Here is a 68,088-nt window from a genome sequence, read left to right as displayed (position 1 = left end):
AAAAGCTACTTGGATCATACTTTTTCATCTTTGTCAACTGTGGACAGTGCCACCATTAAATATGCAAGATTTTTGTTTTTCCATTGCCTTTCTCAAACATCAAAGAAAGTTATTGTTTCTTTAGCAGTACAATCCTATGCAGACATACTCCAGTATAAGTTGGTAGACTTCGGTGGACTTGTTGAAGCAACTCTGCATAGGATGGCACTACACGTATGCTGCATCACAGTATAATCTGCAGATGTGGTTTAATGTAGAATACAGTTACTTCATAAAGGAATGGAACAATTAATTTGGAAAGGAATGCTAAAGACTCTTAACACTGTTAAAATGCTGAGTCTTTACTTAGTCATTTATGCATTCATTAATAATACGAATCCTCATAATAGAAAACTGGCATGGCATAGCAGTGGCTGAGTTATGAATCAGTATATCCCCAAGTTCCATCGTAACTACGCAGAAACTTAACTAGATGGCCTTAGAGCCTGTCCCTCTCTTTTTAGTCACCCATCTACAATACAGGACAGACAATGAGAGAATATAAGCGAAGCACTAATAATGTTCCAAAGCAACTCATAAATAAATGTTAATCACTATTACTATTCCTTTAGTAGGCAACAATGCACACTCAGCAGTCTGTCTCAGGATTCTTTGCCCCCAGAACATCCACTGTGTAGTAAGTAGTGCCTTATTTTGGAACCAAATCATTTCATAACTAATTTTATCTAGGGACTCAATGCTTGGGACTCAATACTGATTTATAACAAAACGCATTTCCACCAATTATAGGCACAACTGGTCAGTATCCCTGAGAGAAGCTACCTTCTCTAGAAATCTTATCACAGTGTAAAAACAGCTCATGACTATCTGTTAAGAAATGAGAATAGGAAGGATAAGATAAATAACAGTTAATATATTGACATGTTAATTGCATATTAACGAGGAATGAATGAATATGACCCTTGTGATTGCTTCCTCCCCCCATACATTGTCACTGAACAGTTTTGGTCTGCTGTCATTTCTGAAGTTTGCTTACTCAGTTTTGGTCCACCAATTCTCATTGTTGGAACTGCATGTTTGTTTCATTTACATGTTTTATGTACTCATACATACAGTAAAAGTAATTTATATATATAATGTACACATGTGAATGCTAATGTACTGATGCACAAATAATATGGAAAAGTATGTACATTTCATAGAAAAATGCAAGAAAACTGAAAATTATGCAATAATAAAAACTTCTGGGTTGTACAGAAGGGAGAGAAAGTCCAATTGCATCCCCTGTTATCTATGATAGATTCAGATTTATTAATACAGCATACGCCAGTAAAACACTTGTATCATTTATACAAAGATTAAAAAATTACAATTTAGCAAAAACATGCCTGATTAAGATTTCCGAATAATTTATAATAAACTAAAATTGACCCGTTATAATTTATTCTAATTGCCATAACCCAGCTTTAGATGGCGAACTTTATATGCAACTGCACAAAATTTAGCTACCTGTTTTACCACCTGGACATTTCTTTCCAAGAGAAGACTCTTAATTCTCCCTTCCTCTGAACTGACTGTAAATTGGCTGAGCAGGGGGATGATAATTCTATGTTTGGAGACAGCAACCTACCACACGGCTCCTCTGGTGGAATGGCAGATCCGCTTACAGAAGAGGCAGTCACTATTTCCATCATTCTCTCATCTCACTGCAGACCCCCTCGTGCCTCCTATGCTGTTGAGGGTCTGCTGACCACCAGGATAAGTCCCACTCACCAAAGTCTGAGGGTTTGGGCCACACACCAATATACCTCTGAACCAACTGGCAGTGGGCAATCAGAGAGGGAAGGCCACTTCTTTCAGGCCTTGCTTATGAGCTTCTAAAGGCATTTTGGATATGGCTGCTGTTTGAAACCAAATGGCAGACTAGAAGGATGACGGCTTGACCCAGCGGGGCAGCTATTATGTCGCTGTCACTCTGCTTTCTTTATGTGAAACATATCAACAGCGTCCAATCAAAGGAGCTGCTGAGAGATTCAGCTTGAGTCAAAGAAGAAGGAATCAAATCTATCACTTCACCATGAAACATTTATGTTAGGATAGGAGATGTATGCCACAACCCCTTACAAAGCCCCCTGCCAGCTCAGACAGCGACTTACCCATGGGATAATAGTGCTCTGGGAAGAGGATGGAATTTTCCTTGAGGCAAGGAAGCTCAAATATCTCCTAGAGTCATATAGTGGTAATCCTGTCTCTAGATTATGTATTATTATAGTTTTCATTTAGTCTTAAGAATATATGGAGTTGCCCTATACTGAGTCAGACAAGGGATTCATTAATATTAACCCAGTACTGCCTACAATGATTGGCTGCAGCTCTACAAAGTCTTACCTAGCCCTACCCACCACCTGCTTTCCTTTTAACAAAAGATGGCAGGAATCGAACCTGAGACTTTATGCATAAAAAGCACGTACCACTGAACTATGGGACTTCATAAGAAAACTGGGGCAATTCTTTTGATTCTCATACTCAGATACATTGCCATCCACTTTTATTTAGCCTTTCAGTAATTGTTCTTATCATAAAATCAGCTTGTATTGAGCTCACTGTAAGGCTTTTGTGCAACTTTTGATTTGCATAGTAGATTTTTGAGAAATAATGTGCTCTTCAACGCATCCTTACTGAAAGCTATCACAATGCAAAGTAGGGTTCCAACAAACACAAAACAAAACCCTGTTCTAGAGTTGCCTGGTTTTTTAAAAAATATATATGAGTCTGCCTGTGGATTGCAGTTTTTCCCTAGTGATAAAAATAAGCACGGGAGAAACTACAATCCACAAATGTCCTTAAAAGGCAGAACTAGAAACAACACCCATAGCTAGTGTTCTGGCTGGAAAATGGAAACCCACAAGGGATGTTATCTAAACACCATTATTGATCAGAGCCAAAACCCACAGAACCACATATTAGCAACTTGTTATTAAGAAATGGGAACAGCAGCGGGAACAGCAACAACGTGCCATTTCTTGAGTGTACGTGAAGGAACAAATGGATGTAGTGCTACAGGGAGCTGCAGCTATTCAGCTTCTATAAAAGCAGGTCATGACGTTATCACTTGCAGTCGTAATTTGCAGTGGCCACTCCTGTTGAGAGAGAAAAGGGAGTTCGGAAGGGTTAATTCTAGTGTTCTCATGTCCAAAGGCAGACCTTAAATCGGGCAGGCAAGGTGCGGTCTGACCCTCACATTATTCCTGCCTTCTAACATGAACAGGGGGTTTGCACGGTTAAAGGTGTTTGTCCCTCTTTTTTATAAGAGACCACTCAAAGGGTTTTTCACCCATGCAATTTGTAGGAGGAAAGCTCCTCGCTCTCCCATGCTGTGCTGTGAGAAAGAACTCAATACGTTTTACCACAGAATAACAGCCTCAGTATTGGAGACAACAAAGCAATTCACCCTCAAGGGTGCATCCAGCAACAAGGAAAACTGTCATGGCTGGGCCGAGAAGGCTTACAACCAAGAAGTCAGTTCATCACCGCTGTGGTGACCGGGCTCAGAGGGCCCAAAAGGGCATCCAGCCTCAGGAACACAGAGGCTGACAGAACTCATAGCCCCAGGATGCATCCAACTAACAAAGGAGCACTGAGGCAGCCTGTCTGGGAAAAGGTCATAGCTGACTTCTTACCCATAAACAGGAGAAAGACGTCCTCACCAGAAGCCAGGGGGGATGTTCTAACAGGACAGGGGAACATTCCTCCTTGTTCTCCTCCTTCCCTCCATCTCCAATTTCATTAGATGGTTCCAGAAAACAATTGTGGGTGCTGCCAGCCAAGCTTGTTGCAAGCCATACACCATGGTGGAAAAACCAAGAATCAGGTGTAACAAGGGTTAGAATATCAGTCTAGGGCTGGGTTTGAATCTCTGTTCACCCACGAAGCTCACCGAGCGACTTCGGACTAGTCATTTTTTCTCAGCCTGACTTCACATGAGGAAAGGGTGAGCCAAGTGCACTACCCTGAGTTCTTAGAACGAAGGATACAGTATGATACATAGCTGTTACTGACATTTAAAAATATTTTCCCCAATGCTCTTCTTGAAGTTCATCTTCTTGCTTGGCCCTGATGGCCTCAAGCCAAACAAAAGTCTTGAAATGTGGATCTGCTATTTGGATGGGATCAGGCAGCATCTGAGCCTTCTGAATTTTTGCTGGAGTTTGATAGAGCCCTGTAATGTCTTTTGGTGTTTTGGTATTTACCTTTTAATCAGCCCAGTTATTTCCTCATTTGATTATACACTGATGAAGAAGAAGAGTTGGTTTTTTACATGCCGATTTTCTCTATCTTTTAAGGAGAATCAAACCGGCTTACAATCACACATGAACACAAGTATAGTGTCCAGATCACACGAAGTGATGGCATCACTTTGCTCTGCTCTGGTTAGACCTCACCTAGAGTACTGTGTTCAGTTTTGGGCACCGCAATTTAAGAAAGATGTAGACAAGCTGGAACATGTCCAGAGGAGGGCAACAAAGATGGTAAGGGGTCTGGAGACCAAGTCCTATGAGGAAAGGTTGAAGGAGCTGGGTATGTTTAGCTTGAAGAGAAGACTGAGAGATGATATGATAACCATCTTCAAGTACTTGAAGGGCTGTCATATAGAGGATGGTGCTGAGTTGTTTTCTGTTGCCCCAGAAGGTCAGACCAGAACCAATGGGTTGAAATTAAATCAAAAGAGTTTCTGTCTAGACATTAGGAAGAATATTCTAACAGTTAGAGCAGTTCCTCAGTGGAACAGGCTTCCTCGGGAGGTGGTGAGCTCTTCTTCCTTGGAGGCTTTTAAGAAGAGGTTAGATGGCCATCTGTCAAGGGCATCTTGGCCATGTTCTGGGCATGGAGTAGGAGTCACTGGGGGTGTGGGGAAGGTAGTTGTGAATTTCCTGCATTGTGCAGGGGGTTGGACTAGATGACCCTGATGGTACCTTCCAACTCTGATTCTATGAAGCTGCCTTATACTGAATCAGACCCGTGGTCCATCAAAGTCAGTATCGTCTACTCAGACCGGCAGGAGCTCTCTAGGGTCTCAGGCTGAGGTCTTTCAAATCACCTACTTGCCTAATTCCTTTAACTGGAGATGCCGGGGATTGAACCGGGGACCTTTTGCATCACCTTCCCTTCCTCTTCCCACAACAGTCACCCTGTAAGGTAGGTGAGGCCGAGAGAGCTCTAAGTGAACTGTGACTAACCCAAGGTCACCCAGCTGGCTTCATGTGGAGTGGGGTTCACCAGATTAGAGTACGCCACTCATGTGGAGGAGTGGGGAATCATACCTGGTTCTCCAGATTAGTGTCCACTACACCACGCTGGCTCTCATGGTCTTTAGCTCTCATGTTTTTAACTTCCATGTACCTCAAATGTATCTATCCTGTCAGTCTTCCAGTTTACTTCATGCATTTGATGAAGTGCACTTTCATAGAGAATGGAATGCTGGAATACATGGGTGCCAAGGTCATAGTTGGCCTAGGGCACCCGAAAATTTGAGCCAGCCCTGCATGGGTCACAGTAAAAAGTAAAGTTACATTTGTGGATCACCATACCAAAAAGGTTGGGAACCACTGCTCTTCATCTGTCTTCATCTGAACAGCCTTTGAGATCTCTTTGCACTGAATGTTCACAGTCTAACCTAATGAAAGGCTGCAATCCTATGCATAATCACCTGTGAGTAAGCCCCATTGAACATAGATGAACTTATGTTCAAGTAGACCTGCCTGGGCTTCTGCTACACACCTCCTCTGCTCCACTTTAAGGTGCTTACAACCCACAGCTGGAAACCTCCAACAATATCTCCAACAATCCCCCCCCCCTCTGCTTTATAACTATCCTGGAGAAGTGTTCTGATAAAGCCAAAAGCCTGTTCAGTACCTTGTGGAGTTTTAGTCGCTCCGACACATGAACGCACATGAAGCTGTCTTATACTGAGTGAATCAGACGCTTGGTCCATCAAAGTCAGTATTGTCTACTCGGACTGGCAGGGTCTCAGGTAGAGGTCTTTCACATCATCTCCTTGCCTGGCTCCTTTAACTGGAAATACCAGGGATTGAACCTGGGACCTTCTGCATGCCAAGCAGATGCTCTACCCTGAGCCACAGCCCCTCCCCTCTTAATGTATTCTTCCTTGTAAAAAAAAAAAAAAAAAAACCCACTCCCCTGCCCCTCAAAGGAACAACCTGCAGTTTCTGTGTTATTGGTGCTCTCTGCTTCAGGACAATGACCTAGAAGTCCAGGCGTAAAATTCAGCTTTGCATATATAGAGGATGGTGCCGAGTTGTTTTCTGTTGCCCCAGAAGGTCCAACCAGAACCAACGGGTTGAAATTAAATCAAGAGTTTCCGTCTAGACATCAGGAAGACTTTTCTAACAAAGCGGTTACTCAGTGGAGCAGGCTTTCTCGGGAGGTGGCAAGCTCTCCTTCCCTGGAGGTTTTAAAGAAGAGGTTAGATGGTCGTCTGTCAGCAATGATGGTTCTACGACCTTAAGCAGATGACGAGAGGGAGGGCATCTTGGCCATCTTCTGGGCATGTAGGGGTCACTGGCAGTGGGGGGGGGAAAGGTAGTTCTGAATTTCCTGCATTGTGCAGGGGTTAGACTAGATGACCCTGGTGGTCCCTTCCGGCCATTTATTCATGGAAGGTTTTGCCTTGGATTTGCCACTCTATAGATGCACTTTTCCCCCATCTGAATTCTCAAAACTCCTCATGGCGGCTTATTGTTGAATTTTGAGAATATGGATGGGGGAAAAGTGCCTTTAAAGCACTGGTTCCCAACCAGGGGTCCGTGGACCCCCAGGGGTCCGCGAGAACTAAATTAAGGTCCGCGAAACAAAGTTATAAACCCATAATAAATTAATATTTTCAATTAAAAGTTCTCTATTATAAAAATATATATTCAAATATTATTCTAAGTTTAATCATAACTGTTAGTTAAACATTAAAGTTTATTTTCAAATTCTCGGAATTTTTATGTTGAACCTTGGGGTCCCTGCTCCGAACAAAAATGTCCTAGTGGTCCCTGGTCAAAAAAAGGTTGGGAACCATCTAAAGAGTGGCAAATCCAATGCAAAAAAACCTTCCGGGCAAGAAACGGCTTCGGCCGCTTTAAGGTCAGCCTCCCAAGCCTAGATCGCGAAGAGGCACAACCTGCGACGGCGAAGAGCGCGCGCTGCCTCCGTGCCGCTACTCCAGCGGGATTGGCTGCGCCGAGAAAGGGGCGGAGCGCGGGATGCACCACCACCCCCAAAAAAGCGGGGGGGGAGAGGAGAGGAGCTGTGCGTGGAAGCGGCGTACCCGGGGACGGAGCCATGAGTCTGCTGGCGGGGCGGCGGCGGCGGAGCGAGTTGCACCTGCCCGAGCCGGAGCGGGTAAGTCTCCTGCAGAGGGAAAGTGGCCCAAAGCGCTCGAGGAGGAGGAGGAGGCGCGCAAGGCAGAGAGAGCTGTTGCCCAGGCGGGTTGTCCCGAGCATGCTCCGTTGCATCTGCTGAAGCCATAACTCCGACTCTGAATTTTTTTTCCCCTTTTGCCCTTGTTTGCGGGTGCGTCCCGCTGCCGGTTTTCCAAGGAGGGAGAACTTGGGCGGGGGAGGGCGTTTTCACGCACGCCGAATAATGCGCTTTCGACCCACTTTCAATGCGCTTGCAGTTGGATCCCATTTATGCAAGGGAGGTTTGGCCTTGGGTTTGCCACTCTTTAGCCACTTTTTCATGGAAGGTTTTGCCACTCTATAGGATTTGCCGCTCTCTAGATGCCCATTCCCCCCATCCGAATTCTCAAAACTCTGCATGGGGGCTTATTTTTGAGTTTTGAGAATATTGTGCGTCTAAAGAGTGGCAGATCCAAGGCACAACCTCCCATGCAGAAATGGCCAAATTGTGTGAGTGTGTGTGTTAAGTGCCGTCAAGTCGCTTCCGACTCCTGGCGACCCCGTTTTCTCCAGGGACTTTAGATGCACATTTTCCCCAGCCAAATGCTCAAAACTCAACAACAAGCCCCCCTGCATCAGTTTTGAGAATTGGGATGGGGGAAACGTGCATCTAGAGAGCGGCAAATCCAAGGCAAAACCTCCCATGGATAAACGGCTGTGTGAAGTCACAAAATCCACTTGCAAACGATCGTTAAAGTGCATCGAAAGTGCTTTATTCGGCATGTGTGGAAGGGCCCGAAAGGAGAAGAGCTGATGCCGAAGGCGAGCGGGGTTTTGCAGAGGGCCGCGCGCCTAGGATCGGCACCCGAGAAGCGAAAGCGACAGGGCGGAGAGAAAACTGCTGAGTTGTGCTTCTTCTTTTTTTTATTATTATTTTTATTTTCTACATTTCAACAAAAATAAACATATCTCAACAATATATTCAGTTGTAACTACTTGTAACAAAAAAAGCTCATTGCTATTACTGAGAATATGTTATCTATAATATTCAATGCTATCTGCTATATATGACTTCCCCGCATCTTCTTCAGTCACTAATGCTACTGGTTAACACTTTTGCATTTCAAATTAATTTCTAATCCTTATTTTCTCTCATACAGACTTGCTTTAAGCTATCTATACTACTTCTATAAGCAGTTTCAAGTCCTACCTAGTTATAATATTATCATCATTGTCTCTATATAACATTCTATTATTCTATAATAAAGGGATTAGATCAATACATAAACAAATTTCCCATTAGAAATTCATCAAAGTAAATCCACCGTGCCTCCCTTACACCCCAAAAATAAGCATCATCTTAGCCATTATCTTGTTTTGAGAGGGGATCTGCCAGTCCTTTATTTCCCAATCCCCACCCCCCGTTTTTCAGTATAGTAGCTGCAATTCTGGCCTCTGAAAATGTAAAAGAAGATCCCAGTGATTGTATCCATTGGCTTCTTGTTAAAATTTCCAGCAGCTTCTTGGTAAAATCCTTCGTCGTGTCTCCCTCCATCGCTGGCTGCCAGGAAGTGTTTTCTTGGGATAATAATGTTCCTCCTGTCAGCAGTAACTCAGACAAGTAGATTGTAGAGGTATTGAATTCTCTCATGTTGCTCTCTCTCATTGCCAGCTGGTCACTTGCAGCTACCTCTTTAAAAATAAATTGTTCTAATTCATTGTCATTTTTTCCAGATTTTATCACCATTTCCACATAGCATTCAATCGTCATCTCCTTAGTAGAATCTTTTTTTTCCATTGACATAATTGTTGTCGTATCTTGGGTCTTCATATCGTGGATCTCCTCAATAATTGTGTCCAGTTTTCCATTAATTGATTTAAATAGGATATTCATCACCTCAGCTAGTTGAAATACTTGATGTGAGAGCGCTTGTTGTTTTTCAAAGACTAAATCTTGTTGCACTGCAAACATGTCCATTTGTTTGAGTAACATCTCTTCCATCCTCTTGTTTGACATATCTGCTTGTATTCTTATATAGAAGCAGGCTTTGTAATTTTCAAGATATCCTCAATTACGCTTCAAAGCGGCACAGATAAAGAAAAGAAAGTAGACAGGAAACTGCAGTATCATAGACCCTGTGTCGTCTCCTCTCAGTGGTTAAGTGGTAGGAACGATTTGATGGTTACACCGGGGAGATTCACTTCAAGTCTTCCAATCTGCCCTGTCTTTTCGATGGTAACAAAGCCCTTCTTATTATCTTCCGGTCTTAAGAGGCGACGTGGCTGGACATTGAATCAAAGAGAGCCGGAAGTGGGGGGGGGGAGGTTTTCGTCTCCCTCCCTCCCCTCAAAGCATTTAATTGGTAGTTGTAAAGTCATTCAAAAGTCCCTTTTATTGCGTCTACTCACTGATCAAGTTGATAAGGTCTTAGTCAGTTCATTTAATGGCATTTGTTTATTTAAAAAGTCTCGTTACGCTGGGCAGGGAGTCGCCGGTTTTCGTAGGTGTTTTTATCGTCATTCAGGTCTTCTCAATCAAGATAAAGGCAAAAAGTGTCTTTTTACTCACTCTGACTTCCAAAGGTGAGGCTTCTTGTTCTTTTCATAGATTCTTTGATGTTAATGTATAGAGGAGGTCAAAGCCTAAATCCAAAGAGTCGTCCGTGGCAATGGTAGCCCCTATGTGCTGGAGGGGACAGCTTCCAAATCTACGAGAGGCTTAATAAAAGCTCTCTCAGAGAATATGGGAGTCCAAACCGCTCTTGAAGGCTGCAGGGGAATTTCCTGCTTCCCGATCCACTATTTAGGACCGAGTTGGGGTGCTTTTTGCACTCCAAATCTAAATGACTCTTGGTGTTTCCTGGGAGCCCCCAGGAAACAATGGCGCTCGGACCAAACGCTGTACAGGAAGTCCAGTGCTGAGTTGTGCTTCTATCCCGGGTTGCGTCCTGAACACATTTGGTCACGCCCCCATTGAATTGAGTGGGGCTTCAGCTCGTTAAGGATCGGGCTGCCCGTCTTGCAAGGCGGTCTCCCTGGCTGTTTCCCAGGGATAACTTTTTTTTTTAAAAGCGCAAGATGCAAAAGAATTCCTCCCCGAGTCTCCTCTAACGTAACTGGCTTCATTACTAACAGAACTTTGGTCTGCTGGAAGATGCATGCAGGCTTCGCGCACCGTCAAATCACACGGGCATCCTATGGAGAAGTCCTGGCTGTACACAATTCCGTCTTGTTCGCATGCCCTTTGTAGCCGCATTCCTGTAATGTAGAAAACAGCAAGTGTCCAGTAGCACCTTAAAGACTTACAAAATTCCTGGCAGGGTACGAAGCTTTCGTGGGCCACAGCTCACTTCTTCAGATACAGCTAGAATGTGAGTCCATCTATCCTTAAGTGGAGACGAGTGAATTAGGCACACAATGGCAACGTAAATGTCAAGCGCAAGTACGTTATATTAGTAGGCGTGGTTGGATTAGGTGTGATACGCAGAGGGGTAGTAGATGTGGAGAAATTAGCTTTGGTAATGAGACAAGAATCCCGTATCTCTATTAATTCCCTGAGAATGCATAGTCTTGAGCTTCATTATTAGTTGTAATTCAGCAGTCTATTTGTAATATAGTTTTACTCTTCTCTCTTTTTCAAAAGAATTGTTTTTCAAACTGCAAGCACAGCATTGTTTAAGCATAGGAAAGGTGGTTTTCATTTCACGGGTATGCTTAAGGTTGGCTGGTCCCTCTTTTCCATTGGTGGGAGGTTTTTGGGGCGGAGTTTGAGGAGGGTTGGGTTTGGGGAGGGGAGGGACTTCAATGCCATTGAGCCCAGTTGCCAAAGCGGCCATTTTCTCCAGGTGAATTGGTCTCTGTTGGCTGGAGATTAGTTGTAATAGCAGGAGATCTCCAGCTACTACCTGGAAGTTGGCACCTTAGGTATGCTTGATCGTAACTGATCCATGAAAGTAGTGATAGCTAGCGTGGACCTGTGAAGAGCTAGCAGGAAGATAGAAGAACCTTCCTCCTCACTTCCCACCCCAGTTCTTCCTCCAGCAGCAGACAAGGGAAATCCAGGATCTCAAGAGCTATCAGTTAGGGTTGCCAACCTCCAGATAGTAGCTGGAGACCTCCCACTGTTACAACTGATCTCCAGCCAATAGAGATCAGTTCACCTGGAGAAAATGGTTTCCTTGGCAATTGGACTGTATGGCATTGAAGTCTTGCCTTGGGGTTGGTCCCAGCAAATGAAAGTCACTAGCTGTGTCCATCCCTTGAACACAAGCTACTATAGATTTGTTCTGGAGAGTGGGAGTCCTTAACCCATCATAACTATAGGAGTTCCATCTTAGAGTATTAATATTTCCTGGGTTTTTATTGTGGGCCAAAATGCTGGGTTTCTGTGGCTGGAACTCTAGATGTGTGATTTGTCCCTTTAAAAAAAAAAAGAGCATAGGGCCTGCTATAGATCAGGATTTCAGTGGGAGAAGGAATCTGCAGCATCATTTGCCCAGACAGAAATGGCCCTCTCAAACTAAGTTAAGGCCTGGTAGGAACAAAAAAAGGTCTCCTGATAAGGCCCTCATGGCTGATGTTGGGAGCCAAATTATATGTTGGGAGTTTCAATATCTGCATTCCAACTCACAGGTAACTTTGGCCCTCCAATAAAGTCATTTAAAATGCCTAACTGCAAATTGAACACGGTAGGGGCATGCATATTGAAGAGTTAAGCTGTGCTTTTTCTTTTGGCTTATTCAACTTCACAGCTAATTGTTTTTAAAGATTAACAGTGCAATCTGGGCAAAGTTACTCCAGTCTAAGTCCATTGGAATAAATGGTTTTAGCGTGGAGGAGCTCTGCATAGGATTGCACTGCGAGTCCTAAAAATGTAGAGCTGGGAGAGGGGGGAAAAGAGTTTTTGATTCATGAACTCCAGCCTTGTAACTCATAGACTTGAAGTATCCCTGACAGATATTTTTACTGCCTCTTCAAACCTTCAATTCATTCTACATCACCTTCCTAGAAGTGCTGCCCATTCATCGGACCTTGCCACCCCTAGAAGAAGCTAGATTCTGGCAAGGAAGTTTCACGAGCTGTCATGGACAGGAGAATGGAGAAAGATGTAGCAGCTTGTATATACATAAATGTCAGAAACCATCACCCTGTTATAAATTTAGAGGGAAGAAGCTTCTGACACCGTACTCTATCAGTCCAAAGGCAGTAGGATAAAGGTCGAGGCTGCAGGACCCCAATGGATTATGTGCACTGGAGAGAAAGTATTTCCCATTGCTGGGGTGGGGGGTGTCTCCAATTGCTTGGACACCTGCACATTTTCTGCTTGTGCTTGGGAAATATTTGAAATATTTAAACTGCAGAGTTGCCTTTCTCACCTGCTTGGACAGAGTAGGCAATCATAAGGGTAGAGGAAGGTACCTGGAAAATTGATAGTGAATTTTGTCCCATATTACTAAAGGATATCCTTCTTGCCAGCATAGTCTTTTACCAATTTATTGGAACCTAAACCTGTAAAGTACATTGGGGACCTGCTGTGCCATCCTCTTACCTGCGCAATCCTAAGGGGGAAGATGGTTAAGAAGCAACCGGGGATGGTGCAGCCCTTCCGCCAAGGGCAGCAAGCTGAAAACGCCTTTTAGCAGAAAACCCCTTTAAACTCTCCATTGAGTTCAACAGGGCTACACCTGCCTTTTTGCAGGCGTAACTGTGAAAAGGGGCGTTCCCATGCTGAAAGGGGCTAGAAAGCTGATTTTGCCGTTTTTGGTGCCAGCGTGGGCCTTTGTGCTGGGAAAACGCTGCCAGCGAGGCTGCACCAGCGCCTGCGGCTCACGCTGCCGTGCAACTCCCCAAAGCCCGTGTAAGTGGCCCAGCGCTGGGGTAAGTGGCACTAACACCAGTTGCTGGGGTCATGCCTTCGCCTATTTCTTAGGATTGGGCTGCAAGTCTCTTGAGGTCAGTGGACTGATTAGGATTGCACTGCTAACCTATGGAACGGGGGCCACCATTTGTGTGTCTGTGAGTTTTAATGAAAGCTGCTTTTGAGTAATGGAAAAACATCCCAAGCTGGTATTGCCCCCAGCAGGGTACCAAGTTTCATTCTGCCCTAGACACAGAAGATGGGCTAGGAAGAGCACCAGAAATGAAGTTGTCAACTAAGCAGCACAGATAAAAATCCTATGGAATAAACACTTTTTAAAAGAAGCCTAGAGGAGATCTTTCTCTGCATCTTCCAGGGAGCTACACAAGCTACTCATCAGCAGCCAAGAGTTACCAGTAGTTCACAAGCTACTTGTTGGAGACTCCTGCTGTATAACCTTCCACAAAAGTCAGTTGCAGTTAACAACAGTGTGTTTTGTAAGGTATTTCGGACGCCTGTAAATATGAATCTGCTTTTGAGGACTGTTACCATATACCGTACACATACTAAATTTTGGCTTAGCCCTCTAGTGTTACTAGCTCAACATTACTGAGCCCAGACTTCAGGTTTCACAGGCAAGGACTTCCATTTATGTGGAAGTATCTGAAAGGAAAGCTCTTAACTGAAAGAGCTTTTTAATTTTGTGTGTGTGTGTGTTCGAGCAAAGCCCATTTTTAAGAGAATATAATTTGGAATTTAAATGCCGCAGCATACTTGTGACAGGAAGCTGAAGTCACCAGTGATTTGTTATACACTAATTTTTGCAAAGCTTGATGCCCCTATATCTTTTTTTTTTCTTCCTGAAGTGCTTTCCCGGCTAGCTTTATAGTGTAATTAAACCTATCAGTGCAATGGCATGTGCTTGTTAAAAGAGCCACCTTTGGTACTTAATTGTAGTTAGCCATCATTTGCTTTATTAAAAGGACATTTGCAAAGATACAACAAGGCAGGCAGATCCTCCGGGAATTCAACCCACTATCTTCAAAACCCACACGCAGCTCTAACCTTCCCTTTGGCTGAAAAGGACTGGACATGTTTCCCCTCTAGAGCCTATTAAAACCGCTCTGTTAAGTGACCAGAGGCTGTTAACGCATTAATGACATTAGTTGCTCCTTTTTCTTCAGGGACTTTACACAAAGCCTTCCCACCCACCCCACCTTCTCCCCCTCTCTTTTTTTGGTGACACTAATAGCGTTTCTACAGAGGATTGGATTTGTTGGCTATGCTGATCGGAATAATGCAAGCTAATGCCATCCTCATTTTCCGTGTCTGTCTAAAGGCCATCTTCTTTAGTGCTTTATATTCAGTGGAGTGCGTTTTAATATCACCCTTAAGGGGTGATTGGTCTTATCTGCAGCTTTTGAGATCAGAGTTGGTAATTGGTGTCTCCTTTAATTTTTATCCCACTGATACACTTAGCTAAGAAAGTGCTCCCAGCCATATGGTAATGCCGCTGTGCCGGAGTGTGAGTGAAGACTACCTAGTCTAGCCTGTCCCTCCGGTCAAACGGTATATTCGGCGGAGAAGGAACCAAACAAAAAAAAATTGAGCTGGGAAAAACGAAGAGCAGGTTCATAAGACTTCCAAGAATATTACAGACAGCAGAATGAAAGAATTAGCAGTCATTTTTGGACAAGCCTTGAACTCAGTGCCCGCCACAATGTGTGGTGCTAAATAAAGCCTTATGTGAAATTCAAAATGAGGTAGCATTACTATGATTACACCAGCCCCCTATTCTTGCCTCCCGGCTCCTAGTTAAGAAGAAGAGTTGGTTTTTATATGCCGACTTTTCCTACCACTTAAGGAAGAATCAAACCGGTTTTTATATGCCAACTTTCTCTACTGCTTACGACAGACTCAAACCAGCTTACAATCACCTTCCCACTCTGGCTCTCAATGCTCTTCTGATCATTTTCGGCAGTGTATTTGTCCCCCATATCCAGTGCTTCGCCTGACATATGTGGATTTTTCAGCTCTTTCAGAACAGGTTGGAACGCTATGTGCACTATGTTGATGAAATACAATAAAAAGAGATCGAAACCTAGCTGAACCCATCATGCCTTCCTGGGGATATGCTAGGCTGTTGTTAATGGCAGTATCCATAATCAGAATTCTGTACCAATCTGTTGTTGCAGTTTCATGAGATGTTTCCAATGCTGTTAAGTTTCAGGATAATTTTGGAATTCTCTGTAGAAACCTTGGCAGGTTCTGCTTGCGATAGTATAAGATTCTTAGCCAGCTTCTGTGTATGCTGAATTTCTATCTCTCATAATAAGTACCTTGGACCCAAAGCAATAGTCTGCCTTTGTTTTTGATAAGCAAATTTTCTTCTAATGCATAACAGTGAATCACTTTTCCCTTTTATCCTTCATCTCTTGCATCTTGCTAGTTGTGCTACTTGTACTTGCATGCCATAGCTTTTAATAAAGGACAAATTCTGCAGTAACAAAGGAGACGGATGTTTTCCCAGTGGAAGGTAGCCTGCCTTCAGAGAGCCTTCTCATATATTTTTTTATTATTACATTTTGTACACTTTTAGTATAATACATATTTTGTTTCTATTTCACTTCCCTTAGATATTTTGTGATTCTCTCTCAATAGTTTTCTTGTTTCAGCCTTTCTCCTTGGAGATCCTCCTTGTATTGATCCACTTTGGTTTTAACCTAACAGGATTGTTTTTGGTTTTTATTCAGATTTTAAATGTAGCCACCACTCTTTAAGAGGCTGTATAGCTTGAAGGCAAGCCTCGTGTTCATGAAAGATGGCTCGCATATCCAGTGAATACGGAGTACATTCCTGTCAAAATCCAACATACTGTAAAAAAGGTTTCCCATTCATATGGGGGCTTTCAGCAACTCCCTAAAAACCTCTCGTGAAGATTTGAGGGTCTTCCAAACCAGCACCCTTTCAGGCCAGAGATTGCTGCTGATATGTTAAAATAGTCGCACTCATCCCATGCACAAGTAGAAACTCTTCACACATCCACAAGGGCCTCCATCCCTTCCAATATGTAGGACATCAAGTATGCAGGTAGAAGTTTTCTTAACTAGCTAACCTACATTTTAGCTCACCCTTCTTACAAGGGGCTTGGGGAAGCATATATGCATCTCTCCTCCCATACCCTAAAGCTAAAATTGGAATGTGGAAACCGTGAGTGAACTTGGAACTGGCAATGAATTTGTATGACACATTTGCTCATTGGGTAGTGGTGTGCATTTATATAAAAGAGACCTCCAAGGAATATCAGGGTTGCGACGTAGAGGAAGGCAATGGCAAACCACCTCTGAATGTCTCTTGCCTTGAAAGCCCCACCAGGGGTAGCCATAAGTCAGATGTGACTTGACAGCAAAAAAAAAAAAAAAAGGTCTTAAAAACCACGTCATCCCATGATTGTGTTAGCTGAAGGAGCTTCTTCAGGGGAATCTGTAATATATAAATACATTACTGAGTTCATATAAGTAAATACTTGGTTAAAATTATACAAACAAATAAAACACTATATTAAAAGTCAGAATACAAGCTATATCATATACAATTAGACTCTATGGCATTGAAGCCCCTCTCCAAGCCCTTCCCTTGTTAGGCTCCGCCCCAAAAACCTCCTACCAGTGGTGAAGAGGGACCTGGCAACCCTACTTACAGTCTTTTAGGTGCCTGGCCAAAGCATTTCTTTTTTACCCAAGCTTATAGTGAAGGGCTTTATCTTTTTAACTGTTTTACGGTTTGCTTATGTTCTGAGATCTGCTTGATCAATATTTTTATGCTGTTCTATGTCCCTGGCTTGTTTTGTTTTATATTAACAATATATTATCATTGTTGTAGATGATGGTGTTGTTATTACTTGTATTTTGTTGTAAGTTGCCTTATACAGGACTCTGGAGAGGTGGCATGCTAATTCATAAATAAAAGGAGATTGTATGTGTGTATTTTAAAAAAATATTTTGCTTTTTTCTCTGGTTAGCCCTCACTTAGAGTTTGTTTGTGACATATGAATATGGCCAATAATGAGAAATCCCATGGGAAATCCCAACAGGTCAGGTAGTCATCTGGACACCATTATAAATCCAGAGTTCATTTCTATAAACCTATATGTATTTCATAGATGTAGGTTTCTTTGTATAATAGCAAAATCATTAATATTGTTTTTCCATAGATGTAGGTTTCTTTGTATAATAGCAAAATCACTAATATTGTTTATTTACTATTTTATCATACTCATGATGTAGACAAGCTTATATGTTGTGATCATCCTCATATTGAGGTAGCTCATTTTAGTCCCCGTGTTCAGGTGGAGGACTGAGGCTGACGGGCAATGAACATAGCCACATAGCCACCCAGTAAGCCTCTAGCGAAGACAGATTTGATTCATGACCTCATCAGCCCAAGCTGGACATTTTTCATAGAAACCTATGAAAAATAACTTCACTTTTATTTATTTCTCCCCCCAGAAACGAATCTGTAAAAGTTTGGAAACTACTCCACAGGACATTGTTTGCCACCTACCAAGAAAATATTCTATGGATTACTGGGATATGGAACAGGATTTGAAGCAGAAAAGGCCCGTGGACTTGTTTAGTCCTAAGATTATGAAAGAAAAGCCAAATTCCATGGTATGTTTTATGCAACCCAAATCCATGCTTATAGCTGAAGATGTTAATATATTTCATCGTGAAAATGTCAAATAATGGTTACTTTTTGAGAATTTTGCGTATGTGCTTGTTAATCAGATATTTCCGGATAATGAAACCGTAACTACTGCCCGGCCTTGCCCAAGATGTATTGCTGGAGAACCTGTAAGTTCAATAACCTTCTTACTATGACATAAAAGATAGGCTTGTTCTTAAATATTAGAACCATAAAACATAAAGTTAATAAAAAAAACGCAATTACATTTCTCAGGAATAAAGCATGTAAATAAAAGAGGCAGATTGATTTAGCTTTTCCTCAGTATGCTAGCAGAGTGCAAACTAATACGTTTCCGGCATCAAGTTGAAAATATAGAGACTGTGAGTACATTTTTCAAGCGGACTCTGGAAAGTAGAGTTTAGTCACATAAATGAATATCACTTGCAGTTAAAAAGGCACAAATTATTCAATCCAAGCATTTGGTCCAGCCAGGACACATTTCATATTGATGGCCAGGTCAAATGTTCCTACAAAATTTGGGGGGATCATTGTGTCTTCATTAGGGGTGATTCAGATTTATTATTAATACAGCATAAGCCAGTAAAACACATATATTGGTTATACAAAAGGAGCCAGCTTGGTGTAGTGGTTAAGAACGGTAGTTTGGTGGAGTCTGATCTGGAGAACAGGGTTTGATTCCCCACTCCTACACATGAGCGGCGGAGGCTAATCTGGTGAACTGGATTTGTTTCCCCACTCCAACACGACGAAGCCAGCTGGGTGACCTTGGGCTAGTCACACTCTCTCAGCCCCACCTACCTCCCAGGGTGTCTGTTGTGGGGAGGGGAAGGGAAGGCAATTGTAAGCCGGTTTGATTTTCCCTTAAGTGGCAGAGAAAGTCAGCATATAAAAACCAACTCTTCTTCTAAAAATGTATAGCAATTCACCCCAAAACATACCTAATTAAAATTTCCAAATAATTTATAATAGACTAAAATTAACCAAATTATGATTGAATCTAATTGCAATAGCCAACGTTAGGCATCGAACTTTATATGCAATTGCACAAAATTTGGCTACCTATTTTGCCATCTGGACATTCCCTTCCCAGGGGGGACTCTTAATTCTCCCTTCATCTGAACTGACTGTAATTTGGTTGAGCAGGGGAATTATTAACTTACAACAATCTTCCTCATAGAAGTAGCTCCTGAGCAAAACATGCTCTATGGACTCCCAGTTCCCCCGACTTGCAAGGGCACTCCCGTTCTGTTCTCGGAAACTTCTTAAATCTGCCATGTAAAATTGCCGAAGGAAAGGCAGAGCATCTCGCTAGTGTAAAAGCTCTCTTTTGCTTCTTCAGCTCTATGAATGATAGTGCATTTGCTTGAAACTACTTGGCCACAACACTTGCAGAAAGGAAGAGAGGGAAGAGGCCTCCTCATTACAAGACACTAAAGAAAATAGGAGATAAAGGAGGATAAAGGGCATGGAGGATTTACTCTTCCCCATTATCCTCCAGGAAAACCCACCCTACCATTCCTAGCACCTTCAAACACACACCAAATAAAATCCATTGGACACAGGCTTAAGGACTCCCCAGTGCTGGCTTGTGTCGAATGTTCCATTTAATTGAAATGTTATTTAAAGATATGTATGGGAGGAGAGTTGGGGTACCCCATTGCGGCCCTACCTTTTCTCAAAATTCCAGAAGTGTCCACAAGCTCATCAAGGATCCAGCCCCCTTCTTTAGGAAACCATGCACACTGGAAAGGAGTACTGGTTTAATTCAGAAGGCATCTAATTTACAAAGACCATGTCAGAAGCCCCATGTAGATTCACCCTTAGGTGAACCATCTTTTTAGTTCCAGTTCCAGTGTAAAAAGAGCACCTGTATGCAAATGAGCATTTAGGCATAACTTGATTATAACTTTTGGTGTATCTTCAAAGCGGCTGTTAAGTAGTAACAAAGCGGCTGTTAAGTAGAGTAGAGTAACAGCCTTATCATTACCAGTCAGCAGATAAAGTGGTAGTCATGAGAACATACAGGAAAGTGTGAAATCGATGGAGTAATCAAAGAAGATCTTATAGAAGAATATAAATCACAACTGGATAAAAAAATGGGCAAGTGTTTCTGTCTCTGCCTTTCCACACGGGCGGACTCTCTGTTCAACTGGGGTTTTCAAAAATCTGCCATCTTTTTAAGACTTGTATTTAAAACTTTCCAAGGCTTGTTGTTGGTGGTGATTGTAGTTTATGTTACCAGTTGCAATTAATATCACAACCTCTTCTTTTGAAACCCAATTTTTTTTTCCGTTTCAGGGGCACCTTGGCCATATTATGTGTTTATAGAAGATCAGAGGACATGGATGCTCCTGGTTTGAATAGCTGTATTTCTCTGCACTCCTCAGAAACATATGGGTGTAGGTTGTAGGATAAACGAAACTTGACTTTTTTCCCCTTTTTGTTCTGGGAACAATCCCATGGAAGTTGATTTCCAAGAAACATTTATGTCTCTGTTTACTGTGTTTCGGAAATTAATTGTACCGCATGCGGATACACAAATAGATATGATTTGTTTGTCTCATTGTTTTCAGCCTTGTCGTTTCACATTTCTGTCTTTGCAGCCCGTCTTTGCACTTAGGATCTTTCTTACGAAAACTCCCATCTCTGTGTCCAGTGGACCAATGTTGTGGACACCCGGTAGATCACATATGAATCTACCTCCCACTGTCAGCTGTAGAAGCTGTTAGACAATGGGGAATTCTACCTGTGCTTGTGGTCCTCGTTACTGGATTGCAGCCTAATGCTGTGTATAAGGTCCTACAACACTATTATTAATCAGATATACAAATTACTATATGAAAAGAGAAAAATCGTGTCTTCAACGTTACAACAAAAATGGGCACCTTCCCATCATATGTACAAAAGTGAAATAGGAGACTTATTTATTTTGCAGTTCCTGGTTTGACACTTATGAACATTAAATAATGTGCACGTTTGTTTGAGGCATGCTATAAAATGTCCTTGACATTGCTGAAATTATTTTAGAATACATTATTAAATCAGTCTTTAAAAAACAAAAGAAAATCCTGGGTATGAGTGTTAATCATGTTTTATATCCTTACTTTGTTTTGTAATTTGTATTTCACAAGGTTGAGAGTAGGGCTCGCATGTTCCAAGGGTTCTGGTCATTCATGGAGCACACTGCCTCATGAGAGGCATTGAGCAGTAATGAAATTTTCCATTCCCACCACCTTTTCGCCACTACACAATAGTGGGATATGGGACAGCCACTGTTTCAGGCGTGGTGGCTTGATTTTAATTTATTTGGCACTCTGTTTAAGTGTTAAGGAAAGATACAGAGTGGCCCACGACATTGCTAATTTCATATGTGGAACAGCTACAGCTTCCAGCATCATGTTTTGACTGGCTAAGTGCCACAGATAGATAGATAGATAATTTATCAGCTTCCAGCACAATTCTGGATGCAACTATTCTAGATATCAAACATGTTAACTGTAGGGACCAGAGGTGAAAGAGGAGACGAGAGAGGTCACAGAGAGTCTCTCCCAGTAATTCTTGCTGGGAAAGCAGAGAATTCCCATCCTACCTTTTCAGTTGATTAACAGCAGCCAAGGATTCACAACTCCAGTCTCTCACCATGCAGATACTACTTGCTGGTAGTCTCAGGGGAATAGGGCACAAAATATTCTTACCAATAATAGGCCTTTACTATGTATGTACGTGCTGTCAAGCTGCAGCTGACTTACGGTGACCCCGGCAAGGGGCTTTCAGGGCAAGTGAGAAGCAGAGGTGGTTTGCCATTGCCTTCCTCTGCAGCGTCCTTGGTGATCTCCCTGCTAAGTACTGACCTAGCGTAGCTTCTGAGATCTGATGAGATCAGGTTATACCATGCTGCCTTCCCTCCAATACGACCACTAGTGATTTAAAAATTGGTGCTTGTATACATCATCAATCTTCATTCACAAGCCTCTCTGTTTTATCATGTGTTTCTGACCATGTGTAGCCTTGGCATTGTTCTATGTACAGTTTCAGTGTTCGTGCATAAAATTAACACAGCAATCCACAAGGGGGGGTGAATGCCCTTAGGAGCAGGCATGACCCCTGCGTGGGCATTAGTGCCACTTAGTTGGTGTGAGGAGTGGCGAGGTAGCAGCACCGGTGGAGCCCCGCCATCAGTGTATCTCCAGCACAGGGCCTCCTACCACATCAAAGGGGGCATTCCTGGGGGTGGGGCTGACTTTAGTCAGCTCCCTAAACTCTTTAACCCCTGGAACACCCCCTTTTGAAGATGTGAACTTGCGCCTGCAAAAATAATGGTATAGCCCCATAAAATGCTATAGAGCAATTTCACGGGGATTGGGGGATTAATATTTTTTATACCAACTGCGCTGCTGCAAGCTATTCTGGAGGCAGCGCGGCAGCGCCATCCCCAGGCGCTTCTTAACTACCCTCTCCTTAGGATTGTGCTCTAAGTCTGTGAAATATATGATGACCTTGAATTATGTAGGAAACTTTCACTTTGGCAAGAGAGAGACAAAGTTGTTTCACTTGGCCTAAAACAAAAGTTAATTTCATTGTTAAAGGCCCAGTTTGGAAATAAAGTTATTTTCCCCCCATCAAGGTAAAATGTCTTATGTGGACCATAATGTACAGGTCTTTACATTTCATAAGTATATTTTAGAAAGCTATCAGCTGTTTTATTAGCAAAAAAAAATCAACCATTAACTCTTAAAACACAGAATATTTATAAAAACAGGCCAGTATCCAGTGTGAAAATGTTGTCTATATTGAAGGTTTTTTAGCAGTGAGGTTGTTAAAGATGTCTTCCACACAGGGACAGATTTTTGTGGTTTCCCAGTTGCTTGTGCAGCTGTAGATGCAGCAAAACAGCGACAGAGCTTCCAGGTGGCAGGTTTCCCCACAATTTCCATGGCCCAGTCCTCCAGCAGTGGCAACCCCCCTCCCCTGGGACAACAGGGCTTTTACAAAAAAAAATTTAAATCAGCACTACAATATTGTTAGAGTGATATACTTTTGTAGCTGTAGGTTAGCAGGTTTTCTGAATTCCCAGCTTTCATTTCTAAGAAAGTTTATCCCCTTTCCTTGCAAAGATATGCATTTTTACCTATGCATGGGAAGAGGATAGAGACTTACTTTTTAAAATTAAAGCTGAGAATTCAGAAAACCTGCCACACCTAGTTTTATAACAGTATGTGTGTGTGTTAAGTGCCGTCAAGTCGCTTCCGACTCATGGTGACCCTGTGAATCAAAGTCCTCCAAAATGTCCTATCTTTGACAGCCTTGCTCAGATCTTGCAAATTGAGGGCTATAACAGTATAACAATATTCTCATGCTGATTTTAAAAAATTAAAATCCTTGTGGCGAGGGGGAGAAAATGGCTGTCATGGAACAGGGTCAGGGAAAATGGTTGCCATGTGAGCCAAAAAAAAAAATACCAAATTTTCTATCCACTCACACAGCAGCCATCCAGGTTTTACTGCAACCTTTCCCAAAACTTTGGAGCGAAGAAGTTTTGGAGAAAAGTCGGGGAAACCCCTGGAGGTGCATGCATGTACCACAGTGCTTTGGGGAAGCTGGGGGGAGGGGAGAGACATTTCCCAAAAGCATTGAACTCAGAGCGAAGAACCTGTGTGGAAGACAAAGTGAATGTGTTTTATGATGAACCACAACAATGTTTTGAAAATTATTAGTGTTATCACTGTTTGACTTTAATTGTTGAGATTTGTAAATCTATAGGTATATGATTACTTCATTCGTACTCAACGCATATAAATATTCCTTTTGTATATAAAAAATGTATAGAATTTATGTGTCACATTTTAAATAGATTTTTAAAATTTTCAACATTTAATATCTTTGTATTTTATAAATTACTGTTTATAAAAAGCTGAAACATTAAATAGTCTTTACAACCGTTTTTCATTTGTTGTTCAAACAATTCAATTGTGGTTAAAATATGTAGAAAAATGAGTATTCCCATTCCCAAAATATGGTTTATACCCTTTTGCACAGATAGATGCCTCTTACTGCAGAAAGTTCAAACTGGTTTTACATAATTGCATATTAGTGAAGGCTATGCTCCTGCGGAGTTTCATGGAGGAAATGGTGCAGTCTTGAAAGATGGGTAAGATTGCAATTTATCACTGACATTTCCTGACTTTTTCAAAGATGGTAGCATTCTAAAAGAGTTTATACAATTATTAACATCAAGGAGGAGTCCACATTTTGCCTGCCTTTCTCTTATGATTGACTTAAGTTGTGAAGAAGAAGACTTGGTTTTTATTTGTTGACTTTCTCTACCACTTAAAGAAGAATCAAACCGCCTTACAATCCCCGCTTTACAATCCTCTTCCCCTCCCCACAGCATACACCCTGTGAGGTAGGTGAGGCTGAGAGAGCTCTGTGACTAGCCCAAAGTCACCCAGCAGGCTTCATGTGTAGGATTGGGGAAACAAACCCAGTTCACTAGATCAGCCTCCGCCGCTCATGTGGAGGAGTGGGGGATCAAACCCGGTTCTCCAGATTAGAGTCCACTGCTCCGAACCATCACTCTTAACCACTACACCAGACTGGCTTTCCACATGATCTCATATCTACCCTGATCCAACATAAGCCACAAGGGGCACACGCCATCATAACACAGACTTTCCTTGGGACAATGACAGAGAAAACTTTATGGTGAGGTTTCCTTGATTTATACGATAACACAACTTTGTGATGGTGAATGTGATGAAATCAAAAATCCAATTACATTTTAAGTGAACAGCCCTCTTTGTAGCTGGTCCAAAAAATTAACAGTTTTTGAAGATGGATGTCACTGTATAATTTGGAAAAATCCACACATCCAAACCCACTTTTACTTACAAATCTATTCAAGGCTATATTCACACAGCCCAAGTAATGCACTTTCATCGCACCTTAACAATCGTTCGCAAGTGGATTTTGCCAGTTCACACAGGGCATTTATACTTGGGCGGTTTTGCCTTGGATTTGCCACTCTAGATGCACATTTTTCCCCATCCAAATTCTCAGAACTAAAAAATAAGCCCCCGTGCAGAGTTTTGAGAATTCGGATGGGAAAAGATGTGCATCTAGAGAGCAGCAAATCCAAGGCAAAACCGCCCATGCATAAATGACTACAGTAAAATCCACCTTCAAAGTGGATTGAAAGTGCATTATTTGGGTTGTGTGAAAGTGCCCCAAGAATAAGGTTAGGTTTCATGGCAGGCCACTTCATTCGCAGCCCTCTCCTTATGTTTATTTTCCTTTTTAATTCTTTCTTGTCTGGCTAGGATTTCTCAGTCTGAATTCCTCAATCCACTTTCTCCAGGAAGTGACCTGTACAGGATTCCCTGGAGTAAGAGGTTTGACCTTAAAGAGCTTTTTTTCAGGAGTTAAGGTATCAGCTTCTTCATATATTCTGTCAGCATATTCTAAAGTCTCTTGATAGATGTTCTACAGGACAGCCTTTTCCTTCAGTGTCCAGTTGAAATGGTATACCAACACCTTTTTGGTAGCCAGGTGCTCTTACAAGCATTTTATAGTTTCAGATATTATGCCCAGATATTACACAATAACACTTTGTAAGCAATGCATTCTGAATTCAGATGTTTTCAGAATGTAAAAGTATCAGTGTGTTGTCATTGGAATTTGATGTTTCCATAGCTAGTTTTAAAGAAGTAGTAGTTTTCTATAAAACACAATTGTTTTAACTACTACCAACTACTACAGTGTATTGTCATTGGAATTTGATGTTTCCATAGCTGGTTTTTAAAGAAGTAGTAGTTTTCTATAAAACACAATTGTTTAACTACTACCAACTTCATATTGAATTAAATCTCGGTGGCTTTTTCCATATGCATCACTTACCCCAGATTTTCCACATGGTCAATCTGCAAGGCTTGGATCGCATTCCATGATTTTTCCCCACACACCTCCTTTTGCAACGTTGTTTTCTCAGTTCCAAAATCAGTTTTATCCTATCTGCACTGGTTTCCCCAAAAAACAATGTTTTCTGGTGGGGGGTGTCATTAGTGACCGGGGAGAGGCACGCATTTGTGAAACCAGCCCTTTGTAATTTCTAAGATCGTTCCTACAGCAAGCAGAGAAATGGAAAGGGGACGGGGGCAGGCTTGGGGGCTGAGGGTCTTGATGGAAGGCCTTGTGGGTTGCAAAGAGGGTTCATGTGTCCAGTGTTATATTGCTAATCTTGGTCTAATTGTTTTTATGTGGAGGGAAATGGGTGGAGGGAGAGGAAGGAAGGGGAGCAAACCAGTGGGCGTGAACAAGGGAAGGGTGTTTGGTGGGGCAGAGAAACAAAGACCACTTCAAGAAGTTTGCATGCTCAAGAAAAGCTGTCTTGGAAACAGATTTTTTAAAATCGTGGTAAGAGTGCTCAGGAAAACAACGAAGAAAAAATGTTGGGGAAATGATTCAAGATAAGAACCAAACAGAGGAAAACATGTGCGGAAATGGGGAAAAAGTAGCTTTTGACGGCATAAAATGTTGTAAGCCATTCGTGTGGAAAAGGCCATTGATGTGTTTGAGTGACATTTTTTCCTTGTTGAATCAAGCTATACTTGTATGTGATTATATTATTGTTACAGGAGCAGTATAGAAAACGCTGCGTGATATTTGCTTGCAACACAGGGTATCATTCATGAGTTATACATAAATGGCAGCTTTACATATTTAAAGGGAACACGAACTGCTTCATATCTGAAGTATGTTTCCCAGGGGGTACCACCACCATTTGATCTATTTTTGATTAAAATGTAAAAATTAAAAATTAAATCAAATGGTAGTCTAACTCCTTGGGGGAAACATACTTCAGTTATGAAGTATTCCCTGTAGCAACCTTGAAAATCTTACAACTGTATTGTCTCATCTGTAGGTGGTCCTTTTATGTCACACGTAATTAAAATGAATTGCTGTTAGAGAACCCATACTACTGCATACAGATTTATGAACCTTAAGGCACCTCCATTCAGATGTAAACAGTGATATCACAAAGTAACTGTGAAGGATAAACAGCGTGAGGATAGGTATCAGTGAATGAGACATTTCCCGGTGCCATAAGAGGAAAGACCAGGTGCATGTCATAAAACATTATGTATATGTCTATTAAAAAGCATTTCCTGCGGAAGGATAATAATACAATATGATTAGCTTACTCTGCGATTGCTATGCAGCTCAGTTCTGTCTTCTTCAGCTGAAATAGCATAAGAACTTTTAATGTATAAAGAAATGCCTAATATATCACCAGGCAAAAAAAATTGTGAAATTGGATTTACTAAGGAAATGTGCTTTGCAAACACTAATACTGCTTGTGCGTCTCAGAATATGTGGGTGTATATTTGATAAGATTAGAGAGTAAGCAGGGATTAAACATGAGACTATAGAATTTGCATTCCGCATTTCACAGATTTGAAAGGCCAAAACTCATGTGTAGGTTTTCTTTGGGGTGTTTGGATTCTTTTAATCATCTCTGTCCATAACAGTGCTTTGTAGCTGTTCAGCTGAAGTGTGACTTGATTTAAAAAAATCTTTCCATATGAACTGAAGAAAATGGGAACAATAACTAGAATGGATTAAGTACATCTGAATGTTCATATTTAAAAAAAAATCTTGCCAAATTCCAAAACATCAGTAGAACCATTGTGTGTGATCCTGCTAAAGTTAAAGCCATGCTTCTCCTGCTAAACCAACTGAAGAGAAATTTAATTCGTGGTGAATTGTGCCCAATATTAATACAAGAGGAAAAATAGTAGTCAAAGATAAAATTCTGATATTTGACGATATGTCTTTAAAGATAATCAGCTTTGATCAAAGGTCAATGCGTGTCCTGGCCCAGGACTCCAACTTGGAAACCTGCCGCATTGGAATTCTGAGCCACCAAGGGCCCGAGGACATCTTCTCCCTCATCTCAAGAAACAGCTACAGTGGGACCCTTCTGCAAAGACTTTTACAGTTAAGGAGAGAAAAACACCCAGGAACTGTGCTTCCTTCATGATCTGCTTTTGGAATGTCCCCTTGTCAGCCTCCTCGGATGAAAATGAGTTTTCTCTCCAGAAATTCATTCAACCCCTGCCAGCCTGCTATGTTATTTCTACAGACAGAAGTCAGTGCAACAGAAGACTTACCAGTGTCATGCTTAGGGTTGCCAGGTCTCTCTTCGCCACCGGCGGGAGGTTTTTGGGGCAGAGCTTGAGGAGGGCGGGGTTTGGGGAGGGGAGGGACTTCAATGCCATAGAATCCAATTGGCAAAGCGGCCATTTTCTCCAGGGGAACTGATCTCTATCGACGAGTTCAGTTGTAATAGCAGGAGATCTCCAGCTAATACCTGGAGGTTGTCTCCAGGCGACAGAGATCAGAAAATGGCTACTTTGGCAACTGGACTCTATGGCATTGAAGTCCCTTTCCAAACCCCACCCTCCTCAGGCTCCACCTCCAAAATCTCCAAGTATTTCCCAACCCAAAGTTGGCAACCCTAGCCCAATGTCACCCAGCAGGCCTCATGTGGAGGAGTGGGGAAACAAACACGCTTCTCCACATTCAAGTCCACCGATCTTAACCTCTACACCATGCTGGCTCTCATCAAGGAGACAGCACCAAGGATGAAGACGCTAGTCTTCAGGAGTCTTGAGCCATCACCTGACTTCCTGGAATATGTGAACCTCTCACTATCCATATGAAGAACCGGTAGAGCTGGCTAAAAGGGGGGAGGGGTGGATTCAGCTACAGTCCCTGAAGGCTATAACTACAAACTCTGAGCAGGAGAATGAAACATTCTTTCTTCTTAACAATGGTCATTTTCCATTCTTGCTTTTAACAGGTCACCAATAATGCAGGAAGGGCCTCAAAATCCCCACACCATGAAGTTCCTCCACCCTTCTGTGCATGGCATGGATTGTCATGAAATCTACAGGAGGATCAAAACATCTCCCAACCCTTTGCACAAATATGTACATTGTGGATCTGGAGCCAGCTGTGGCATTCTTGTGCACGTACCCATGATGATTTACACTGCTGAAGGATCATTGCTACAATCCATAAGCAGGATTCATGGGAAATTGCTAGACAGAAGTGATTTCAGGGCCGGATGTGTGAAGTGTCTATATCCCAGAACACAAAGTAGGAAGTAGACAGTCAACCTCTTGTTAGACCACTAGGAGCTTGTTCACATGCACCTGGGAAGTGCATCTGACTATCTAAATACTTCTTGTTAATGGTGTTCCTGCTAAGCCTATTTCCTTTTGCATCGGCCCAATGGAGACCACTGTGTTCAACATGAATACAAAGCAAGGAAAGCACCACATCGTATGGAAAGTGTAGCCTTCAAAGTTAGCATCTACTGTAGAACCAAATCAATGCTGTTCCCCCTGGCAGCGCTCCCTTCAGAGCTCATCAGCTGAGACAACAGATTCCAGCATGTTAGTTCTGGCAATGCTCAAGCCCACGGCTATTCATTACATTATGCAGTCTCCTGGCTTATTTTTTATAAAAGATGGGGAATATATATCAGGCTAGTTTGCAGGCTGCATTTTCATTAATAATTTGATCTATGTGTTTGGATTATGTTAGGAATTACTTCACATAAAAAAGGGCTACCGAGTGTGATTATAAATTTGTTCTGATGGTTTGCTCTTATGCAAATGTTTGGTGTTCGTAACAATTTGTAAATAACGTTCGTTTATGTTGACCAATTGGCCAGCAAACAGTTTAGTTTAAAAATGTGGGAAATGTTTCTATTTTTTAATGTTTCTTCTAAAAATCCATGCAGTTGCCTCAGCAGTTCACAGATGCATGCAAAACAAATGATGCCATACCAGAGTCTTCCCTTTTTTGCATTTATTTATTTATTTATTATGGTCCGCCCTCCCCAGCAAGCCGTCTCAGTATTAGTTAATAATAATGTAAATTTGACCATGATCCAGGGAAGTACCAGCACCATTACAATAAAATAGAAGAAGAATTGGTTTTTATATGCCAATTTTCTCTATCTTTTTAAGGAGAATCAAACTAGCTTACAATCCCCTTCCCTTCCTCTCCCCACAACAGACACCTTGTGAGGTAGGTGGGGCTGAGAGAGTTCAGAGAGAACTGTGACTAGCCCAAGGTCACCCAGCTGGCTTCATGTATAGGAGTGGGGAAATCCACCTGGTTCACCAGATTAGAGTCCGCTGTTCTTAACCACCACACAACACTGGCTCTCTAATAGTTCAAATATATGTGCCTTAAGGCACCTTTCCTTGGGGCTGGAGGCCTGGGATCATGATCCAGAAAGCTCGCTGTCATGTGTGTATTGATCCTTTTGTACATTTGAACTTTTCCTGTGTTGTTTATTGTGCTTGTTTCCCACTCTTCCTTCAGAGAATGCCAAGCAGGTTATACAGAATGTACAAACCATCTCTTACTCAAGCACTGATTTGATGGCTTCCTTTAACAAGCTAACATCATCATGGGCCCTTAACTGTCCTCTAGGGCCTCTTTGTGGCACAGAGGCCCCAGCACACAATCCACTTTTGAAATAACCCTTTCCTCCCATCCTTTACAAGACGTCAGAAAAGGCTTGCAAGGTGGTGGTGGGACTGGGAGGGAAGATCCAATGGTCAGGGCAACAAATGCTCAGCTGCATTCCCAGGTCTGATGCATATGCCAAAATGGCCTCTGTAAATCACTATTCAGCGAGGGTTGCCAAGTCCCCCCTCTCCTCCGGCGGGAGGTTTTTGGGAGATTGAGTGGTAAAAGGCCCGTTGCGCTGCGGCACTTCTGGGTGTAAATGCATCGCAAGGGACCGTTGTCCACTCAAACTCCCAGGCCCCTTATACAGCCACACTGCCTCCTCAGAGGCTTCCCGGCCACTGTTGAGGGGAAAAAAGCATTTAAAAAAAGAAAATAAAGAAAAATAGGGGGAAATGCCCCTTAGGGAACAGCGAGGCTGTGCCACTAAAAAAGGGGGCTCAGCCCTGCCACCACTCAAGGGGGCTTCCTGAGGCAAAGGGGCTGTGAAGCTGCCTAAAGGCAGCTCCACCCCGGGAACGCCCCCCCCCCATGCCTGAGTGGGCTTCCCCACTACATGGGCGGTGGGAATCGGCGGTGCCCGGACACCGCCCCTGCGCCGGGCATAGATGCCACCTTATATTGTTACAAGGTGGCACCTACGCCAGTGCGATGTCAAGCAGGCTCCTAAGGAGCTTCCTCCCCCACCCTTCAGGAATGGGCTCAGAATTGATTAAAAGTGCCCAGTACACCCTTTGGTTGGGCCAGTACAGTACAGTGCATTAACTAATATCCTCAACCATCTGAATGAGATTTTCTTTTTAATATATTTTTATTAAATTTTAATATTACTAATGCTTACTTAATAACACATTGCAACCATCTTTCTATTACAGAGATCCATGTATCAAAACAAATAGAAAAACAGATTTATAATATTATCTAAATCTCTAAATTGAAATATAAATATAAATCTCAAAATGCTAATGCCCACAACTGCATTGATTCTTTTGGTTTAATATTATTCCAACATTTTATAAATAAAAGCCTTCTTTGTATAAAGAAGAAGAAGAAGAGTTGTTTTTTTATATGCCGACTTTCTCTACCACTTAAGGAAGAATCAAACCAACTTACAATCACCTTCCCTTCCCCTCCCGACAACAGACACCCTGTGAAGTAGGTGGGGCTGAGACAGCTCAAATAGACCTGTGAGTAGCCCAAGGTCACCCGGCTGGCTTCATGTGTAGGAGTGCGGAAACCAACCCAGTTCCCCAGATTAGAGTCTGCCGCTCATGTGGAGGAGTGGGGAATCAAACCTGGTTCTCCAGATTAGAGTCCACCACTCCAAACCACCGCTCTTAACCACTACACCATGCTGGCTCTCTGTGCAGAAAAACTTGTTTTTTCTCTTTGCCTGTATGATGTAATCTTATCCATCAACATAATATACCAACATCTCCTGAGCCAAGACTCAACAGAGGGACTCCTCTTTTGATTGTATTTCTTAACCAGCAACTTCCTTGCTGCCAAAATCAAATTCCTTTAAAAATATACACCTGAATGAGATTTTCAAAGCAGCAACAAAAAAGTGAAGAGTTGCTGAAAACGCTGGTCCCCTTCACATTTCCTGGCTGGGGACTGAACAAACTACAGCACATCCATTCCATGTAGCATTCACTTAACGTCACATAATATTGTTGCCACCAGAGGGGGTCTTATGAGTAGAGCTAGCATTCTTCTACAGTACACTTACAGATTAAAAACCTGTAAAGGATGTGTAATGTACATAGCACAGTGAGTTGCAATTAGATCAGGAAGTTGAAGTAATTAGAGTCTCCTATACCCCTCCACGCCCTGACCTGGCTGGCCCAGGCTAGGCTGATCTCGTCAGATCTCAGAAGCTAAGCAGGGTCAGCCCTGGTTAGTATTTGGATGGGAGACCACCAAGGAAGACCAGGGTTGCTGTGCAGAGGAAGGCACTGGTAAACCACCTCTATTAGTCTCTTGCCATGAAAACCCCAAAAGGGGCCGCCATAAGTCGGCTGCGACTTGACGGCACTTTACACACACACACAACACATACCTCTCCACAACCTGTCTCCCACTCCAGACCTTCCGTTTCCAAATAGATGCTTTCCAAAAGAAGGGGACTGAAGTTCCCTCAGTGTTTTGGAAGTTCCACACTTACAAGCTCTATTGACATTCATTTCAACTGGTTGTTGTCCATGGGCCCTGTAACTAGAAGAGAAATTATTTAGAAAGTCCAACTCTATATTATTTCCATTTGGGGTTGGTCGGACTAATCACATGCAAGCTGAAAGGACACTATCCAGAGCCAACGGAAATAAACAAGACTGTCCTTTGCCTTTCTCTGTTACTATAGACTGCAGTGTTTGCTTCAAGGCTTGTTCTTATGTTTGGCCGTGATCTTGCCAGCTGCAGGCAGAATCCAGTGCCAGATCGGTGATTTCCAAGAAGTGATCCTATCTTGCTGCTGAGGCAACCAACACTGTAATTTCTGTCAGTCAATAGATTCAAGATAGGCAAAAGGAAGTGCTTCTTCATTCAACCAGTACTTAAATGGTGGACTCCACTGTCAGCGGATATAGTGTGGTCACAAACATAGATGGTTATAAAAAGGAGTAGACAGATTGATGGAGGACAGGCACATCACTAAGTAATCTGAAAACCAATGCTAGGAGCCAACACTGGGAGGACTTAGCCTTTATGTCAAATTTGTGGGCTCTCCAGGGCAACTGGTTGGCCCCTGTCAGAAACAGGGTGCCGGGCTTGATGGACCATTGGTCTGATCCAGAAGGGATCTCGCGTTCTTGTTTCAGGAGCATCAAATAAGCCCAGATACACAGAAGAAGAGGATGGCAACAAGAGAAATAAATGTGAGAGCAGTATGAGATCTAAGAACAGAAGGAGGAGGAGGAGAAGGAGAAGAAGAAGGGTTGGTTTTATATGCCAACTTTCTCTACCCCTTAAGGAAGAATCACACCAGCTTTCAATCACCTTCCCTTCCCCTCCCCTCAACAGACACCCTGTGAGGTAGGTGGGGCTGAGAGAGTGTGACTGGCCCAAGGTCACCCAGCTGGCTTCATGTGTAAGAGTGGGGAAACAAATCCAGTACACCAGATTAGCCTCCACCACTCATGTGGAGGAGTGGGGGAATCAAACCCGGTTCTCCAGATCAGAGTCCACCGCTCCAAACCACCACTCTTAACCACTACACCACGCTGGCTCTTGTGGTGCAGCAGGTTGCTTTAAAGAGCTGTCATCTTAAATAGAGGTGCCAGCCAATCAGATTACAGGTTTCATTGTGCCCTATAGCTGGGATTCACCTGTGATGCAAGGGAAATAGTGTCTGCTTCCAGACAACTATGTAGACCTGGTTTGAGTTCCAGTGCTCTTGACAGGTTAATCCCTTTCAAAGCTTTGTCCCCCACCCACCCACCCCAGAATGTAATGCGGCTGATAAAAATGCCCTCCTGTAAGGCATACTGAAAATTCAGCAGTAATAGAGAATTGCATTATAAAATAGATTAAGAGGAGTTTGTGTTCAGTCACAATGCAAACAGTTGTACATCTGTATGAAATTCCTTTGCGACGGGTGTCTAGTTATCTAGTTAAAAATCCATCTCTCTTGCCATCACACCAACTTTTCACAAGAGCTTCAAAGAGCTATTTCCACCAAGTGAATTAATCATCCTTACATTAAAATAAAGTGTGAACATGTACAAGTAAATGTGCAAATTTACTGTTTTCACTCCCCCTCCCTTTCTCTTCTAATGCTTTCCATGTGGCTCAGGTGTATATCGTGTATATACCTGTCAGATGAGCAGAATCAGGCTTGCTCTTTACTGCCAAGAAAGAATTAAGAACAAAATCTTCTGTAGGAAGCAATTGTGAAGTGTGGAAGTTTCTAGTCAGGCAAATAAATTGGATTTAAGTATATTACAGTCATAATCTTTTTCTGCCTCTCTCCAGACAGCCTTTGTACATGGAGAAATGAGAATGTATTCGCAGACAAATCTTGACCTGAGGGAGAAGGCTGAGGGAATCTGGATTTTCAATAACATAAGACAATAAAGCTCAGACTTCTAACCTGCTGCAATATGGTAAAAGTATAAAGAGCTTAGCAACTAATAAAAGAAAAGGGTCTTCCAACTCATATTTGAAGATCTAGACCCCAAAAGGACACTCCATAAAGATCATAATGGGTTAGTCAGTACCTAACAGATACAATGTACCTTGTTGACCAATTGTCTGACAGTTGTCTTCTATAGGGTCTGGATATTAATAAGTCTTGTGTTGATTTCCTTTGGGCATTTGGGCTCATAATTGTACGTCTACTTGTTGCGACTCTGCAGCTTGCTATATATTTATTTAATGTGATTCCTGTAAGAGTAAAAAAGAGGGGGGGTGAAATGGAGGGATACTGTTGCGTTTCTGAGATCATATGCACACATTGCAAATTTTATCTCCCTCTAAGGTACAGTGAATCAAAGCTATTATGGAGCAAGGGAGAGGACACGATCTTAGGGCAAAGAGGAAATCCAGATGTGTTTTCCCCCTAGGTCACAGCTTCGTCTTCCTCCCTTTCTGTTACGCGGGGACTATAAAGAGATTCAATTATCACTACATTTTTTTATTAATAAAACTTGCTTTAGGAGGCATAAACTAGCTAAATAATATTTTGACAGGTAATGCTAGCGTAAAGCAAGTGTCGCTCACACAGTAAGATCAAGGGAAAACAGATGCATAAGAGATCATCTGCTGGCTTATGCAGTGAAAACGATGCCTGTTAAAAGGTGGTCTTCCTATCGGAATAAAGAGCCCCTCTCTTTTCAGCTTGATCTCACCTTATGTTAATACACAGGCACTTGATAAAATGCAAATATTTAAAGATTATGCATGTGTACATAAAACTGCGGCTCTTGGTTGTAATCCCAAGGCAAGCACTGTGTTTTAAGCATGCAATATGCCAACAGAATGTTATCCGTAGGACTGAGGCCATACCTTTGCAAAGTTTAACGTATAATGATGGTCTTATGCATACTCACATCAATTCATTTTGGGGTTTAGCCCAGCAAATATTCCGGCCCGTGCTGCTATTGAGTCAAACCAGATGCAGGAAGTTTTAAAGCACACTGGCGTACAAATAGATCCTATACCCTCAGCAGCACAGGAAAAAGCCGTACTTTGCAAGGTCTGGCTCCCAGTGCATGATATGACAGGCAGCCCATTCCTGAGGTGGCATGGATACACGGCAGCCGGGAGTAGCACAGCCATGCCTCCTCCTCCAAGGCTTCCTGGCCACTGCCATTTAAATATAAATAAAGGAAATCTCTCATTGCCTCCAATGGGGCTGTGCCACCGAAAAAGTTGGCGCAGACCCGCCGCCACTCAAGGGGGCGTTCCCAGGGCAAAAGGGCTGTGGAAGCTGCCTAAAGGCAGCTTCACCCCCAGGAACGCCCCCCATACTGGTGTGGGCTTTCCCTTCTGGGATAGCCCTGCTGGCGTGGCTGCACTGGTGGCTGGTGCTGGTGGTGCCCAGACGCTGGCGTGTTTGCCACCGTGCCAGTGTAGGTGCCACCTTATTCCGTGATAAGGTGGCACCTACACCGGTGTGGCATCACATCGGCTCCTAAGGAGCTTTGGCCCCTGTGGCAGACTAAGGGATAATATCTGTCATTGACTGTAGGTGGGGGGGAGCTTAAGAGAGGCGTCTCTGAGCTGCTGGAGAAAAAAAGAGGTCTTTTACTCTGGGTTCTGGTGTAATAGGTTGTGCCTAGTGTGACTGGGGCAAAAACCTGAAGGGTGACGAAAGAGAGAGTTTGGGGAGAAGGGACCCTACTCTAGTCACTGAGGGGAGCAATAGTCTCTGGGGAAGGAGGTATTCCTGGCCCAAGTGTTGTGTGAAAATTACTTTAAGTGCTGGGAAGTAATTCCACAGAGAGATAAAGGAAAGGAGAAGGGAGAATCTCCGCATTTCCTAGTTTTAGGCACCAGAGTCTACGCATGAACCTCTGTGTGCAGGTTACAGGACTAAGCTACCTTAAAATGTGGGAAGCCTAAGTTAGATAAAATATCATCTGTGCTGTATTTGTTGAGCAACTCATTATATATATATATATATATATATATATATAGAAACTTTGTACTTTTCCTTAATGCTAGTTTCCCCTCCAATACCTTTCCCTGTGTAATATAATAAAATTCTGTTATTTTGTTGTTGAGCTGAGTAAAGCCTCTGGTGTCTCAATTGTCTGAGGTAAAGCGAAGTAGGTGACGTGGGAGAGATCCTACCCCCATCACAGCCCCCCTTTCGGAAAGGTCTCAAAAAAAGCCTTTTTTTAAATCAAAAAAGGTGAGAATGGGGGAAATGGCCCCCATTGAAAACAGCAGGGCTGCGACACCAAAGAAGGTATCGTAGCCCAGCCACCGCAGTAAGGGGCGTTCCTGGGCTGCAAGGGGCTAGGAAGCTGACTAAATTCCATGATAAGGTGGAATTTATGCCGGCACAGGGTCACGCCGGCTCCTAAGGAGCTATGGCCTCTCTTTAGGAATGGACTCAAAAAAGCCCTTTAAAAAAAAAAGAGGCGGAAATGGGGGAATAATATTTAAAATCCACTTGTCAACTTACAAATGAACTTGAAGTAGGACTTTTAGTCAGGGGAAATGGTGATATTTTTGTGCATATCAACCTTTTTATTTTTGTGTTGTTACTTTTTTAGCATTTTAAAGTTGATTTCGGTGCTCTGGAACATTAAGACCACCTCCACACTCCCCACCAGATTCGTTTGCAGTGTGTATGTTAGGGTTACAGAAAGTTACCATATAGCCAGGCAAAAAAAAGGTAAAGGTCTCCTGTGCAAGCACCGGGTCATTCCTGACCCATGAGGGGACATCACATCCCGACGTTTACTAGACAGACTTTGTTTACGGGGTGGTTTGCCAGTGCCTTCCCCAGTCGTCTTCCCTTTACCCCCAGCAAGCTGGGTACTCATTTTACCAACCTCAGAAGGGTGGAAGGCTGAGTCGGCTACCTAAAACCGACTTCCGTTGGGATCGAACTCAGGTTGGACTGCAGTACTGCAGCTTACCACTCGGGGCCACGGGGCTCCTATACCATATAGCTACATATACATATTTTGGGACACTAGTTTGGTCACTTTGATTGGACCGGGGTTCTGTGGTGTGTGCACACTTGTACATTCCATCCACATTTTATATGGTAGTATCATGTAAACACAGCAGTCAAGTTTTATACACAAGTCTTCAGAAAGAGAGCCCAAACGCCTGATACGGAGCCACCATGGTATAGTGCTTAAGAGTGGTGGCATGACGCTTTGCTTGAAGAGGACTTGTACACACACGGGCACACACACACAAAATCTAGTGATCAGAAGGCTCAAACTATGAGATCAAGATGCTGCTTAAAAATGCAAGAATCAGATGAACAGTTTCCACTTTGGATTTTTTCTGTACAGGCAAGTGGGATATTACGTTTCACTGTCTGGGGGACTCGAAGGCAGGATACGTATTCATTCTGAGCTGGGGTGGTGGCTATAACCTGCTCCTTCAGCGTGCTAGTATTACCAGTAAAACACCAGAGTTGGGAGCTGGATTTTATGCAGTGCACTTCCTATTTGATCATCCCTTTAATTTGATTCCTCACCTCCTTGCTTGTCTTTGGGTATTTGTTTACAAGCTTTCTGGTACACCGTAGTTGTGCTTGTCGTGAAAACCAGGATTCCGACATATGGAATTCTGGTTTGCAAAGAATGTCCAAACCAGTTTTCTAGCTCAAACTACGGCTGGCCACACAAGCAGAAATCTCTAATTAGCTGACTTCACACAAAAGGGTGGGGACACCCAGTGATCCCCAAGGCTCATTCATGGAGTGCCAAACTTTGGTTTGCTATTACATCTGAACCAATGTAACATGCCCTTCATATGAAGTTAGTGAAGTCTTCTGGTGATTTCATGAACAATGCTGATGAACAACAAAAACTAAAGTACAGAATTCTATGCAGCATCCTACCGAATGGAACAGGCATGTGAGGACCTGAGAAATGCCTTGTGTCGATTAGGAAAAGAAGGTATAGGATTCAGAATCCAGAGAGCAGAGTTGAAATCCGAGGTTGGCCCGGGACATTACTCATGTTTATAGTGGGGATTACATGAATGCTTATTACTTAATTAATCTGTTCAATCATTTCTCTAGTGAGGAGGGAAAAAACTTAAAAATCTAGAGCTTGGCTAATCGTTTGATTATTTAAAAAAACACAACTATGTCAGTAGTTACGAAACCATTGGTTTTTATATATTGCTTTTTATTTTCGTTTTAAAAAAATTAGAACCATCTATGCATTATCGGGGAAAAACATTACATAGATTACTACTTATAAATCACATACTACTATGTCTGTGACCCATGAACAAGTTAAGTTGGTTTGCTGGCATCTAGCCTTTTGCCCATCAACAGGACTGCTTCAATGCAAGCATTTAATTCTAAGTTCAGCTGCTTGATGTGTTTGCTTTGACCATTATTGTGTTTATTTTATTTTACTTAATTTATACCACACCTTTCTCCTCAAAGGGGGCCCAAATTGGCTTCAATTGTTGCCCTCTCCTTCATTTTAGCCTCCCAACAACCTGGTTATGCTGGCAGTGTGACTGGCACAAGGTCACTCAGCAAGCTTGCTTGGCAGACTAGGGATTTGAACTTGGAGTCTAGTCCAACATTCAAACCAGTTCATCACACTGGCTCACCATTGAACATACAGATATAAAACCATAGAGTTTCCGTTAATTCCTAGAGAGGTGTGATGTCACATCTGTGGTTTTCCTGACATCAAGCCATCACAGTCAGCCACATTCTATGTCCTCACCTCCCCAGTTTCCTACCAGCTGCCAGGGCAGGACTGGCAACCCTATCTCCTCTGCATTCCTGCTTTACCTCACCACATCTCAAGCCATAACAAAAGGCACAGAAATACATATAATGTACAGGGATGGTGGAAGGGGCAGAACTAGAAGGCTAATTCCCAATCAATTCAGAAGCTGGTTCAGGGGTTTGGAACCTGGACCAGAAGTACCAAACACTGAACATGAGTCAGCAGTGTTATGCATTAGCTAAAATGGCAAATGCGATCTTGGGCTGCATTAACAGAAGTATAGTGTCCAGATCACGTGAAGTGATGGTATCGCTTTACTCTGCTCTGGTTAGACCTCACCTAGACTATTGTGTTCAGTTTGGGGCACCACAATTTAAGAAAGATGTAGATAAGCTGGAACGTGTCCAGAGGAGGGCAACAAAGATGGTGAGGGGTCTGGAGACCAAGTCCTATGAGGAAAGGTTGAAGGAGCTGGGTATGTTTAGCCTGAAAAGGAGAAGACTGAGAGGGGATATGATAACCATCTTCAAGTAGTTGAAGGGCTGTCATATGGAGGATGGTGCCGAGTTGTTTTCTGTTACCCCAGGTCAGACCAGAACCAACAGGTTAAAATTAAATCAGAAGAATTTCCATCTAGACATTAGGAAGAATTTTCTAACAGTTAGAGCGGTCAGTGGAACAGGTCTCCTCGGGAGGTGGTAAACTCTCCTTCCCTGGAGGTTTTTAAGTAGAGGCTAGATGGCCATCTGTCAGCAATGCTGATTCTGTGAACTTGGGCAGTTCATGGGAGGGGGCATCTTGGCCATCTTCTGGGCATTGGGGGTGTGTGGGGGAGGTAGTTGTGAGTTTCCTGCATTGTGCAGGGGGTTGGACTAGATGACCCTGGTGGTCCCTTCCAACTCTATGATTCTATACCTTGATCTGAACTGATTGTAGTAAAAAAAAAAATTAGGTGCATACCCCAATGAATCATATTACATATTTTTCTAAATGTCACTAAAATCCCCCCTCTACTCCCAACAGGTGAATGTAGACTTTCCTATTAAGGGCATATTCCATCAGGGATTCTCACATGCCCCAGTGTATTAAATATCACTCAAACACTTTGTTTCCTGAATAGATTGTGATCTGGTATGTTAATGTCAAACACTATAGAGTAGAAAAGAACCATATTGCCATTTGACAGCCTACTCCATCCTTTTCTGTGAGCTGCAACTCTAGATTATTTTTCTTGGGATAATGGTCAATATGCTTATGCTTAATTTTCTCACAACAGGATATATGGCTTAGCTTTGTAGTGCTTCTGTAAGGAAACATTTTTGCATATCTAAAGATATATATAAACAGAAGACAAAGTTAAATGCAAAAGTGATTATGACACCAATGGCCTTTATTCTTCATATATTTCGCTGCAAAAGGGGATAGATATAACCAAAGACGAAAGGATTTATCTTGTCCGGTGTCTCTTAACAATGGACACTTGCTAGAGCAGACCTTATAAAACTGTCTGGTATGATCTTAACATGTGGTAATTTTCCAGATAAATGGACAGTTGCTTCAGCAGTTCCACTGTTGAAGGTCAATGAGCCATACAATGTGTACATTTACAAAAGTATTTGTCTTGTACACTCTGCAAGCAACATAAAGTGCTACACAACAAGGAAACATGCAGAACCAATTGCTTTAGCACATTTCACACAACCTGCACACTTCGGCACTTTTTTTTTTTTTTTTTGTCAGATAGATCTGAAATTTGGTATATTCTCTTTCTCAGTGCCTCTTTTGCCCTTCTCATATACGTGAACAGAAATGCCTTCTCAGGAAGTGTGGTCCACATGAGCGGGCAGGTTTCTACAATGATATATGCTATACAGAGTACACAGAAAAGTGTTGCACACAGCAGACTGCATCGAGTAATGGGGAAATTAACGCCTTGTGCCTAGTGGGTTTCTAATGGTATACAAGATACCCTGAAGTCCATTGGAAGCGTATCGTGGATGAGACACTTTGCAGCCAAGATTGTGGTTTGATTGTGGTTGTATGAGTTATGGGTTTGAGGCCTTTATATTTACAGTAAGGGCTGGTTAGATTTGTACACCACTTTGAGCACTAGTTTTGTAGAAGAGCAGTTAATAAATTGACCCTAAAAATAAATAAATAAGATGCCCAATTATCTGTGGCTCCTGAGTTCTGTGGATTGAGATGGTTGCCACTTATTTATATATTTAGGGGTGTGTGTGTGTGTGTGTGTGTGTGTGTGTGTGTGTAAAGTGCCTTCAAGTCACAGCAGACTTATGGTGACCCCTTTGGGGGTTTTCATGGCAAGAGACTAACAGAGGTGGTTTGCCAGTGCCTTCCTCTGCACAGCAACCCGGGTATTCCTTGGTGGTCTCCCATCCAAATACTAACCAGGGCTGACCCTGCTTAGCTTCTGAGATCTGACAAGATCAGGCTAGCCTGGGCCATCGAGGTCAGGGCATATATTTAGTTAACCATCTCTAATATCCTTTTGTTACCATGCCTTAATTACCATTCATCACCTTCATGTAGTTAGCAATGTCCTGCCAAGCTAGAGCTTGAGGAGATGTCATAGTATCTATCATCCATGTGTCTGTGTACCTACCTATCATTTTGTTATCCAAGGGTGACTTACATGGTTCTTCCAAGCATCTGCTACAGCACTGGCATCACCATCAGTAGGGTTGCCAGGTCCCCCTTCGCCATCAGTGAGAGGTTTTTGGGGCAGAGCCTGAGGAGGGCGGGGTTTGGGGAAGGGAGGGACTTCAATGCCATAGAGCCCAATTGCCAAAGCAGCCAGGTGAACTGATCTCTACTGGCTGGAGATCCGTTTTAATAGCAGGAGATCTCCAGCTAGTACCTGGAGGTTGGCAGTCCTAACCATCAGTCATAAAGGGCCACACAGAGACCATTTTACAGACAAGTATGGCTCAGTGGAAAGGCACTGGGATAGCATGGCCAGGGTTCCTGGTTTGATCCCTACTTGGGGGGAAGTCAGTGGCAGGCAAAAGCCTCAGAGCCAACATTTTCCCCACCCAAACCACAAAAGGAGGAACCCAGGGATGCTGTCCCACCCATGCTAGCCTGGCCATACACACCCTTGGACCACCCACCAGCTTGTCTATGGTGTGAGCTGTACACAGTAACCAGCAGAATGAGTGAGTGGGGAAAGGGTGGGGACTAGGGTTGCAGCTCTGGGTTGGGAAACACATGGAGATTTGAGGGGGGTGGAGACTGAGGAGGGTGGGGGAGGGGAGGGACTTCAATGGGGTATAATGCCACAGAGTCCACCTTCCAAAGCGCCCATTTTTTCCAGGGGAACTGATCTTGGTTGCCTGGAGAGCAGTGATAATCCCAGGAGATCTCCGGACACCTCCCAGAGGTTGGCAACCCTAGTGAGGGACAATATGCAGTGCCAGCCTTCAAGGTGCCACTCAACCTCTCCTGTGTTTTGCAGCTGAACAAAACAGAACATCTGGAGGCACCAGAAAAACCAACAACAGTGGCCCTCAGGGTTGCACTGTAAGCATTGTTCTCAATGTGCATGAGTTACCTACAAGCGCTTCACCGATTGCAATCTGGAAACATGCTTATGATTGAAAAGAGGATTCTCAACAATACTTGAACGAAAAATAAATGTTTTGTGTAATGAACTGTGCATGGGGAGGAGGGAATAAGTACCCTGCCACTTCAGGGGTGGCAACTGACTGAGGGTTTGTGTTTTTGGTAATTATTTAAATGTTCTGCAAGCAAAGATAATGAATGCACAGTACTTTACAACATATTGATACTTTAGTAATTAACAGAGCAAAAAATCAATACAAAAGTGGGCAAACATAATTAAGAATGTGCCAAAGTCACTCTCCGGCTGCATTCACATTTCTGTCCGTGGTCGGTTGCAAGCATCAGAAACTTTCCATTTCCTGTGTTCGCTTACGAAATGTTTCCATGTAACAACAAAATGTAAAATAAGCAGGTGCCTTTAGTCGCATAAATGTTGTAGATCTTTAAAGATAAACATATAAGACCCTGGAAGACTTTTGTGATTTCTGGTGGGAATACATTAAACCTGTAGTGGAGCTTCCCTTGTGGTTTGTACTTCTGTTTCAGTCTCCGTTTACTGCTGCTTTCACTCATCGTGTGATAGACAGGTTGCCATTTCCCCCTCTTGAAATGAAGGTGGAAACATCAGTAAAGAGCAAGCTTAATGGTGGTGGAATACACCAGGGAAGGGCTTTCTGAATGGTTCAAGAACCTATTCCAAATTTTAAGCAGATTCTTTTTTTGCTAAAAAAAGAAAGAAAAAAACATAACTTGAGATGTTACACTTTAGCCTTCAAGGATGAATGTAAAAAACTGAATTTATTGCTACCTCCGGCAAGTCTCTTCGCATTGCTTTCTGAATGGATTACAAGTAGCTGGCGATGTTCAGTTTGGAGCTCATGTTTTCGGGCTGTTTCTGAACCAGGCAGTCTAGAGATAGAGCATACTGAATTGTTGAGGTGTAAGCATAGTAGAAGGCTCAAAATTGTTTTTTCCCCCCTCCTTAGGACGTGCTCACATTTTTGTAACGGATCTTGGATTTACTAGTTTAAAAATTATATAAAGTGCATTCAGATCTCCCAAAAGACCTTGTAAAATAATGCGAAAGAAAATGGGTTTTCTCAATAGATTACCATGTGAATAAAAATCACAGACCTCCAAAAATCACTTGCAAGAAGGTTTTGCACTATGGTTGCCCTCACGCAGTGTCAAAAGTCGTGATAAACTACCCTGAAATTGCTTCCCTGTGTCAAGTAATTATTTCTCACCTCTTGCTGATGGAGATCTGTGCCTCAAATGCATCCCATGATTCTAAGGCGCACTGCTGTCTAGTTTCCTGAGCAGACAAAATGTGGGGATTTTGAATGATGTATGAACTGGAAAGCATGAACAATAAAGGAATGTAAACAGAAGAGCAAGGAATCAGGCAGTGATGCCAAAGGAGGACTCCTAGGGCAATTTCCTCCACAGACAACAGCTAGTCACCAAAATTGTAGAGGGGTGAGAGGTGAGGGGAAACCTCTGGTATTTTCCTCCAGCCTAATACATTAAGCTTCTCTCCTCTTTCCATCCCTATAATTTTCAGCAAATAATGCCTGGCTCCATCAATTAAAATGAGCATTGAATCCAGAAGTAATCTGATGTCTGGACATATCCATCAGCCAGGTGGACAAAATTATCCCCTCCAGGGTTGTTGTTCTTAAAGTAGGGTACTTGGGGCAGGTGATAGCTTTCAAGGGGGCTTCTGAGTAAATAGGCACAGGATAGCAGTCCCCAGCCCCCTGACTGCGAGGGTTACCAACCTCCAGGTAGTGAATAAAAAAGAAATAGCACTAATGGCTAATCAAGTGACCTGCTTATTAAGTCAATTTGTTAACTGGTTATTTCAAAATTATACATCTATCTTTTTCATAGAAAGTATAATTTTGAAATAACCAGTTAACAAATTGACTTATTAAGCAGGCCATTTGATTAGCCATTCGTGCTGTTTGTTTTTTTATTCCGTTCTGAATTCAGCATGAGTTCTTTCCATTTTTTCTTGAATTCCAAACCTCCAGGTAGTAGCTGGAGATCTCCCACTATTACAACTGGTCTCCAGCCAATAGAGATCAGTTCACCTGGAGAAAATGGCTGCTTTGGCAACTGGACTCTATGGCATTGAAGTCCCTCCTCTCCTTAAACCCTGCCCTCCTCAGGCTCCGCCCCAAAAATCTCCAGGTATTTCCTAACCTGGAGCTGGCAACCCTACTGACACAGTCAATGATTAGCTGGCTTGGGAAAACATCCCTTTATATTTAGATGCTTCGGGGTACCTACCAGTGATCCCTGCCCTTACATTAATAACCCTTACTATTCCTGCCAACCCCAACCACTCAAAGACCAGGCCTAATCATTAAAACCTATCCCTATCCATTCAGAGCCAGTGTGGTGTAGTGGTTAAGAGAGGTGGACCCTAATCTTGAGAACAGGGTTGGTTTCCCCACTCCTACACATGAGCGGCAGCCTCCAATCCGGTGAACCCACTCCTATACGTGAAGCCTGCTGGGTGGCCTTGAGCTAGTCATAGTTCTCTCAAAAATCTCTCAGCCCCACCTAATTCACAATGTGTCTGTTGTGGGGAGAGGAATGGAAGGAGATTGTAGGCCAGTTCGATTCTCCTTAAAAAGGTAGAGAATATCGGCATATAAAAACCAACTCTTCTAATGCAAAGCAGATGAAAAAGACACCCTCTGAGGCAAGGTTAAAGCTTCCCCCTTTTCCTAGCTAATCGGTGTTATACCAGTTTGGGTGGGTGGATGGGGAAACAGATTCAAAAAGCCTGCAGACCAGAAGTGGAGCAGACTTCAGTAGTTTTCTCTTCAACCCCCTTGATTGCATGAAGCATATGGCCACGCCCTGTCCAGACCGCAGGGGGCCACTACACACCCCATTTTATTCAGGATTTGGAACTAGGGTTGCCAGTTCCGGGTTGGGAATTACCTGGAGATTTTTTTTTTGGGGGGGGAGCCTGAAGAGGGCAGGTTTGGAGAGGGGAGGGACTTTGAAGCCTTAGAGTCCAGTGGCCAAAGGGGCCATTTTCTCCAGGGCAAATGATCTCTATCACCTGTTTATCAGCTGTAATAGTGGGAGATATCCAGCCACCACCTGGAGGTTGGCAACACTATTTGGAACATATCTCTCTACAGATGTAGACTTCCTTAGGAAAAGAATGTCTGTGCATGGACTTCAGACTGTAGGGTATTGAATTACATCCTTTACCTTTTTAAAGGGCTGCTGCTTCTCTCTCAGAAAAAAAGAATGGGGAGAAACCTCTGATAGAAGACAGGAAAAAAAATGCTGAACAACAGAGGTTGCAAGGCATTTATCTAACAACCTGTAGCTATTACAAAATTATACAAAATAGTAGTAACGAAGGTACAAAGAAATTGTGAAACACATATTGCAGTCTAAATATAGTGAGCAAAAACAAAAACAAAAGTGTAGATAATATAACACAAAACCACAACAGTGACAGGCCTGCCGGTTAGTATCCCGTTTCAAAATCTCTTATTTGGACTGTAACCTTGGAATTCAACACAAACACAAGTATAACTAATACAAATATCATACAATTATTACATACAATTGATTTACAACCAGGTTATGTAGAACTTACTGTAGCTATCATCAGAAATGAAGCAATTCTCCTTTATGAAATACACATCTGTAATGAATGAAACAAAGACACATGAAAACAAAATGGAAAATCTCTCAAATCCGATTTAAAAACTTACAGTATAAGACAATGAAGCCATAAATTCAATAAACATGTGCTTCTCTCTCAAGCTTTTCTGGCATCTTGAAAAAGCGAGGGTCTGAGCTATAATCCTCTGATGAGTTGGAAGATACCAGACCTCGTGCCTATAATATTCAAGCGTGTGGTAAGTTTTAGTACATTTCCTGCTCAAAACATCCTTAAGCGTGGCCACATTGAAGTAGGCAAGTGTTAATCCCATTTAATTATGAGTGGGAATATTGGAGTTTTATGAGATAAATTAAATTGTTATATCAATATCACTGAAAGACTATGGCCATGCAAGGAAATGAAGCAATGTATCTTATATTCCCCTCAATTGGTTCCTTTTCATTCAAACCAACCTTCCATGTACTAGTAGGATATTATATAAATCCATTCATGCAGAATTCACAGAATGTACCTAATTGGGAAGGATTTTATTAATTTTTTAAAAAAATAGACCCTAGAAGAACTGTACTCATAATAATAACTTTTGGTTACAGCTGGGTTTTCTCTAGCAATGTGATTTTGAAGATTAAGGTTGTAATTCTCTACACATTTGCTTGAGAAGTTCTATTGAACTTCCTGCTGGCTCCACATACATAGGATCAGGCTATACCTGTTCTATCCCTACCTCAGTTCACAGTCCTTTAAGGGCCACATCTTTGACTGACATGCCTCTTAGATGTGTGTTCAAATGCATTTGGGGCTCTTTGGAAGGGGGCTGTGGCATGTGTAAGCACGTGCTTTGTTGGCATGCAAAAGGTCCCAGATTAAGCTTTGGCATGCCCAATTAAAGAGTATCAGGGAACAGATTTTGGGAAGAAATAACTTTCTCTGCCCGAGACCCTGGGAAGCCACTGCTAATTAAAGCAGACTATTTGTTTATTTATTACATTTTAGAATCCCACCACCTACCCACTACAGAGTGGGTAACAAGAAGTCAAATATACATTTTAAAACAGAAACAACTACAACAGGTTAAAATAATACAAATAGTAAAGATGGTGCCCTAAGCTCCCCGCCGAGCATACTCCCAAGAATAACAGACCCTCTGCAGTATAAGTGGGGAGGGGGACCCAGGGGAGCATATAGAAGAGGGGGGCTCTGCCCTGTGATCGGTGGATGCAATACAGCAGTTGAAAGTCCTCAACCATGTACCTGGGGGAACATCTCTGTCTTGCAGGCCCTGCGGAACTGGGCCAGATCTCGCTGGGCCCTTGTCTCCTCAGCAGAGAGTTCCACCAGGCAGGGGTCACTGTTACCCTAAGTAGGCAGTCTCTACTTTAGTTGGGGAAATTACCTGGGGAGACAGAGAGAGGGGGGAGCAACCGGGATTGATAACCTATGTATAGCAGGATAGTCCTGAGGGGAAACTCTCAAATGAACAGGCAGTTGTACAATTGAATGGGTTTAATTTAAAAAATAAAAATAGTAAAACAAGAAATATATTTTAACTACTTAAAAAACACATACACAAAGCATACAAGAGCTAACTAAGAGAAAAGAGAGAAAGTTGGATAGGGTTTCAGGGATGGGTGATATTTACCAGTCTTGAAGGGATGTCCAGGGAAAGCAGCACGGAAGAGGAAAATGACCAGTGTTTCCAGGAGCAAAGAAAAGAGCCCCCACACAAGTAGGGGTGCGTGCACTAATCCAGAACACACACACACACACACTAAGAATAGCCAAAGGACCAATATTTATACCCCAAAATGGGCCCTGAGGTGATATGAGGTAAGCTGGCAGGAAAGCCAGAGAAGAATTGATTGCTTTACCAGGATCCAAACAAAAAAGATGGGAGAGGTTTTATGAGTCGTCAGGACCCAAGATAATGCCTAGGCTATTCTCTTGAATATTGATTGATTGCTGGGATGGGTGCAGATAGGGTAAGTAATTGTCTGCTTGGAGCACTGATTAAATTACCTTAGGTGATGCAATGGGGATTAGCTAGTCCCGTTGTCCACCCAGGTACGCCTTAGGGCTAGGGGGAAAGTTCAGCTGCCAACCGCCTTCCTGCCCAGATTTGACATATAAGATGTATCCCAAAACTCTCTAAGAGGAATCCATTTTGTGAGGAGTAGTGTCATGTTCTTATGCCAGTCTTTGGCTCCCAGGCCTCTGGGGCACCCCTTGGCAGGAGGAGGGGTCTGACTGCTTACACCATGGCTGAAAATGCCTTGGCCCTGCTTGAGGACAATCATACTGCTCTAAGGCCAGGGACTTCCACTAGATTTTGAAAACTAGAATGAAGCATCCTTGGGGGGTAGGCAATGAGGGAGAGGCGGTCTCGCATGTATGAGGGTCCCAGACTGTTAAGGGCTTTAAAGGTTAAAACCAGCACCTTGAACCTGATCCAGAAGCATATTGGCATCCAATGCAGCTGGCAGAGGACAAGTTGAACAGAAACTCTTCAAGGGGTCCTTATTAGGACCTGTGCAGCTGCATTCTGTACCAGTTAAAGCTTCTGGAGTAGTTTCAGGGGCAGCCCTACGTAGAGCGAGTTACAGTAATCCAACCTGGAGTTGACCAGTGATACTGAGCTATACAGACCAATAGCCAGACTCAGTATATAAGGCAGCTTCATATGTTATGTTCTAGTTGAGCCTGGATGAGGTAAGAGTAATGTCAAAAGACAGCCTGAAGGAACATAAACTATAGGTAGGGCAGAGAGAGTTCAGTAACCCATCATGTCAGCCTGTTCATCTTCTGTTGCTAACTTTATAATGATTAAGATAAAGCATAAAAAAGAATTATGGGTTGCCAACAGGCCTAGAAAAACTGTCCTGTCCCATTAACGGGATGTAATTTACCTCCATGCCATGAAACTGTACTGAAAACTAGCTGGGTTTCCCTTGCTTTATATGGGGTCTCTTCAAAAGGGCAAGGCTCAGTTTCTTGGGTATCTGCTTTTCCCATTGCCCTCCAACTGAGGTGCATTCCTTGGTTTCCTGGGCAGACTCCAGCCAGTTCCTGGACCCTACTGATGCTTTGTCTCTAGAACCGGAGAAAAATATCCAGTCCCTTTAACAGAGATAAGAGCCCTGTGGCGCAGAGTGGTAAGCTTCAGTACTGCAGTCCAAACTCTGCTCATGACCTGAGTTTGATCTTGACAGAAGTCAGTTTTAGGTAGCTGGTTCAAGGTTGACTCAGCCTTTCACCCTTCCGAGGTCAGTAAAAAGAGTACCCAGCTTGTGGGGGATAAAGTGTAGACAACTGGGGAAGGTCATGGCAAACCACCCAGTAAACATAGTCTGCCTAGTAAATGTCATAATGTGACGTCACCCCACGGGTCAGTAATGTCCCGGTGCTTGCACAGGGGGAATACCTTTGTTATGTATGCAGAGGGAAGCAAGGCTTATGTTGAGCTTGCTATCTTCTCCAGGGTCCTTCGCCTACGATTCCTATTGGACAATGGACTATAGCTGCCCAATCATGGACTTGGCTTTGACTGTGTTCCCATTGGACTATGGACTACAAACGGCCAATCGTGGACTTGGGGGGGGGGGTGGCTCCATGTGGTTGGGATTGGCATATAAACCGGGGTGTTCAGTTCACTCCATTCGGTTTCGTTCAAGAGAGTTCAGCACAGTTCAGAACCAGAGTGTTAATAAAGCGGTTGTTGTTGGAACTCCTTCTCCGGTCTTGTGCATCACCCACGCATACATAAAAACCTTTACCTTTTTAACAGAGGCATGACAGGATGTTATTTACTAGGTGATATTATGTACCGCCATGCCATGAAGTGCTTCAGCTGCCCATTTCCATGCATCAAGCCTCTGTCAAAGGGCAGGACATTTTCCCCACAGACCTGTTAGCAACCCTACTATCTCCCTTCATCTGTTGGAGGTAGATTTATCAAGGTACCCCTTTCTGCCACTCACTTTGCCTTTGCCTTTCCTCTCTGCTACGAAGTGGGCCTAGGGTTGCCAACCTCTAGGTACTAGCTGGAGATCTCCTGCTATTACAACTGATCTCCAGCCGATAGAGATTAGTTCACCTGGAGAAAATGGCCACTTTGGCAACTGGACTCTATGGCATTGAAGTCCCCTCCCCAAACCATGCTGTCCTCAAGGTCCAACCCAAAAACCTCCCACCGGTGGCGAAGAGGAACCTGGCAACCCTAAGTGGGCCAGAGGGGGCAATCACTGCCTCTTCCATCAGTACTATGGGCTTGTGGTGGCCATGGCCACCTGCTCTCAGCTCCCTCCAGGGTAAGCAGTCCTACACAGGTAAATGCAGGATGGATTTCTCCTTGCGCTCTGGGAGTCGTTCAGTCCAAGGAAGTAGTGTGGCGACTGACAAAACAGCATTTAAAATGCACTACTTTTTTAACGCTTGCAATTTAAACTTGATTCACGTCAAGAGTGAGTCATTGAATCTTGCTGTGAATCTTTCCCTCAAACTCATATATTAAAATCTGTACCCTGAAATAAGAAATCCTTCTTCACTCTGGGATAGAAAATGGCACCCATGGTGAATGGCTCATTGTGGGAGTGATCCTGAACAGGCTCACGCCCAGGAAAGTGAACTTAGGACAGCAGCCTACGTTTGTCTTTTACAGCCCATTCCTGAGCTGACGGCATAGGGGAACGGTGGGGAAGAGGTGCAGCGGCGCCTCTTCCTAAGCTGTTTCGCCTACACATTTGAAGGGGGGGAAAGCCATTTCGCAGCTTTTTTTCTATCAAGTGGGCCTTTTTGCCCCATAGAGAACAGCGAGGCTGCACCTGCTAAAAAGCTAAAAAGCAGGCGCAGCACTGCCGTTCCCGGCGCCGGCGTACCGGGCCGAAACGGGTTAGGGAGCCGCCTAGCTGGCAGCTCCTCTCCCCATCCCACCCTGTCCCACCCCCCTGCGCCGGTGTGGCCTCTCTTTGCCGTGGCCAGCGTCACGGAGAGGCCACGCCGGCATAGGGGCAAGGGGCGGCCCTGCGGTGCTCATCTGCGGGCGGCCCTGGACTCCTCACCAGCATAAGTACGTGTAATCACTCGATTACATGTACTTATGCCGGCGGCGAAGTCACGCCACCTCCTGAGGGGATTCACCCTCCCCTCAGGAATAGGCTGTTAGTTAATTTTTTTAAGAGTAAAGTCTGTGCAGAATTAATTTGGCCTGCTTCCTCTGTACATATTATTTTATACTGTACAGATGAAGCTAATGCGTCAGCTCAGGCATGAATTTTCCCTGCAAATGAAAGCGGAAATAAAATCTCAGCCTTCTCATGCTGACTGCTGCCCACCTGTTTTATTTTCCTGCTAGTTTACAGGGCATTCGGAGGTAACTCCCAATTGTTTCATTTTGTGCCAAACTTCTTACACTACCAATCAGACAAACAAAAAAAAAGTTCTTTGAAAGCCACCTGGAAGAGCATTACTCGTGGGAATACAAAGAGCAGTTGTGTGTCTAATAGGACAGTTAACAGCAGTGTGCTGCTGTCTCTGTGTGCTGGCTTCCTCAAGATACTTTCTGACATCCGAAATGGTCTTTAGTCAACAGCCACATTTGAAATCCATTGAAAGGTGTTAGGAAATGCACAGAGCATATCTGCTATGCCTCCAGGAAATGGAAAAGTGGGGCACTTGTTTGGAATGTGCCGAATGCCTCTGTTAGCACTGTGATAAATCGGCTATTTGGAGATCAGGTGCACGTACATGCCAGATGACATCTGGATATAATTAATTCAATCACTGTTTCTTGGGGAAGTAAGGAACTAAGGAGGCTGCTTGCGGAGTTGTATATGAGGCACATATTAACCAGGTCTAAATGGGGTCTGCCAAACTGATTTGGGAACTAAATTAAAAGGAAAGAGGTTAAAAGTGAGGGTAAAAGTTCCAGAGAAAGAGCAAATAGAACTTCTCCAACAAAGCTTATGCATGCTCTCTGTGTTATGATTCCTGTCCACAAGAGGAAGTTCCCCCAATATAAAATAATACAATTTGGAGGATCAAGAATTCACAGTATGCACATATCTGAGAACTACATTTATGTGCATTTTAGAGGACTCTGAAGAGGTGGCACAGAAATAGTTGAAATAAATAAATAGCACATGCTGCTCCAAAATAAGGCAAATAATTCCCTCTCGGTCCGTTTTGGCTTGGAAAAATAGGAGGGGAGGCAGAAGCTTCTCCTCCCCCACACCACGGTCCCGCTCCCTTCCCATTCCATGAGTTTCATTCAATGAGTAATTTGCAGGATCGTTCCTGTGAACAAAACATGCAAAGCTTTCCAGATGGAAGACAGAGTGTAGAAGGGGAAGATAAACCTTTATCTGTAGATTGTTGGATAGTGTTAGCTATTAGGCTAAAAGACAAGAGGATTATCATTCCATACCCTACATAGAGCTCAGCAGTCTCAGCTTCATCATTGTTAATAAAAACATGTGTGTGTGTGTGTGTGTGTGTGTGTGTGTGTGTGTGTGTGTGTGTGTGTGTTGTTTGGGGGGGTGACTGCTCAAAATGTTTATCATTCTCTCCTGTTGAAAATGCCAGTTTCAACATGAAAACTTGTAGTCACAGGGCCAAAACGCATGGGCGCTTTAGCCTCCTTTATTCCCTGTTTCAGCCAGGATTTAGCCAGGATCAAACGCACATTTGGCAAAACGCATGTGTTCGATCCTGGCCGAATCCTGGCTGAAACAGGGAATAAAGGAGTCTAAAGCGACCGTGCGTTTTCGCCCATTGTTTGGTCCCTGCCCTCTTAGGGCGCTTTCACACATGGTGAATGCACTTTCAATGCACTTTGTAGCTGGATTTTACTGTGTGAACGGCAAAACCCACTTCCAAATGGTTGTTAAAGTGCACTGAAAGTGGATTGAAAGTGTATTATTCAGCATGTGTTAAAGCACCCTTTCCTAACTTCTCCAACTCAGGTCCTTCTTCATTACTTCTGTCGTGAGGCTAAGTTGGCTATCATTACCTTGTGAAACTACCCTTCCAGTTTCACAGAAACAAGCACCAAATAAGTGGAAAGGGCTGTAATGAACATGAGCTGGATCCAGCAGAGTTGTGGAAGGACCCAACCGTGCCCGTCAATACTCAGTTATTAATTTTCTTTGACAACCTTATGTGGATTATTTGAATGCACAGAGCAATGCATTACACCATCTGAATGGGTCATGGACAAGCAAGACAGAGAGAGAAGTATCTACATACACACAATCACAGGGTGATGATACTTTGGGGTGGAGAGGGGACAATGCCAGACAGTGTCCTTAATCTCTTCCTTTGTCGCCTGTAGTTGCTCCCTGCTTCACTGTTACAGACTTTCAAAAGTTCCTTCCACTCTTTGTTAAAGCTTTTTTTTAAAAAAAACTTCTCTACAGCTAAACACAGCTACTGTGACAATTCTGTAGTCATGTGCAATTTCAGAAAACTTCATTAAAAATAGGTTCCATTGTGATTTAATTGTCCCAGTGGCTTTCGGTAAATTTTTCAAAGTTCCAGTTGGCCACCCAGGGCTTACTTGAGTAAAGTACAGCACATTGTTAGATTTTTCTGATAAAGTCTGCTCTTTTGTGATTCAGCAAACCTCTTCCTCTGCACACAACTGGCATCTTCATTGTTAGGCACCCCAGAGGTACACAAATCAAAATGGAGTGCACTCAGATGAAAAAGGTATTCCCAATCATACATGCAGATTACACATTACTCATGCAGTTTAAAAAAACACACACACGACCACTGTGAGTTACACAAATTTAAATCTGAGGAGTGAACTGTGCTTTATTTGCAGCTTTAAAAACAATTTAAATGTTTTTGCTGGCTTCTATAGTCCTTCACATCATTCATTATATAAGATTGTCTCTAGACAGCAGTAATATAATGTAACGTGATCTACATCCTAAGCTCATTTACTTGAAAGTAGGTTGCATTTAAATCAAATATTTACTTACAAGTAGGATTGAGATGCCCAGTGCCAGTTTTGAAAAACTATTTCAGGATCACATTAATTTCCGTTTAAACATTGAATGATAAATTACAAACCTCAAAGGTCAAATAACAGATGGGAAAGAGATGTACAGTCATAGAAAATTCAGGATACAGTGGAGAAGTTCCAGAAGCAGCAATTTTTGTATACTACATTACAGAAAAGCAGGCAAGAACATTCTTATTTGAAGGCACAGAAGAATTTTTAAAAACCACCAGACCTTTTGTGTTTATTTGACTTCACACCCCTTCCAAGTCTCTCAGTCTCATTGGTCTTCATTAACCAAACTATGCTGTTATTGGTGGTCTCTGTTGGTGTAAACCTTATTGACAGTAGACAATGAAGAGGCAAGGAATGGTATGAGCAAGAAAGATGGCAAGAAGGCTAAATAGTGGGAAATGATCAGCACAACTTCCCATTCTACTGTATGTTTTGCCACAGAAAGAGAAGAAGATGCTCACATCTGTAGGTATGAATTCAGTCACAGTTGAAGGGAAAACAAACATGAAATAATGCTCTCCAACCTTTCCTTTCAATCTATTTTCCTATTATAATTTGGAATTACTGTTATTGTGAAGTTAGAAATTGGGGGATTCTCAATGGGCACAATCCAGCCAAAATATGGACTCCATATGCCGCTTTAATCAGAGTTACACTTTTGTAAGTCCTCTTCAATTGACATAGAAGGGTGTAGTGGTTAAAAGCGGTGGTTTGGAGCGGTGGACTGTGATCTGAGAACCGGGTTGGATTCCCCACTCCTCCACATGAGTGGCGGATGCTAATCTGGTGAACTGGATTTGTTTCCCCACTCCTACACGCGAAGCTGGCTGGGTGACCATGGGCTAGTCACATTCTCTCAGCCCCACCTACCTCACAGGGTGTCTGTTGTGGGGAGGGGAAGGGAAGGTGATTGGAAGCTGGTTTGATTCTTCCTTGAGTGGTAGAGAAAGTCAGCATATAAAAACCAACTCTGCTTCTTCTTTCGATTGTTCTGTTAAAGTCCCATTGACCTTATGCATGTGTTGAATTATTCCTTTTACATCAATGGGACAAATTTGCTTATCTTTCGCTACATTGGACATGGCAATCCCCATAATATCTTATATTCACAATAATATCACTCTCAGCATTTCTCTTCAGATGCTACACTCAACAATAGCCGCAATATTTGTCTGGTTTTTATACTGACTGCTATCCATAGAGCTAAGTGAAAAGCATGTTTTCTTCTATATGCACCCTTTAGCATTTTCCTTGTGCTCGTTGGCTGTTCCTTTACAAGCACTTTAGACTCTCATTGTTCTGGAAATGAGCCTAAGAAAAATATATAAATATTAGATGTATCCATATATTACAGGGCATACTATGCTCTATGGAACACTGTATTATGCTTATTGCTGTTCATGTGATAAATAGACCTACCTTAAGAACAATTTATTCATATATTAATGTGCCTTATGGGAGACATAATCAGCTTCATTAGAGAACATTATTATGGTAAATCTCTACAAAAACATCTTGCATAACGAGGCAACAAGATCAATAAAAACCCTCATCATATGTGTATAATATTGGTAAAAGACAGTGGGTTTTACAAATGTTAATACTGGACCCTTTGTGGTTATGTTCACAAAAACCGAAGCATTGTTTTATTGTAATTCAATTCCAATTGCAGATTTGGAAGGTAAAACCTTCCTCAGTGCATTATAGCAAGGATCCATTAGAAAGAAAGACATGATTTCACTCTTTTAAAGCATCTTTTGTGACTTACTAGTTTTGCTGTATCTACCAAAGCAAAAAAAAAAAAAAAAAACCCCATCACCCTGGTTATTAATATTATTTTCTTCCTTGGAACTCAAGGTGACGTACATTGGGCTCCTGAACTTGCTTCGATTATGCAGCCTTTAATGCATGGCTGATTCCCTTGTGGTCATCCCTCCAACAATTTTGGGTCTTTGTTTTGATTATGCACGCTGTTTCTGACCGTCAGAGGTCGCCTCGCTCTCCCCCTGCCTTTCCCCGCATTTTACCCGCATTTTCAGAGACCAGTTTTATCTCAAATTTGAACCATACCCTCAGAATTCTGAACATGTATGTAGCTTCAACAATGTCATTTCATATGTGTCATACTAAAATTTAAATGGGAAGATAACTATGCAACACAAGCACTAAATTACATAAATATATTGCCCAGCAAGCAAACTAACTTTGCACATCCTAGTTTATATAAGTTCCCTAGCACAGTTCCTTCATAGGCTTTTGACACATCAATGCATAGGCATTTGTAAAGACAACAGAGAGGACACAGTGGATAGGGTTGCCAGGGCCCTCTTTGCCACCAGCAGGAGGTTTTTGGGGCAAAGCCTGAGGAGGGCAGGGTTTGGGAGGGACTTCAATGCCATAGAGTCCAATTGCCAAAGCGGCCCTTTTCTCCAGGTGAACTGATCTCTATCAGCTGGAGATTAGTTGTAATAGCAGGAGATCTCAGCCTAGTACCTGGAGGTTGGCAACCCTAACAGTTCAAAAACTGCAGCAACTATCAGACCATTGCATTAATTTCTCATGCGAGTAAAGTGATGCTCAAAATCTTATAACAAAGACTATTACCATGTATGGAACAAAAAATGCCAGATGTTCAAGCTAGATTCCCTGAACTAGGATCTGTGCCAATGCTCTGTGTTTGCCACAGTAGAGGTCTCTAATACAAGGACCAATGAGATGATGTGAGAACCCATCCAGGACTCAGGTTAGGATTGTCATCCTCCAGGTGGGGGCTGGAGATCTCCCAGAATTACTACTGCTCTCCAAACAACAGAGATCACATCCCCTGCACAAAATTGCAGCTTAGGATGTACTGTATGGCATTAATCCCCACTGAGGTCCCTGCCCTCCCCAAATCCCGCCTTCCTCAGGATCTACCCCCAAATCTGCAGGAGTTTCCCAACCCAGAGGCAGCCACCCTAACTCAGGTGTAGTAATGAATGAATAGGCCCACTGAACCTGTACAGAGCATGAATTATTATTATTACATTTTAATATGCTTGTGCTCTGTATTTTATGATTTTGTTTTCTGTTGCCCAAGAAGGTCAGACAAGAACCAACGGGTTGAAATTAAATCAAAAGAGTTTCTGTCTAAACATTAGGAAGAACTTTCTAACAGTTAGAGTGGTTCCTCAGTGGAACAGGCTTGATTTGATCTATAACCCACTGATTGGTTTTTTTGGTTCAAGCCTGAACTGACCCTAGAAGCTAAAATGACTAAACTGAGGCTGTCGTATTTTGGTCATGTCATGAGACGACAAGAGTCACTGGAAAAGACAGTCATGCTAGGAAAAGATGAGGGCAGCAGGTAAAGAGGAAGACCCAACAAGAGATGGATTGACTCAATAAAGGAAGCCACAGCGTTCAATTTGCAAGATCTGAACAAGGCTGTCAAAGATAGGACATTTTGGAGGACTTTCATTCATAGGGTCGCCATGAGTCTTGACGGCACTTAACACAACACACAGTGGAACAGGCTTCCTTGGAGGTGGTGAGCTCTCCTTCCCTGGAGGTTTGTAAGCAGAGGCTAGATGGCCTCTGTCAGCAATGCTGATTCTATGACCTTAGGCAGCTCATGAGAGGGAGGGGATCTTGGTCATCTTCTGGGCATGGAGTATGGGTTGCTGGGGGTGTGGGGGGGAGGTAGTTGTGAATTTCCTGCATTGTGCAGGGGGTTGGACTAGATGGCACTTTTATTTCAAATAGTGGAATATGTGTATTTGAATAAATAAGTTCATAGATAAATACATAAACAAATGGCTACCAAATGCTTGATCAATCCTCTGCTTTTGCTGTCCCTGACATGCCTGGGGCAGACAAACAGGACACGTAACCAGGGCATCCCTGTTTTCAGAAGAGCCCCTTTGGAATAATGGCATCAGATCGGCACAAGACCTCTGCTCTTCTCAGGGAAGCACCCAGATGGCCTGAGTAGCAAAGCCACCTGAGCTTTTTACGGTCACAGCTTAGCATATGGGGTGCTATTACTTACTATCTGGTGAGGCTGCATCTGAACAGATGCTCGTCTTTCCTTCACAGTAGCTGGAAAAAGCCCTTCTGCGCAATAAACAGATTAACATTGATTTCCACATGGTCATTTTCAATAGACAGGTAAGACAAAGTAGGTCAGATAGATATCCAAGCACAAGTCAGAACAGTGGCAGTTTGGCATGGGAAGCGATTTATGTATTGGCATCTCCTAATGGATTTGTTGTCATTTTCATACACCTGGCATACAAGCTTTGATTTTATTGTTGCTCAATGAAGGTTTCCAATTCTTCTCTCAGAGCCGATGACGAGACTTGAAGTTTGATGGGTATAACAACTGAAGGTGTGCCAGTTATGCTTAATCTAAAGTTTCCTAACCGAGCCAGATGAGGAGGCTGAATGCCAAGGATGAATCCGTTTTTAAAAGAACTTGAATAAAGGGGTTGTTTGATTATTATTTTTAAAAATTACCTTTTCCCCACAAGGTATTAGTAATTAAAAAAAAACTTTGACATTTACTTGTGATCAAAAGTTAGCAAAAATCTTTGAAATTGTGAGGGGAAATCCCTCCAAAGATAAATAATGCTAGTTATACTGAATTCCTAAGATCAGGTTCTGCCAATTTAAGAGGCAACCCTGCAAGTAGTTAGTCATGCATGCAACCCATTGAAGCCAATAGAACTGATCCAAGTATAATTGATGGCAAGATTGCACCCTAAGTGACTCAGGTTTAAATCATTATTGAGCTTCCCTCATGCTATTTGTGCATATGTGACTATTATTAATGCCAAAGAGGAAGAGATATTTGTCATTTAAAACTAGCATTCTGGCCACTGTAGGCTTTACATTCATATTGCAAGGGTTTAGAGGTTGAAGATCCACCTTCTAAGCTAACAGTGCAATCCTAAACACAATTATACCCTTTTAAGCCCAGTGAATTATGCCCTTCTAAGCCCAGGAAGAAAGCAGATTCCTTTGAAATGTGGTGTTGGAGGAAAGTGTTACAGATACCGTGGACTGCCAAAAAAAAACCAAATCAGTGGGCTATAGTTCAAATCAAGCCTGAACTAACCCTAGAAGCTAAAATTACTGAGGCTATCATATTTTGGTCATATTAGGAGAAGACAAGAGTCACTAGAGAAGACAGTCATGCTAGGAGAAGTTGAGGGCAGCAGGAAAAGAGGAAGGCCCAACAAGAGATGGATTAAAAATATTGTCGAAGGCTTTCACGGTCAGAGTTCATTGGTTCTTGTAGGTTATCCGGGCTGTGTAACCGTGGTCGGAAACCTTGGCAGATGCAATTGAGGGTAGCCAAAGAAGTTGTGGGCACATATATTAAATGTCTATGGTTTGGATTAGAAGGAAGGGTGAAGAAGGAAATGAGGGGGAAGGAGGAAATGCCCTGTGAAATAGTGGCCCACGTTCGCCTTTTTGACCTTTGCACTCACATCTGAAAGGGCAAGAGTCCAGTAGCACCTTAAAGACTAACAAAAATATTTTCTGGTAGGGTATGAGCTTTCGTGAGCCACAGCTCACTTCTTCAGTGGTATCTGAAGAAGTGAGCTGTGGCTCACGAAAGCTCATACCCTACCAGAAAATATTTTTGTTAGTCTTTAAGGTGCTACTGGACTCTTGCCCTTTTTGACTACTGCAAACAGACCTACACGGCTACCCACTGTGAATTACTCACATCTGAGGTGCCCTAGTTAAGATCTTGCTAATAACATTTGTAAAAATTCAGTGTAAGACAGATCAGCATACCTTCTGGTAAGGATTTTTTATTACATCCTCACAGAGATCTTCAAAGAAAGAGATGAGCAACTGCACACTGTCAGCTTCAGAAAAGGGCACAACTTCTTGTACTTCACATGAGGGGCGCGGCTAGCAGACAAGCAATGCCACCTTTGCATGGTATTTGTGTGAAGTTCAGAGTGTACTGCCAAATGATCTAGGTTGCGCTGTACACACTATGCCCAATACCAGAACTGCAACTTGTCCCTGCATTAGGGAACCAATAGTTCTGCTTATATGAATCCAAGGGATTGCATCCAGAACAGAACTCTCCTGCCTCTCCCCTCCCACTGTTGATCTATATGAAATGCTGCTCCTGGGGGAGAGGAGAGGAGGAACGGCATGAGGGCAATAGGAACAGGAGAATCAGGAGAAATTGCCAAGTTACACTGGATCCAACCTGAAGGATAAAACCTGTCACTGTAATTCAAGCATTATTTAAATACAATAGAGGAAGGGACATCAACCCTTCAAAAAGAATTTGTTTGGCAATTCTTTCCATTCACAACTGTAAGACGACTCCTCTGTTGGCTGCAAGTCCCTTTTCCTTTCGCATTCAAGAGAGCTTTGGGCTTGTGCCACAATTCGAACTAGCTACTTAACATAGTCACAGGATTTATTTATAGCAGAATAAACCCTCCCGTGCTTTCTGCTGCACAGAGTCAGGGCAGTTCATCTACATGATGAAGATCCTATATGCTGCAAGGTAGATTAGGTTTATTATCCATTGAATAGGTATCTTTCCTAGGAGTGTGTGAAATGTCACGCTGACTGCAGCGCAAGGCGATTGAGTAGCCATACATCTCCAACAATACTAGAATACATATTGAGGAAGAACAAACAGTGTGCCACTGACAAATCTTTAAATAAACTTGTACGAGTGTTGAGCTGTCTGTTTCTTTAATCCAGTTAATACATTCCCCTTGGAGAGGGAAAACAGAGCCGAAACCTGGTTGTTTTTAAAGCACTGACATAAAAACACTAATTGGAGAAGTATTATTGAATGATATTAAAGAATAAGGCAGCTTTTCACCTTCCTGGGTAATGACCGCCAATGAAATGGCTGGATCTGCCCTACAATAATCCCATAGCACAAACTTAAGATCATTTTCCATTCTCTGGAATGGGACTCAATAAGCTTTATGGCCCTGACCCACTGAGGATTAGTTGTGTTTTCAATGGAACTTAGTAAGGAGGACTAGCTTTAGCTGCATTGGGGGTCTATAATCGCATAGGACCCTGAACAGGAAAGATGACAAAATTGTCATTCCCATGTCCTTAGCAAAAGAAGTACCCAAGGAACCCAGATAATAAAAAAAGTGATACTATATACTCATCATTTTAGAAATGGAAGCTATAACTACTACTTTTCTTTCTACACCTAGTATTTTGGGGACTGTCTGTCACCACGGCAGGTCAACTGTGAGCAAAGGACAACTGGTGGGCTTTTAGATCTGAAGAGGTAGCATTCATTAAGCCTCACTCAGTGATTTAAAAATAGTCAAACGTAGCCCCAGGGGTTCAGATTAGAGGCTAAAAAGGGAGATGAAAAACAAACAAAGATTTAGGCAAGCAAGCAAGGGACCCAAACTTATCTCCTGGGTCATCAATTGTATATTTGGCTCCCATTTCTTTCTATCATGCTCATACCTTCTGTGTCAGGCGCACATTCTTCATAATTGCAGTTCTATCCACTCTATAAAATGAGTTCTTAAAACGTGCACCGATGTTTCTATTTAGTTTGCTTTTTTTATAAAAAAAAAACCTTCTGGAAAACTTAACAAAAGTCTAGCCAGTAGATGGCAGGCCTACAAAGCCCGACAAGGCATCCAAAACTATTTTCCTTGCCTCCGAAAGGCAGAACAATAATTTCATTCAGAATTTTCTCATTTAAAAAAAGTTAATAAACATTTCTGTATTTTACCTGCTGCCACAGGAACATTTTAAAGTGCTATGAGTTTTTTTAAAAAACACACACAAAAAAACTTATGATTAGATTCTGAATGGTCCAAGCCAGACAATTCTGCTTGTGCCAAAATGTCCTGTTTTGCAGAAGTGAATAAAACAGGACATAATAAAAGAGCAGATAATTTCCTTTATAATAATATTCTGCTTGTCTAATAATATTCAGCTTAGCCAAGTCACATAAGTCATTATTATTACTACCAGTATATACTTTACAAGGTAAAAAAAATGACCACCAGGAAAAGCATAGACTAATAAATTGTATTCTGCCTAACCCACTTTCTGATTATTCTTCCAGGAGTTATATATATTATATACGGAACTGTAATATACCATCTTTACAATTATATTGAACATGTACAACACAGCTATGTCATAATGCTTAACAGCTTAGGAAGAGGTAGAGAAAAGGTTTCATTTAAATAGAGCTCTTTTGGTTCTAATAATCCATGATGGATTCAGATGATCATTTGTAGGGTTGTCAGGTCCCTCTTCACTACCGGTGGGAGGTTTTGGGGTAGAGCCTGAGGAGAGCGGGGTTTGCAGAGGGGAGGGACTTCAATGCCATAGAGTCCAATTGCCAAATCGGCTATTTTCTCTAGGTGAACTGACCTTTATCAACTGGAGATCCATTGTAATAGCAGGAGATCTCCAGCTACTACCTGGAGGTTGGCAACCCTAACTATTTGGGATGCTGGCTGGATAACCATAAAGGGGAGGGGGCTACCAGTTGTCTGAATGTCCTGTCTTGTCATAAGCATGTGGTTAGAATGCAGGAGGGGCTTCCCTTCTCTTCCACCGCCCACCTGCAAGGACAACTTTCATGTGATGCCGGGGATCCATCGCTGGATCCCAAATGTGTGCTTTAGCTGCAAAAACCATCCATAGAGGGGGAGGGATGATCTAGATTGCAGGCACTGCACTGGAGAAGGGGGTGTAAACGTTTCCTCCCACATATATGCAGCTTCCACGATTGACAAGACAATCCCCCTGGGGAGCTACTTCAAAACCCAGTCAGAAAAAAAGACAATTGCCTATGTTTTGCTAGTCTTTTCCCACCTTCCTCAGGCTTAGAAAAGCCTGGGGAAGCATTTCCAATTGAGTCAGCTCCCTCAGTTCCCATGACACAGCCTCCTCCCCCCTCCCCATTTTCTTTAGTTAACTAAAGTATAGCTCTGGGGATCTGATCCCCAGGGCCACATGCAGTTTCCCTGCTAGGAAAGAGTAGGGAGAGGAATAAATGCATACAGAAATAGCAGAAGGAAATAGGAAACCTCTTCAGGTACTCATACTTCTCCATCAGTAGGGCTTCAAGCTTCTCCCACTCTTTTTTCCCCTGTAAGAAGGGTAAGTTCAGAGTTCTAAAGATGGGCTGTTTTTCGTGTTCAGCTGGTCTTGCAGGCTCTGGGCAGGCTGCAGGTCAAATCTCCGTTCAGTCATGAATTCAGCAGACAGATGAGCCAATGTTTCTTCAGCTGCTCAGTTATAATAATGGCTCCCCGTATTGTGAAGTTTGTGTGACTCAGGACAACATGAAGTGCTGCAAACACTTGAAATATGCCGAATAAATGTTGGAGGGCAAGCTACATACGACATTTCTGTGATTGGACTATCCAGTATGCTCTTTTCCATTTTATTGCCCTATGAGGAGAGACTTAAATAGCTGGGTTTGTTTAGTCTGGAGAAGAGAAGGTTAAGGGGTGTCATGATAGCCATGTTTAAATATTTGAAGGGATGCCATGTTAATGAGGGAACTAGCTTGTTCTCTGTTGCTTCAGAGACTAGGACACGGAGTAATGGATTTAAACTAAGAGAAAAACGATTCCACCTAAACATTAGGAAGAACTTTATGACGGTAAGGGCATTTGACGGTGGAATGTGCTGCTGGGGGTTGGAGTCCCCGTCTTTGGAGGTCTTTAAGCAGAGGTTGGATGGCCATCTGTCGGGAGTGCTTTGATTGGCGGGATCTTGCATGGCAGGGGGTTAGACTGGATGGCCCTTGTGGTCTCTTCCAACCTTGTGTGATTTTGTGAAAAGCAGTCATGGTGGACCCAATATGGACTGGGGGCACAGTGCTGGGGGAGAGAGGTTATCTCTTCTCCCTCTCGTGCCATAGCTCTTATCAAAAATGTCCCCTTGGCTGATTTTAAGTAAAGAATACAGATACCAGAAGTTGTTGCCTACTGGAGCTAAAAGCAGCTCAGAAAAGCAGGCATGTGTTTGATTAAAGAAATAGCACAGAGGAGAGTTCAGTCCGTTCCACAAAGCTGCAGCTCTGGTCCGTGTTGAGGGTTCCTGCAGCCATTTTTTTTAGAATAAAACAAAACTGCAAGATCCAGCTACTGAACTCCACTACGTATAGAATCAGAGAGTTGGAAGGGGCCATGCAGGCCATCTAGTCCAACCCCCTGCTCTACGCAGGATCAACCTAAAGCATCCCTGACAAGTGTCGGTCCAGCCACTTCTTGAAGACTCCCCATGAGGGGGATCTCACCACCTCCCTAGGCAGCTGATTCCACTTTTGAACTACTCCTGCTCTAATTTTTTTCCCCTAATATCCAGCTGGGTACCATTCTGCCCATAATTTAAACCCATTATTGCAAGTCCTATCCTGTGCTGCCAACAGGAACAGCTCCCTGTCCTCCTCTAAGTGAAAGCCCTTCAAATACTTAAAGAGAGCAATCATGTACCCCCTCAACCTCCTCTTCGCCAAACCCCTCAGCCTTTCCCTGTAGGGTTTGGTCTCCAGGCCCCTGGTCATCCTCGTTGCTCTCCTCTGCAACCGGCTCTATTCTGTCTGACTCCACATCCTTTTTGAAGTGAGGCTGCCAGAGCTGCACACAATACTCCAGGTACAGCCTGACCAATGCTGTGTGCAGTGGGACTACGACATCTTATGGTTTGGATGTTTTGGCTCTGTTGATACACCCCAAGACCGCTTTAGCCTTTTCTGCTGCTGCATCACTCTGACTGCTTATATTTGGCTTACCGCATTAAAGAGCTCGATTATAACAGCACTACTTTTCGTGCTCGTTGTGTCTGTTCATCCCAGTTCTTCGGAATACCCCCTCCACGTGGTCTGCCTGCCTATACATATTATCTAACAACTCCTCATCTCTGTAGAGCTTTTTGCTTGGCTAGATTGAATGCTAACCCTTCTATGGTAATGCAGGGCAGAATTCTGAATATACCATACTCAGACAGGATCTGCCCTTGCTCTTCTGGCTCTATTGACTCATTAGCCCATGCCCTTTTGGAATGCCGCTTTTACGAGGAACTTCGATCGCACTATATTTCCCCCCTTTTAATATACAAATCCAATGCCTCTGTGACTGACATAATGCCTTTCTTACTAAGTGATAGGGACCCCAAGGCTACATTGTCAGTGGCAAGATTTGTTTCAGTCCTTATATCCCTCCAACACTAGATATATGCTGCTCAAGATCAATTGATCAAGGAGCTTCTAAGGGATAAAAGGTAAAGGTATATTTGGCTTACAGTCTACCCATACTCCAAGATCTTGTTCACGCACACTGCTACCCATTTTTGTTACCCGGACGTAGACCTCCCCATTTATCCTTGTTGGACTGCATCTCGTTCCCATCTGCCCGCTTTCCCAGGGCGTTTAGATCTTGTTGAATGCTATATTTCAACCCAGGATCATTAGGCTATCTTTCCCCACCCGACAGAGCTGATCAATTCCTGACTCCGTTCAGGGACAGGTGAAACCCCTCTATACATTTTCAGCCTGCCCTTCTTCCAAGGAGACCGAGGTGGTGTGGCAATCATCCCCAAAAGTCCCGCCCCTCCTCCAAGGCTCTGAACCAATCCTTGCAGCCTCAGGCAAATCCAAATGATTGTTAGCCAATTAGAGCCCATGGAACTCCACTGGCTGGGAGGGAGGGGGGAAGCCTCAGTTTTAAAAAGGGGAGGGGAAATTCTCTCCTCAGATGGGGGGGGGGCGGCATTGGAGGCTCTGGCTAAGAGCATCAGACTAGTCAGGAGTTTTATTTGCCAAGTCCTTTCTTTTATCCCTTAGAAGCTCCTTGATCTTGAGCAGCACATATCTAATGTTTGAGGGATAGAAGGACCGAAACACATCTTGCCCCTGACACTGTAGCCTTGGGATCCCTGTCACTTAGTAAAAAAGGCATTATGTCAGACACAGAGGCATTAGATGGATATGTTAAAAGGGGAGAGAGATAATGTGATCGAAGTTCCTCGTCAAAGCGGCATTCCAAGAGGGCCTGAGCTAATGAAGGAGTTTTATTTGGGGGTTTTGCTAGGTAGGGCGGATAGGCTTAGGAGAGAAATGTTATTTTTAGGTGATAAATAAACACCCTGGTGAAAGCCGGAAGCACTAAATCTACCTGGGCAGATTCTGAGAGTCGGGGACTGTGAGGTGAAAAGGGAAATCTATAGAGTTGAGGGAACTTATTTTTTTTTGGTGATCAGGTCAAGTAAACCTCCTAACTTGAGGTAAACTTTCTGAGGAAAGGGAGCAAGAATCTCTCCTCAGCGTTTATTTACTTCAGTTGCATCGTCTACAAAGTATTCGATCTCTTGGGAGAAAAGTTGTCGCTGCTGGGTCTGTGGAGAGTCACTTCGCCTTTATAAGCTGAAACATTCCACACCTGAGACATAATTCTGTTCTTTAGTGTGAAATAACAGGTGTTGTTTTACCTTTGCCTGAATATATAGAAAAATAGGAACTAAGTTTACCTCATAAATACACCCAATATTTTTATAACAGCATCTGAATAAGAGACCTGTGGAGGCATGCAGTTCACACACTACCAAACTTTCATCATAAACTCCCGCCGTCCATTCTCATGATTGGGGTTCACAGATAAAGAGAGACGGGTGTGAGGGAGGAGCTGTTTTAGAAAGGTTCCCGGCAACTACCGAGGACCCTGAGGTGTTTCAAAACTACATAATCCTGAACACAGTTAAGCCTTGAGGCTAGAGTACAGTTGTCTCAGAGCATCATCCTACTCAGCCTCCTCCCATAACTGACACAGTGGCCTACGACCATGTTATTCTCAAAACCACCCTCTAAAACAAATGAGACTGGGAGAGAATGACTGGCCCAAGGTTAGAGTTGCCAGCCTCCAGGTGTTAGCTGGAGATCTCCTGCTATTACAAGAGATCTCCAGCTGATAGAGATCAGTTCACCTGGAGGAAATGGCCGCTTTGGCCATTGGACTCTATGGCATTGAAGTCCCTCCCCTCCCCAAACCCCGCCCTCCTCAGGCTCTGCCCCAAAAACCTCCCACCGGTGGCAAAGAGGCAACCCTACCCAAGATTCATGGCGGAGGGCAGATTTTGGGCTGGGATTCCCAGATCCTAGTCTAACATACAAGTCACTGCACACAGGCTTACTCCAGCACTGAGCAGAAGCTAGGCTGACCTGAACATAAGAAAAGCCCTGCTGGATCAGACCAGGGCCCATCAAGTCCAGCAGTTTGTTCACACAGTGGCCAACCAGGTACCTCTAGGAAGCCCCCAAACAAGACGACTGCAGCAGCATCCTGCCTGTGTTCCACAGCACCTAATATAATAGGCATGCTCCTCTGATCCTGGAGAGGACAGGTATGTGTCATGACCAGTATTAATTTTAACTAGTAGCCATGAATACCCCT

General features: G+C 43.0%; 1 protein-coding gene across 2 annotated transcripts; it reads left to right on the top strand.

Annotated features, from left to right (window-relative positions):
* Positions 1-7,346: 7,346 nt before the first annotated feature.
* Positions 7,347-20,363, top strand: C5H10orf143 (chromosome 5 C10orf143 homolog). Of its 2 annotated transcripts, none has more exons than XM_056850323.1 (4): positions 7,347-7,407; positions 17,772-17,933; positions 18,051-18,116; positions 20,269-20,363. In XM_056850323.1, exons 1-4 carry the CDS (start codon positions 7,348-7,350, stop codon positions 20,296-20,298), a joined length of 318 nt encoding a protein of 105 aa, XP_056706301.1. In that variant the 5' UTR covers position 7,347; the 3' UTR covers positions 20,299-20,363. The 2 variants fall into 2 exon arrangements, with proteins under 2 accessions (XP_056706301.1, XP_056706300.1); XM_056850322.1 differs by having other exon boundaries at positions 18,024-18,116.
* The last annotated feature ends 47,725 nt before the right edge of the window (positions 20,364-68,088 follow it).

The sequence above is a fragment of the Euleptes europaea genome, chromosome 5 (genome assembly GCF_029931775.1).
Source record: "Euleptes europaea isolate rEulEur1 chromosome 5, rEulEur1.hap1, whole genome shotgun sequence".
Classification (NCBI taxonomy): Eukaryota; Metazoa; Chordata; class Lepidosauria; order Squamata; family Sphaerodactylidae; genus Euleptes; species Euleptes europaea.
This window is presented reverse-complemented; position numbering and strand designations above follow the sequence as displayed.

Coding starts and splice junctions, on each gene's coding strand:
- C5H10orf143 (XM_056850322.1), top strand. CDS start 7,348: ATGAGTCTGCTGGCGGGGCGGCGGCGGCGGAGCGAGTTGCACCTGCCC. Junction 7,408..17,771: donor ACCTGCCCGAGCCGGAGCGG/GTAAGTCTCCTG, acceptor TTCTCCCCCCAG/AAACGAATCTGTAAAAGTTT. Junction 18,117..20,268: donor GATGTATTGCTGGAGAACCT/GTAAGTTCAATA, acceptor TTTCCGTTTCAG/GGGCACCTTGGCCATATTAT.